Below are 72,089 nucleotides of genomic sequence, written 5' to 3' on the forward strand. Positions count from 1 at the left end.
GAAATCTAGCTGGAGCGTGGCAAAGGTCTTGTGAATCCCCAAGTGCAGAAGCCGCTCATGAACAGCCCATACCACCTTACCCCTTAATGCTGCAGGCACCACGAGCCGCTGGCGGCGGGTTTTCCCATCCCAGTGCATTAAAAGACCCTGGAACAACCCCCACGAGTCAACGTTCGCCACCCCCTGACCAGCCCCCCCGACGCGACGGCGCAGAGCGAGGAGGGAGGTGTCCTCCATTTGGAGGCGTCCCCATTCCGCGACCGACAACCCCAGCAACGAATCTCTCCCTTCTTGCTCGATAGGACCCGAAGCTGAAGGCGCATCGGTAGCGGCCACGAGGACCGAATCGGTGGTGACGTTCGGGGGCCTACAACGCCCCGAACCCAAGAGGCACGCGCACTCCGAAGTGGGTGGCAATCGTGACAGGGCGTCAGCGTTCGTGTGGCGGACACCCTTACGATATGTGGTGACAAAGTCATAGTCTTGGAGGATCTCCAACCATCGAGACAACTGGCCCAATGGTTGTTGAACCCGCAGGGCGTACTGTAGTGCCGCATGATCTGTACGGACGGTGAATCGCCGACCGTACAGATACGGGCGGTACTGCTGAATAAAATAAACAATCGCCAATAATTCCCGACGGGTAACGCAGTACCGCTGTTCGGCTGGAGACAGTACCCGACTACCGTAAGCCACCACATGCTCTACGCCCCCAATGAGCTGGGACAGCACGCCCCCGATGCCCGTGTTACTCGCATCAGTATCGAGCAAGAAGGGTTGTGAAAAATCGGGGTAATTCAACGGCGGAGCCCCCACCAAAGCATTCCGGAGGGCGCGAAAAGCAGCCTCCTCCTCTGGCCCCCAATGAAACCTGACTCCCTTGGACGTCAAGGCATGTAATGGTTTCGCAATCGTAGCGAAGTCAGCCACAAATCGTCGATAATACGATGCGAACCCAATGAAACTCCTGACCTCTCCCACCGAGGTGGGAGTCGGCCAGGAGCTGACGCATTCCGTTTTGGCGGGATCAGTGGATATCCCCGAGCGCCCAACAATGTGACCCAAATATCGCACCGATTCGCGGAGTAAATGGCACTTCTGCGGTTTAAATTTCAAATTGGCAGCCCGCATTTTGAGAAAAACAGCACGCAACCTCTGGAGGTGTTCCTCGAAGGATTTGCTAAAGACGATGACATCGTCTAAGTAAATCAAACACGAATCCCATTGCAAACCTGCCAAGACCAATTCCATTAACCGCTGAAAAGTTGCCGGCGCAGAATGTAAACCCATCGGCAAGCGGTTAAATTGGAAGAGACCTTGCGGCGTACGAAAAGCAGTCTTAGGCTTTGATTCGTCATCCAGAGGAAGCTGCCAGAATCCAGATAGCAAATCGAGGGTGGAAAAGAATCGCGCCCCCGCCAAGGCATCGAGCGACTCATCCATTCGAGGAAGCGGGTACGCATCTGCCACAGAGATTTTGTTCAGACGGCGAAAGTCGACACAAAACCGCAGTGAGCCGTCGTGTTTTTTCACCAAAACGATCGGTGCGCCCCACGGACTGTTGGAAGGGGAAATGATATCGGCGGCTAGCATGTCATCAACAGCCGATTTGACATGATCCTTTTCGGCGGGACTCAACCGAAAGGGATTTTGGCGGATTGGCGCGCTGTCACCTGTGTCAATATGGTGTCGCAGCAATTTGGTACAACCAATATCAAATTTGTGTTGACTAAAAACGTCAGCAAATTCGCTCAGGAGAACTCGCAGCTGCGCGCGCTGCGAGTCGGACAGGTCCACTGAACCCGCGCAAAGCGCATCCAGCCATCCGTCATCACAGTCCGAATGCGGTCGCGACGGAGGATCGGTGGATACCTGACCCACGAGTGGTTCCTCATAGGGTACCGGCGTTGCGTGTGCAAGCACGGTCCCTTGAGGAACCACGGCCGTTCGCGATCCCACATTAAGGACTGCAATGAAGGGGTCCCCATCCCCTCTCACCATGGTCTGAGCCGCGAGCAAATCGGGTCCATTGACCCCGGCCCGAGATGGTCCCAACAAGACCCCCCTATCCGCAACCCCTTCATTAAACGGCCGACGCAACCTAAGAGGGACGAGCATCTGAGCCCCCGGAGGTACGCGCACAGTTTTTGTCACGAGCGCCTGCACGGTGGCAAACGCCCGACGCTCCGTGGTGGGGGAAGACAAAAAAGTAACGCGTCGGCCCGATGGGAGCTCAATGCACCCCTGGTCAATCAGGATACGGATGGGCATTTTGGCCAAGAAATCCGTCCCCAACAGGCACGGAACCGCGAGTGAGGAGGAAACCAAAACAGGGCCGGATAACTTAATGTCTCCGATGCAGATAGTGGCGCGGATTTGCCCAATAATGCCCAGCGAGCCCCCGTTAGCAGCATAGCATGGCACGTCAACAGGGAGCAAGGGACGACTTTGAACGGGAAGGATGTTATAAATCAAATCAGATATAATGGTCGCCGATGCCCCTGTGTCAATTAAAATCCGCACCTCTACCCCATCAATGTGACCGACCACAACCGATGATCCCGCCGACGCAGCAACAACACGATGGGCGAGCTCCGACCACTGACCTGGTTGGAGCGCTCGCCGCATTACCGAACAATCGCGCGCGACGGACGGGGAATTTGGAGCCCTGTTTAGTTGAGCGCGTGAGTGTGTGTCGGATGTGTGTGTGGGCCAAACGTGTGAGGTGCCGCGACTCGCCGTATTTCTCTGCTGGAGCTTGGGAGGAGACGGCGTGGCGTCCTGGCGAGGTGTCGCCCCGCGCTGACGGGGAGCCCGGCATCCTGACGCAACGTGGCCTTGCAGGCCACAGTTGTAGCAGCGTGTGAGCGCCCCCGATGTCCTGGGCTGCTCCTGGCGACTCGGTCCATTCCGAGCCTGTGGCGCCGCCGATCTCCATTCCCCTCGCCGCTCCACCCCGCCGACCTCCTCCGACGGGAGGGCGGTGGCCGCCATGGCATGGCCGGCCGCTCCCTTTGCCGCCTTCCGACGTAGGGACCGCAAGCCCCCGTGTATGTGGCGCGCGATCAGCAGGGACGACATCTCCGCGTCGTCTTGAGCCAGGACGTTGACGTCCAGCTCATCAGCGAGTAGCAGCAGCTTCTCAGCTACCATGGCATCCACTCCTTCCTCGTCCATCCTTGGAAAAGCAGCCTTTGCCAGGGCTAGGAGAGCCGTCCGGAAGGCCAGGGGCGATTCGTTAGCGCCCCGATGCCGATCGTGGAACAGCTGCCTGCACTCCGAGGGCGGCCCATAGACGGCCGACAGCAGCTGCAACGCCAGGTGTAGAGTGGCGCGCTTTTCCCTAGGCGCCGAGGTGAGGGTAGCCAGAGCGTCGTTGTCCAGCATCGCCGGCAGCGCGCGTAGAGCCTCGGCGTCCGTCCAGTTCGCCATCTCCTGATGAGCGATGAACCGCCTCTTGAAGCCGCCCCAGTCTCCGTCTGCGCCTACGAATTATTTCAGAGGCGGCAGACGCTGCTGCAAGGCGACGTCCGTGGCTGTAGATCGCTCTCCGTCGCTCCCCGCCGATGATACAGTGTGGGCGGGCTGTGCACATGGCATCGCCGGTCGCTCCGATGTTGACTCGCCGGCCGGTGTTGATGATGTCACGGCTTGTGCTTGGCGCTCAGCAGTCACGTGACGCGGGCCGGCCCCGCCGTCCGCTCGCACTGTAGAGATGGCGGGAAATTTAACCGCCAGCCGCGTCGGGGTGGCGGGAAACGTCGCCGCGCGCCGGCTGCTGTCGTCGACCCGCGCTGCCCCTCCAGCCCCCAGCCGCGTGATCTCCTCCAACGCAGCGGCGGCGGCGTAGAGCAGTTCCGCCAGGCGGGAGTGGGCCAGCCGGAGTCCTTCAGCCGACGCATCCCCCCCCTCTTGTCGTAGCGGCACGGGCGTACTTGGCCCTGGCTGCTCCGATCCGACCCCGGCCATCTCTGGTGTTGAATCGGCCGCGGCGTCTTCCATCTCCGACTCCTTGGTACGTGTCGTCCCTCGTGTGTCCATCGTTTGGACTTTTTACTTCTGACACCAGATGTAGTAAGTATATGGAGGCTTGACGACAGGATCGGAGGCACACTTATTTATTACACCAACACAGTTATTACAGGTCACTGGGCTACAGGGATTTCTCGACAGCTAACCCCTCTAACCTATACCAATTCCTCCACTACGGAACTAGGGGAGGCTATCTGTCCCAGCTTGGTTAAGCTGGGATCCCGGCTCCCTGAGTCACCAGACCAGCTTCGTCTGGGCTCTCGGGGCCACGCCACCGGCTTGCCCTGGTCGGCCCTTATAAGGACAGCGAGCCAGGGGAGCTCTGGGGCCTACACTAGCAGGTCTTCCGTCTTCTCTGGTTAAAGCTGAGTCCCGACCTCGAGCCCTCGAGCTCATCACCTTTTATAGGACTCCCCCCGAGGAGGGGCCCGTGGGGGACGCACATTCGGACGTCGGTGCGAGCGCCACCCTTGTGTACGGCCGTAACCCCGCCCCTTGTGTTTGTTGGCCATCCGTGGCCATGCATAATCACACCTCAACATTCGTAGCCATGCGCAATTACACCTCTACAATGTTGTCACGTGACATGTCTCAAGAATAAACATGTATAGCTGCTAGTGGTCCAAGGAGACAAGAAGAGCGTTTTATGGGGTGAGGGTTAATTCTAGTAAACTGTGTTTGAAATGTCTTTGAATGTTGTGATGTGATTTTTTGTTTTGTTTACATTACAGTTACTGAGCATGATCGATTACACCACTGTTCAGGGGGAAATAAATCATAGTCAATTCGTTTCTTGAACTTAGCAAGGTAAATAACTTGAGTAAAGAGAAGATGGGAGGGAATTCCAAGTCAAGCTGTCCCAGGAAAGAAGCAGAATGAGAAGTGTTTTCACCTGCTGTGTGGTGAATGAGTGGATGGATGGGTGAATAGTTGAGTGAGTGCGTGAGTCTTGGTCTTCATATGGCAGATCTTGATATAGAGCAAGAACTATAATTTGCCATTGAGGTGATTTAGCCAAATATTTACGTCAGGAGTAGCGGAATATATCACTGTGTTGATGCTTCCTCCATATTTGTGATTAGAGCATTGAATTGTTATATGTGTAGGGGTTATTACGGGAGAAACGGCGGACAACAAACACAGGGCTGTCGGCACTCACATACACGGGGGGTCACACCGACGTCCGCATCAGTTATTGCCCACGCCCCCAGCCCTCGGAGGCGATCCCTATAAAAGGTGGAACCCAAAGAGCTCGAGGCAGTTCGACACGAAGCTGACCAGTGAAGATCCAAGACTCGGAGATTAGGCCCTGGGACTCCCCGGTCTCGCCGTCCTTATAAGGGCCGAGCCGGGTAAGCCAGTGGCGCGGCCCAAGAGCTTCCAGACCGCTGCCCTTATCAGGGCAAGGCTGGTTAGCTGGTGCCGAGATCTGTGCTTGCCAGGGCCAGATCAGTCAGCCTCCCGTAGCCCAGTAGAGGAGGACTGGGGGACAGGACAGAGGGCTTAGTACTAGGGTGGGTTTCCCATAGTACGGGTGAAGGGGCCGATACCCCTTCAACTATTGTATCTGTCCCGGAGTTAATAAACAGTGTGTCTCAACTTCCTCATCGTCTCCTCATCAACTTACTACATCTGGTGTTGGAAGTGGGCCAAGCATGGATACGAGACGGAAGACTCGTGCCCAAGACCCAGGAGAGGATGACGACGAGGGAGGGGCAGTGCAAGACATCGCCGCCGACGTACCTGCACAACTGCTGCCGGCTCCGACATCGGCGGGGCCGTCGGAGAGGGCCGGGACGTCGACTGACGAGTTGGCGTTGGCTCACTCGCGGCTGGCGGAGCTCTTGTATGCAGCGGCCGCTATGCTGGAACAAATAACTCGCCTGGGGCCGGGAGGAGCGACGCGGCGGGAAGATGGACAACGCCCGCCAGAAACTCCCGCCTTTACAACAGCGGGGCGACTCGAAAATCCCGCCACGAAGACAGTAGGGGCGGAGGGAGGAGTCCCAGCTCGTCACGCGGGAGACGGTGCCCAGCCAGCAGCCGCCACGTCATCGGCGGAGGCGGGTCGCGGTGGCAGCCTATCAGGGGTTGAAACGTCACCACCAGCTGACGCCAGCACCGACCATACAGTACGGGGACGCGCTACGGATGCTGCAAGAGACACTGCAAGAGGATCGGAGACGGAGCCGACATTCCAGCAACGCCTGCCGGCCCTGCAGGTATTTGTTGCAAGCGACGGCGATTGGGGGGGGTTCCAGCGCCGGTTCTTGGCCCACCAAGAGATGGCAGGCTGGTCGGACAACGAGGCGCTGTGTGCTCTCCCGGCGTTATTGGACGGCGACGCCCTGGGCACCCTCACTGCTGCACCCAAGTCGGCACGCTCCACCATTCAGTCGGCGCTGCAGCTGCTGGCCACCGTTTATGGGCCGCCCTCCGATTGTCGCCAGCTCTTCTATGAACGGCAGAAGGGTGATAAGGAATCGCCACTCGCTTATCGCACGGCCCTGCTGTCATTGGCGAAAGACGCTTTCCCGCGTATGGATGAAGAGGGGATCGATGCGATGGTGGCCGAGAAAATTTTGCTGCTGGCTGACGATCTGGACTTCACCATCTTAGCGCAGGACGATGCGGATATGTCATCACTGCGGGCTGCAAGGCACATTCACGCCAATCTCATCTCCCAGCGGAGGAAGGCGAACAAAGCTGCTGCACGACACACCGTGGCGGCAACCTCTTCTGGAATGGAGGGAGCCTTCGCTGCGGATCGTTCTGCAGGATGGCGATCTGCCGAGCGACCGGCTCGGGACGTTCCAAGCCATCGAGACCAGCCCAAGTCCTCTGGAACGCTCGTCGTCTGCTATAATTGTGGCCTCCGGGGCCACGTGGCGTCCGGATGCCGGGCTCCTCGACAGCGCGGTGCGAGACCTGGAGCTGCGGACGGCCCTCCTCACAAGCCTTCGCAACATCCTCAGGGCAAGTCATGGCACCCCACATGTTCGGCCTGCACACACACCCACTTTCCTATCACATGGTCCGATACACAATTCTCGGGGGTTGGGTGCTGGTGCGTCGGGTCGCGGCATGTCGGGGAGGGCGCTCCAACCGGGCCAATGGTCCGAGTTGGCTCACCGAGTTGTGGCTGCATCAGCGGGGTCGTCCGTTGTCGCGGGGCATATTGACGGGGTGGAGGTACGGCTATTGGTCGATACGGGAGCTTCGGCAACTATCATTTCAGATTTGATTTATAATATCCTGCCCGTTCAGAGTCGCCCGTTGCTCCCTGTCGATATACCGTTTTACGCTGCGAATGGGGGCTCGTTGGGTATTATCGGTCAAATTCGAGCGCAAATTTCGATAGGGGACATTAAACTATCTGGCCCGGTGTTCGTCTCCTCCTCGCTGGCTATTCCGTGCCTGTTGGGGACAGACTTTTTGGCCAAATTGCCCATCAAAATTCTGATTGACCAGCAATGCATCGAGCTTCCATCGGGCCGACGTATGACGTTCCTACCTGCCACCCCTGCCGTGCGTGTTGCCTGTGCTACGGTACAGGCGCTTGTTGCTCGGACGGTGCGTGTACCCCCGGGGGCACAGATGTTGGTACCCCTGCGCTTGCGTCGACCGTTCGATAAAGGAGTCTCTGACCGGGGCGTTATTTTGGGACCATCTAGAGCCGGGGTGAGTGGGCCAGATCTGGTGACGGCCCAGACTATTGTTAAAGGGGATGGGGACCCGTTTATCGCGGTCCTCAATGTCGGGACACGGACGGCAGTGGTTTCGCAAGGTACCGTGTTCGCACATGCGGTTCCGGTACCTGCGGAAACGCCGATCATTGGCCAGGTGGCCACCGATTCTCAAACGCGATTAGCCTCAGACGCTGACGAGGTTTGGCTGGATGCGTTGTGTGCTGAGTCACCTGACCTGTCTGACGCACAACGTGCTAGATTACGCGCCTTATTGCGAGAATTTTCCGACGTCTTCAGTAAACACAAATACGATCGGATGTACCAAATTGCTACGCCACCATATTGACACCGGTGACAACGCTCCTATCCGCCAAAATCCTTTTCGGTTAAGTCCCGCCGAAAAGGATCATGTCAAATCGGCTGTAGATGACATGTTGAAATCGGACATCATTTCTCCCTCGACCAGCCCTTGGGGTGCACCCATAGTGTTGGTCAAAAAGCACGACGGGTCCCTAAGGTTCTGCGTTGATTTCCGGCGATTAAATAAGATCTCGGTGGCCGATGCTTATCCGCTTCCTCGAATGGACGAATCGCTGGATGCCCTCGCGGGATCGCGATTCTTTTCCACTTTGGATTTGCTCTCAGGATTTTGGCAACTTCCCTTGGACGACGAATCCAGGCCCAAAACAGCTTTCCGAACGCCGCACGGCCTCTTCCAATTCAATCGCTTACCCATGGGCTTACACTCTGCTCTCGCGACGTTCCAGCGCCTGATGGAATTGGTCCTCGCTGGCTTGCAATGGGAGGTGTGTTTGATTTACCTGGATGACGTTATCGTATTCAGTAAGACGTTCGAGGAACACCTTGATAGGCTTCGGGCCGTCTTTCTCAAAATGCGCGCTGCTAATTTGAAATTCAAGCCACAAAAGTGCCATTTGCTGCGCGAATCTGTTAAATATTTGGGTCACATCGTCGGCCGGTCAGGTATCTCAACCGATCCCGCCAAAACGCGTTGTGTCAGCTCCTGGCCTATTCCCACCTCGGTGGGGGAGGTTAGAAGCTTCATCGGCTTTGCTTCATATTACCGCCGGTTTGTTGCGGACTTTGCTTCCATCGCTAAGCCACTACATGCCTTGACGTCAAAAGGGGTCAAATTTCATTGGGGGCCGGTGGAGAATGCCGCTTTTGTCTCTCTTCGGGATGCCCTGGTGGGGGCCCCGCCGTTAAGCTACCCCGATTTTTCCATCCTGTTCGTGCTCGACACGGACGCAAGCAATACCGGGATTGGAGGCGTGCTGTCACAAATTGTGGGTGGCGTGGAGCGCGTTGTGGCTTATGGTAGTAGAGTACTGTCCCCGGCCGAGCAGCGGTACTGCGTCACCCGCCGCGAACTGTTGGCTATCGTGTTCTTTATCCAACAGTACCGGCCATATCTGTACGGCCGGCATTTCACCGTCCGTACAGATCATGCAGCGTTGCAGTATGCCCTACGAATTAACCAGCCATCGGGGCAGTTGTCCCGATGGCTCGAGATCATGCAGGATTTCGATTTTGAGACAACTTACCGGAAGGGGATTCGCCACACCAACGCCGATGCCCTATCACGCCTGCCGATCGCCCCGGATTGCACTTGTTTCTTGGGTTCGGGCCGTTGCAAATCGGCAAGTGACGGCCGGGATCGGGTTCTTGCGGCCGCAGTTGATACTCCTTCGGACGCTGGTCCTATTTCGGAGGGTGGGAGTGATTCCCTACTTGGCTTGTCAAGTACTGAGTGGGGTCGCCTCCAAATGGAGGATGCGACCCTCCTGGCGCTACGACGTCGCGCGGAAGGATCAGGTCAAGGGAAGTCGGGCGTTGACTCATGGGGGTGGTGCCAGGGCTTACTCATGCATTGGGACGGGACGATCCGCCGTCACAGGCTGGTGGTGCCTTCCACGTTGAGGGGTAGGGCTGTATGGGCTGCTCATGAACGGCTCCTGCACCTGGGTACCCTCAAAACACTTGCCATGCTCCAGCTTAATTACTTTTGGCCGGGCATGGCAAGAGACGTGGACGATCTGCTGCGGTCCTGTACCCAGTGTGCACAACGGAAGCCGCCGGCGAAGGGAGCCAGTCCACCGCTCCAGTCCATTTCGGTCACCCGGGTTAACGAGCTGGTCGCCCTTGATATTTTGGGACCGTTTCCTTCCACGCCGAGGGGTAATAAGTACCTGCTGGTTGGCGTGGAATATTTCACGCGATGGCCTATGGCTTGGCCCCTCGCCAACCAGTCCGCAGCGGCCGTTGCGGAGGCTTTTGTTCAGGGCTACGTCCTCGACAAAGGCGCTCCGGAACGGTTGTTGACCGATCAGGGAAAGAATTTCACTAGTACCCTTTTACACGAGGTATGTGGCCTTCTGGGTACAAAGAAAGTTCGTACCTCGCCTTACCATCCACAAACGGATGGGATGGTGGAACGCTTGCATAGGACTCTTACGTCCATGCTATCCCACCAGGTATCTGAGTCCCAAAACGATTGGGATCTACGGATCGGGGGAGTCCTGGCGGCATACAGGATGGCTCCTCACGCGGCGACCGGGTTCTCGCCATTTTTTTTGATGTATGGTCGCGAGGTTGACCCGCCTGTCGCGACTCAGCTGACGATTGCCGCGCCTCATGCTAAGTCGAAAATCGCCGACCATGTTAAATTTAACATCCTTCGCTTGGCGGAGGCACGGCAGGCGGCCATGCAAAACTCTGACTCTCGCCAGAAACAAAACGAGAGATTGCGGTCGCGCCGGACTCACACGCACGAATGGCACCCGGGCGACCGAGCATGGTTGCACTGCCCTCAGGTGCCATTGGCCACCTCGGCTAAGTTGTTGCGACCATGGAGGGGCCCCGTTGAAATTGTGCAGGTTGTGCGGCCTCAATGTGTGCGCATTAAGTGGGGGAAGCGTCGGTGGTTTGTGCACCCTTCACGGTTAAAGCCATTTTTTGCTCCGCACGCTTCCTCCCACGTAAATGGCCGAACATGTGGGGAGTCCTCTGACTCCGGGGGGGCGGGATCGATGCCAGCCTCTGATCCACTAATGACTGTCCCGTCTTCAGGAGCCCCAGGACTGAAGCCCTCTGGGCTGCCAGCCTCCCCCGTGGGGGGCGGCGCTGGCACGTCCGGGAAACCGGACGACCAGGCACCTGCTGATGCGACACCTGCCACTGACTCTACCAAGCCGGCCCCTTGTGACGGGCCCGCTGCACGGACTCGCGCCAAAACGCGCCGGTTGTTATGATTAGCTTTCCGCGCGTGTTCCGTTGCTGCGGAACCCGCTCATTGTATATATGTTTTTTTTAATGGTTGTATGTGTGTGTAATAACGATGACCACGCTATCTGCTTGTTGCTTGCTGTCCATGTAAGTGTGTGCGTGTGTTGGGAATGGACGGAGAGTCTGCTGTGGTTGCTGAGTTTCAAAGGGAGTGTGTGCGCTGCTGCGTGGAGTTGTTATCTTGATGGTAAAGTTAATTATTAACGTGGGAGCGTCGGGTATCCTGTGCTGTACCATCTCGTGGGTCACCGTGCGCGATGGGCTTAATTGAAAAAAAAAAATGTTTTTTTTGGGCTGTATTATGCTGCGAGGTGCTGTGTGCGATGCGGTCGTTGCATGAGAGGGAATAACTGTGTTGTGGTTGAAAAGTTACGACGGGATTGATGGTGTGTTGGTCGCCTGCAGATTTGCTTGCTATTGTGCTTCAATGTACGCGTGTGATCGCGATATGCTGATTGCATGTGCTGTTATACCGTTCTGTATATGTGTTGCGGTTCCGGGTGGGGGGTTTTTTTTTTTTTTAGGGAACCATCGGTTGATGTTACGCTTGTTCTTGTTATTGTTACTGTTACGAGGCACACGTGTATTGACGGTGTTAATCTTTATTCTTGGGGGTTGAGGGATTGTTGCAGCCGGGACGGCTGCGAGCTGTACAGGGGGGGGTGATGTAGGGGTTATTACGGGAGAAACGGCGGACAACAAACACAGGGCTGTCGGCACTCACATACACGGGGGGTCACACCGACGTCCGCATCAGTTATTGCCCACGCCCCCAGCCCTCGGAGGCGATCCCTATAAAAGGTGGAACCCAAAGAGCTCGAGGCAGTTCGACACGAAGCTGACCAGTGAAGATCCAAGACTCGGAGATTAGGCCCTGGGACTCCCCGGTCTCGCCGTCCTTATAAGGGCCGAGCCGGGTAAGCCAGTGGCGCGGCCCAAGAGCTTCCAGACCGCTGCCCTTATCAGGGCAAGGCTGGTTAGCTGGTGCCGAGATCTGTGCTTGCCAGGGCCAGATCAGTCAGCCTCCCGTAGCCCAGTAGAGGAGGACTGGGGGACAGGACAGAGGGCTTAGTACTAGGGTGGGTTTCCCATAGTACGGGTGAAGGGGCCGATACCCCTTCAACTATTGTATCTGTCCCGGAGTTAATAAACAGTGTGTCTCAACTTCCTCATCGTCTCCTCATCAACTTACTACATATGTTTCATGGTCTGGGTTACCACAATCGCACACTGGAGAGTTTTAATTTTCCATTTGTGCATCAAGTACCTGCATCTGTCATCGTTTGTGTGGATGTTATTGAGGATTACCCATAAGCTGTGCAAAGGATCGAAGCCAGGGATGTTCTGCGCTGGGTTATTCACGACGTGTTTGTGGCTTCTTGTGAACGCCATTCGGGGTTTCAAGCATCATTTTTGAAGGTTAAGCGTGTGGGTCCAAAAGGACATAACTTCAAATAGTGATGAGGGACATTATTGAGATCCTGCAGTTCACTGGACTTCCTGAAGAGTTGCAACATCACAAAAAATGGATGGGTGATGTGTAACAATACGGGAAGCAAGGGAATCGGGGTCGAGTTGAGAGTTCCAGTGATGTACCACATTGCAGTTTTCAGTTTGACATCAACAAGTTGAGTGTGGCTACTGCTGTTCCATGCTGGTGATGCACAATACTTGGCTACGGAGTACACAAGGACCATCACTGATGTCTGTAGCACCAGTGCTAATGCTTCCCAGCTTGTGATTGCCAATTCATGGACTAGATTTACTCTTTTCTTCATCTTAGCGGCTACATTATGCAGGTGTTCGTGGAAGGTTAACATGCGGTCCAGCTTCACTCCGAGAGAGGTCGGAATTGGATCATGTTGCTGCGCAGTGTTGCTGCAAAAAACACTTTCAGGATATGCTTAGTGTTCCTGTTATTAATTGCAGTGTCTGTTGTTTTGTGGGGGTTTGGCCTGAGCCTCCATTTCTGAAAATATCTCTCCATGGTGTTTAGGTCGACGTTCAAGGTGGACACGATGTCATTTCAGGTGGTTGCTTAAGGTCCCAGGGCCAGGTCATCCAAATAGGAAAATTTGCGTGACTTCTTTGGCGGTATATCGCACATATCGACAGTACAGAGCATCAGTGCGAGTACTGAGCCCTGTGCAATGTGTCGTTGAGGCATCGTTGTCCATAGCAGGCGTAGTACTTTGATGCAGGGGATAATGCTTGTCAGCTTCATCATACATTTAATCCAGACGTGTCATAGGCTGGTGGCAGTTCTACAAAGGTTGTGCCAGTCTTGGATTTCTTCTTGAATCTGGCCTCAAAGTTGACGATGGTGTGTGAGTATATGAGTGTTTGTGTTATGGTGGTTGAAAACTATGGGGAGCAGTAGCGCACTGTGCTACGAACCTGGTGACCCAGGTTCGATTTCTGCCCACGGTCAAAAATAGTGACGATTATCTAAACTGGTCCTGGGCCTCCCATAGATCGACTCAGCCTCACATGAAAACCTGGTGCGGTGTGTAAACATCGCCACTTTGGAGACAACGGCGGTCGGGCGTGGTTCTGACCACCCACCCCCTCATGTGCCATGTTGGTCTTCAAAGGTGCTCACTTACAGCATTGTCCCTACAGTTTGTTAACGCCATACGGGAGGTCTTTGTCTTTGGAATGATTGAAGACAGAATGGATGAGACGAAACAGTCTGCTAGACCAAGCCTTCGGCATAAATGGAAGAATCAGTGAGCGATGTTCAGAGGAACAGGAACCATGGTGGTCACAATAGAAGAGTGGTAAGGAAGCAGTGCACAAATTATGCCATTCACATAGTCGAGTAATTATATACAAGCAGTCATGTCTTGGATTCAGCAGTTTTGTGTAATGGCTTCAACCTGTTGACTCTTTGAGCAAAGGGTGATGGTGCTGGAGTTTAAAATGGAACCTAAAGGGTGACGGTGCTGAAGTTTAAAATGGAATCTATATTTGCACTAAATTTCACAATTACTCAGAAAGAGATAAGTATACAACACTGACGTCTATTATTTAAATTTTTCATATTATTAATAATCATTAGAATTAATGCTTTGGTTTCCAAGTCCCCTTTATTACATTAATGAATCATTTTCTGTAGTTACTGTTTTTTGCTTCATATAAATACGTAATTAGCACATCTGAGGTGACTACATGAAGACAATCTATTTAAAGTGTATTCCTTTATGTCTCCCAATCCCAAAGTAAAAAAAAGCATATAGTTGCATCGCTGTGAATATAGTTGGCAAAAGTGCTGCCTACCTCGTCTGACTCTGGTTTTAACAATGCATCCAATTCACAAAATTTCCGTTTGTTATAAATTGTGTATACCATTATAATTATAACGTATTTTTGTGTGTATGTATGTTGAACTTCTTTCACACCGTACGTAGCCAACCATGCTAATCGGAGGTGCGGGGGAAGGACAACAAACTAAAAACTATGGACTTGATGAATAGAAGTGGGCTTTTTTCCAACTCACTCCTGGTAAAAAAAACAAGCGTAGGCCAATCTTACAGGTGAGTGCCATTCTCATTTCCAAGTACTAACCATGCTCAAGCATGCTTAAGAGTATAACTTCCGATGAGATCAGTCATATTCAGAGTACATTGGTTGCAGTCGTTTTCATTATTAAATAACGACAGGGTGCTCTTTTCCTTGTCCAGACAAAGACCTGTAAAGCTCTGTGCCACATTTTCACCGTGTTTGTCATAACGGAGAACACAGCAGCCATTTAGCATGACTTTTGATATTTATCCCTCCACTTTTGAGATCTAAGATCGAGGATGAGATTTCAAACGTGGTCTGGTGGGATTTAAGCAACTTGCAACGAGTCATCTGAGTTGCATTCTCAGTCAAGGCTAACAACATGGCCTTAATGCCCCACCCACAACCTACATCGACCCACGTGAAGTATGGGGTAGTGATCGGGTAGGCCTGGTCGTGGCTGGGAGGTCGGGGCAGGGAGTAGCAGTAGCATGATTGGCAAGGGAGAAGGGATGGGGGTTGTTTTAAGGGAGGAACAGAAGTAGGGTAGTGACGATGATTGTTTTATGTGCAGTGGGTATTTGTTCCAGTGAAGGAGTGCAAGAGGCGAAAATGAATGATAGCGTGACTGGGCGTAGGGCGAAGGAGGCATGGTGATTGACAGTCGAGACTGGGAGCGTAAAGGATGGGATGGAGCAGAGTCGTAAGATATGAGAGAAGCAAGATGAGGTGGGGCAAGACCATGGAGGGTTTTATAGACTAGCGTGAGACATTTAAACAACAATAGTTGCCAGGCAGCCAGTGTAGTTGGGAAAGCAGAACAGAAGTGTGGGAATTGTGGGGGAGGTAAAATATTGCCTGGGCTGAGGCATTTTGTATTTGTTGGGAGACGAGCGAAGGCGTAGGCAGGTAGACCGAGAGGAAGAGAGATGCAGTCGTCAAGGTGAATGAAAATGAGGGAATTAATCGGGAGTTTAGCAGCAGAGTGTGAGATGAGGGGGTGAATTTGCATGAGGAAATGCAAGTGCTCGTAAAAAAGAACTCACGCACCAGAGAAAATTCTAACCTCGTTGCCAATATATCTTGTCAGCAACTTACCTGCTGTACTGTCTTTTATTGCCCTGCCCACCTGCATCCATGTTACGTGCATGTTGGCGATATAATTGGGTGATTCTCAAAATTGCTGCTCGATTACAGTTTTACACCATGGCACATCTGGCACGTTGCAGAACGGGTTCTATTTGTGCAGTGTTGAAGTCCAATTTTAAACACAACGAACCGATCACTCGGATAAACTGCACTTCACACCAACCAGTAAACTCAAACAGTCCAGTGATGGGAGTGGTTGCGTGGGCGACATGAAACATAGCTACCAAAGAATGATTTCCTTGCACACACCTGACATCAGTGGTAGGCGATATCCCAATCAGTGGTGTCCTTTACACCGAGCTCAACCAGCCCGCACTAACCAGAGTGGTGAAGTATGGTCACAAAACCCCACAACAAACTTACATGGCCTGGGCAGACCTTTATCCAGCAGTGGATGGACACAGGTTTGTCAATTATTATTATGAGCCCATTGCCAAACATATTGTGCATTGGATGCAGCACACCATTTATTTATTTAATACAGTTGATCAAAGTACAGAGAGTGGCACAGTTTGTCGTGCACTATGCTATGAACTCGGCTATCATCAGTGGCTAGACACAGTAATGTATATCTACAACGTCCCTGCACCCCCTGCCCACCACTCAAGAAACTGTATTGACCAGCACGGTCCATTACAGTACTGTCAAATAACACCAATAGCCAATATGGCATGGAGAGGCCTTCATATAACTGTGCATTGACACAAGGCAGTGCGTAATATTAAAACAACAGCTTTTCTCCTAGGTCTTCCTTGCGAGGGATTAAACAAATCAACACATTCGTCAATAACACTGTGGCTTTAGGAAAAATATATAATAGGCTACGTGATGTTTCGGGCAATGGCACTTCTTCATAACAAGGGCCATTGTCTGAAGGGCGCCACGGTGGCGAGATGTTAACTACCTCGCCTGGTATACAGAAGGTTGTGGTGTTCGATCCCTACCCTGACTGATGCCTGTACATTTGGAGTGGATTTTTTACCAGGTCCCGGCTGATATACATTTCCACATAAGCCACTTCTTCAAGCTATCATTTGTGACCAGGTCACTTTGAAAAAGAGCTATATTGCTCAGTGGGCCTTACCTGGTGAAAAAAAGTTCTTTAGTTTAAATGTCATGTCGCCTATTTTTGTTCTTGAAAGGCCATAGGTGTTATTGACGAATGTGTTGAGTGTTTTTTGGTTTTTTAAATCCTGTTTCTGCACTACCACCACAGCAGCAACACCAACTAACGTGCAGGGGAGTTATCTCTTTCAAGGGACAATGAATATTGAACCCAGTGATTAACGTATGCCACGTACATACAGTATGTTAAACACTGGGCAGAACTGGTAATGCAGTAATTTGTTTTGTCCATGACCCACTGGGGGTCCTGGAAAGTCCCCGGCAGCGAGCCACGTGTCGTGCCTTGGCACGTAGCCAAGTAATAATGGCTGGCTTTAACCCTCACCTCTCGCCAAATCAGCATATCACAATAGTACTATACACATCAATTGGCGATGCTTGCAGCGTTGGCAAGTAGTGCACAAGCATAAATAACAAAAGCATAATTTTAATCAATGACACTAGTGGCCTTAAAAGGTACAAACATGTTTTAATAAATCTGTATTTGTATCACAATTGTAGTTGTATATGAGCAGCGAGCCTGCGAGCAAGTAACATGAACCTATGACTAAATTTAGCCGCAACGCGCTCAGTCTCGTCAGTTATCGGAAGCTAAGCAGTTAACAGCCTGGATAGCGCTCGGGGTTCTACGTTGTGGGAAGCAGAGGGCTGTGCAGCAACACACAATGTTGTACTGTACTTCTATGCAACCCCCCACCCCACCGTTACCAACCCGTACTGACAAGCGTGGTGAAGCATGTGCCAATGTATGAAGGCTTCCCATGCTATATTGGTCATTGATGTTGTTTTGACCATACTAAACTTTATCTTTTTTATTTTACCGGGTAAGGCCCACTGAGCTCTATAGTTATTTTTCAGAAGCGACCTGGTCACGAACGATAGCTCAACGTAGTGGCTTTTCACGTGGAAATGTATAGCAACCATAAACTCGAAACGCACGTTTATAATGGTGAAGGTTAAAAGCAGAGGATCCGGATAAAAATCCACGCGACCAAAGGGAGCACATGCAAACCCCAAAAACACAGGTGTCAGGATTGGGATCGAATCCGCGAGCCTGGGTTAAAGTGCTGTTTGTGAGCACTGCGTAGTGTAAACCAATTTCGTTATTTACCCACTCTGTTACCATCGACGCACTGTCAAGGGGTTTAAGTGTAGCCAGCATAACCCAGACAACATCATCGACTTTGACGTGCATATATAATAATATAACAACATATTCTGCATTCCAAGCGTTCTCAAGAACAAAAAATAGTACAAAGGACTATAGATACATCTAAAATTAGAAGGAAAAAAAATCCCCCTTTGTAAAATGTAGATTCGTTTTTTTTAAGGGCTTGAAATTACTGAGGGCAAACGCATGCAGTGCAGAGATTGGTTCGATGTCATTCCTCGCTTGGGGCACCTTTTGGCAGATGAGTAAATTACAATGTTATTTTAAATCAATAAACAATCATTACTAAACCACAGCACTACCATGATTGTTTTGTCGATGCATTGAAAATTATGTTTTCATCTTCATCAATAGAACTATCATGTGTATTATTCATAATACTGTTTTTTGGTTTCGATTGTGCAGGTGAAATGCTTTTTTTTTTAGCTATTACCCTCCACCATGAGACAAAACCAATCAAATCAAGTTGTCACGTGGGCAAATGTGTAAATTGATCTACACGATCTAACCCAAAATAAGCTAATTATGAATAATACAATTAGTCGTGAAAGCCTACATATAAAACTATTACTGTCAGGTATGTTTGTTTCTTCACAATCATCATACTAAGACTGCTACTGATGTCCTGGATGACGTTTGTCCATCACTCCACGTTTAACTTCAGAACCAGGAGCAGTACACGCACAAATCTCCTGTACAATCCAACAAAAAACCAACTTCACGCATTCGTCAATAACTGTGCCCTTAAAAGAAAACACTATTATACTATAATAGGCACATGAGGAAGAGCACAATACAGTACAATACCTTTGTATAGGGCTTGCCACCTCTGAGTTACACGAACCTGGGGCATATTATGGGGTAGAAGAATATCTTACAATACCGCAAGAGGGGAGAACTACATGGAAATGCATGGTCTTGAGCGGTGCACTATTATTACTATGCATATGACAATAACCAGACACGTTTAATGTCCAGAGAAGGCTAGGGAAGCTACATCAATAGAAGCCTAACGTTCCTGGGAAAACCAGGACAGGGGGGCTAACACAACTTAAAAGCCAACAACGAACAAATCCTAACTTTACATAGACACATGCCGTGTTGAAGCGCACACAATATAACTCTGTCACGTCCATACAGGGTATGCATGCGTCGGTGGTAACTGTGGGTAAATAGAGAAACTTGTACATAGTCACGCTCCTATCAAAACCGATTGGTTCTGTCTTTATCCCATGGGGGTGGTGAGGAAGATATACTGCTAGTATGCACGTGGACAGTTTCCACCATAGGCAGACAGCTTCGCAAACATATACAGCAGGTACGCTAAGCTTCCTGCCGAAGGCAGACGTCGTCATATTCTGTACCCATCTCATATGCATGTGATTTTTTTCCTACACAAGAAAAGCTGCCACAATGACCTTACTGTGAGACATATTCGTGACCTTGAGATAACATTCTCAAAATCACTATGAGCATTTGCCACCCTGAGGGTGACCGATAGCCACGTTTGGGATATTAGCTCAAGGAGCTATTTGTAATTACAGTACAGTACTGTACATACAATTTTTCTTGACCGTGACTATGCATACGAGCGAATCTTCTAATCTGTTAGGATCTTCCCAGGAAGTGATAAACAGCTAAGCGCTGACATTTACGATTCAAGACGTCATTATGGCTAAAGCCGCAGATGCCAACCGCCAGATACCGTAGCCAAAGTCCTAGCTAGCAAACCTGGACCATCTGCATGCTCCAAATCCCATTGTGTTCGTGAGTACACAGTCCAGCACGATAACATGTGCGAACAAACGTGGTTAAATATGGATACAAACAAAACAACTTTGCCTGGACTTCCACGAGATCAGCTCGGCCACCAAATGAGCACATGCTGTGGCGATAGGACTAGGTCAACATCAACACTGGGAGACAAAGGCGGCTAGACGTGCCTTTGGCCACACCACCACTTCGTATGCTCTACCAGCCTAAATAGGTGCTGGCTAACGGCACTCTGGCCTTAACAGCCTGAACGTCCACACGAGGGACGGTTGTGATCTATGTTCTGTTGGTAGTTATGCTTCATTAACATTACAGTATAATAGGCTACATTTTGCAATCTACGCATGCATGCAATGCCGCCCCTAGGGTACGGCGAATATGGACAACCGCCCCGGGCTCTGCACTTTGGGGGGGGGGGCACGCTTCGACGTCACGGTGTCAAGATATAATACTTCCAGCTTCGTTTGAAGGCATTAGGGGCCCACAGTGCGATTTTCCCTGGGCCCCGCACCGCCCCTATTGATAGCCATGCATACTTATGTGTCTGTCAACCCAGCCACGTGAGTTTGATTCCCCGGCACGGCTAACAGTGATTAAGTCCTACTCTCTTTCGCACCCTTCACCAATCTTGCACTGATACATTAATTAGTGGTGGTGAGGATTGGTGATACACATCACTCAGATCGATATGGCGGTGGGGATCAGGCGATTGACAATGTTATTATTCATTTGTTTCTTTAGTGTTACATCATCGTGTAGTCATGTTAACATTGAACTATAACCCTTCACCACCCAACAGAACCAATCAAACCAAGTTGCCATGGGCCCAAATAGTCCAATTGATTGTTTTTTTTCACCAAACCAGAATTTTGAAAGGCAAGCAAATTTTTCACAATTCATAAAATGTCAAGATGTCACTCGTCTTTCATTAGGTTTCCTCAAAAAACAAATACATTTGTATATTTGCCCACGTGGCAACTAGATTTGATTAACTCCGTCGGGTGGTGAAGTATCGTGGAAAACAATCACATTATACCTACACAGTGCTCTAACCCAAAATAAAATATGAATAAAATTATTGGTCAATGAAATACTGCATATGAAATTAACAAAGGAATGAATGATGTATTGCTATATGGGTTATGTAGCTGGATACCTATTAACTACGTATTATAGGACCTAGAACGTGTTATAGGACCTAACCCACATTCACTACGTATTCTCAGACCTTACCTAGGGTATATGTTTTCCTGTCCTGTTCATATTACCAACGTTTCGGCTCAGGTTACACATTGTTACCTGCCCATAGGGTTCAATGAAGTACACCTGGAAAGCCCCTTCTGACGGTTGCACTGTGTTTGTGTCTGTCATTACCGATGCGTGCGTACGTGTGCGTGCCTGTATGTGCGTTTATTATTGTGGGTGTTTGGCTGAGTATGCGCGTGACTGGCAAAAACCGATTACTTTTATCTGGACCAGTACTGGGCCTCCCCTAGGTCGACTCAGCCTCAAATTAATACCTGGTGCAGTGTGTAACACACTGCCACTAGGGAGACAAATGTGGTCGGGCATAGTGCTGTCCACCCACTTCCTCGTGTACCGTGCAGCCTTCACAAGTGCTCGCTAACAGCACTTGCCCCAACAGTCTGTTAAGGCTCTAGGGGGGATTATTGTTTTTGTTTGAAGACTTTGTATTTAAGGTGGGGAGCGGTAATGTTGCGGTGAGCGATGCACTACAAACCCGGCGACTCTCGACCCTAGTTCGATTCCCGCTTCCGACCAATACCAGTGACGATTATCTGAACTGATCCTGGGTCTCCCCAAGGTCAACTTAGCCTGAGTATATGGTGTGGTGTGTAAATATCGCCATTACAAAGGCGGCCGGGCATGTTGCTGGCCACCCACCCCCTCGCTGTTCCGGAGGATGTGAATGTGTATTTGTACATCTTGCTGCGTCTGTCAAGTCATCTAGGTCATTCAACTCATGGCACATAACTGGGTCTGTTCCGTCACCTGACAGCAATGTCTTCCACGCTTCACGTGGCCTCAAGGTGCACCGAGCCTGGCACAAGCGCCGTGGTGATGTCACCGGCACTTCGTGGAATACGGCGATTTTTGTGTGTATGCAATCTCAAATTATTACCTGGTGTGGTGTGGTGCTAGCCACCCTCCCCTTCGAGTGTCGTACTGGCCTTCATAGGGACTCACTAACAGCGCATACCCCAATAATAGGTTAAGGCTATATGGGGGATTTTTGGGTTTGCATGCACATGTGGCCAGCAGACTTACACATTGTTACAGTATTTAGCTCCTGAACATGTTGCCACAGGCAACAATAGAATAGCCTAAATAAGTAGCTGGTGCAGTGTGTAAACATTGGCGCAAGGGAGACAAATGCGGCCGTGCATGGTGCTGGCCACCCACCCCTTCGTGTGCTGTGCTGCCATTAATAGGTCCTCGCTAACTTGACCCACAACATGCCTTTTTGGAAATGTTGCCTCTGTATAAGGAAATAGTTCCGGGCTAATAGAAACAAACCTACTCCACGAACTAATGTAAGGCTGAGTCGATCTAGGGAAGGCCCATAACTGATTCTGACATTACTCGACGCCGGGAGTCGAACTCTGGTTACCCGTGGTTTTGTAACACAGTGTGCTAACCACTATGCCACCGTCCCCCACGCTGCAGACACACACACACGTGTGATCCCGTCTCTAGCCTTGTCCCAATTTTAGGGGAAAGTATCTGATGTATGCCGTTACCAGTAATGGTGAAGATCGCGTCGTGAATCCGACCATACTCGTTTGTCGCGCCCGTACCAAAAATTTACAATAAAAAGTCCCAGACTATTCGTATCACACTCGGCACGTACCCAGACTAGTTTGTGGGTGGATGTATTATATACACACAATATATAGAAAGGGGGTTTTGCAGTCCCTTTTTTCACAGAAGAATGTCACATTCTCTACGGAGGGTATATTAACATATTTAGTGTGTTTATAGCCCATTGAAAGTGAGAATTCAGAGAACTTACTCCACACGTCTAGATAAAAGGCACGAATTGGGGGATTTTTACAGGCGAAATGTATCAGATCATCGAGATAGGGTGACGCCTATCGCAATTTGTCTTGCTTTCCATTCAAGTTAAGTTTAAAACAACACAAAGACGTATAATTCCACGCCATGGATATTATGGTTTCATCAGCAGCAGTCATGGTCAATCCACTGCTGGATGAAGGCCTACTCAAGCCGCAGGCGAACATGGCGATCCTGCAATGCAATGATTAATTCACTTATTGGGGTAAATGTACTGTATAAAAACTGGTTACTTAGAGACGCTGTCATTTTTCGTTGGTCGCACATGTCTGTGATTGCGTGCTTTGGAGGCAAGGGTTGGTGGATCACGTGGATGGTGGTGCTGGTCCTAGCAAATCGGGGGTCCGAAACAGGAATTAATTGTGCAGACCCCTCGTTGAAATATATAATCTACTAGCGAGAAGACAGAAAATGTATAGTAGATATCGTTGATAAATAAGGTAACAGAAATGTAGACATATAAACGCGGTGAGATAAGTTAGATACAGACAAAAGCTAGAAATTAAAGAGAATAAATCGATTTGAATTTGAGCTCACATTTGCTGTCCCCTATTTTTTCTTTGAGTCCTCGGCCTCGTGAGCTGCTTGAGGCTCTTAGCGTTTGCCTGGGGTGCCGATGCGTATAGCTGTGCCACGTGCCTCCATCAGTCTCGAGACTGCTCTTCCAGTGAGTCAGGTATTGGGGAGTGTTTGGCCAAGACAATTTTCAAGCACATGAAGCCAAACTACCCGGGTATGAGAGGAGGGTGTTGGTCTTGAGGCAGGCTGGTCTTTGTCATAATAGACTCTCTCAATCTAAGCACCAGTGCTTAATTCCAGTCGGAATAGTCCGCACCTCTGTTCCGGGAATTATGTTTCTGACATGTCACAGCAATCTCGCCCTATTTTAATTCCCATGGTAGGTATTGTGGCGATGTGTGCAGTGGGGGTGCAAACGCGTGATTAGGGGCCGTCCATAAATGACGTCACGCGATTTTGGACGATTTTTGACCCCCCCCCCCACCTCGTCTTACGGCGTCACAAAAAGTCAGACCCCCCTCAAATATGACGTCACAAAGCTCTGCGCCCCCCCCTCCCAAAACCATATTTCCATTTTAAAAAGAAAACATGCTTCAAATCGCTTTAAACTATCGTCATTGTAGTGCGTATCTCTGTATCGTCATATCGTGGCGTCCCTAATTCTCATGAAGATTTAATGTGAATGTGTGGGGTGACTACGGTGCATTTGCGGTTGGAAGTGTTTCCTTATTTTCAACAGCGTTGCAAGGGGGCAACCCCCTGAGTAGGTTTACATATCACAGCCGTTGAAAACAGATCCCATGGAGAGGTCTGCATTGTCACAGCAGGTCAATTCAGATTCAATGAATGGACAGGTCTGCATGGTCACGGCAGACGAAGTCAAATCTAATGGGCATCTAATTCGTGGTCAAAGAAGATCAAATCAGATAGAATAGATCCAATCTGAGGGGTTTTTATTGCACATTTTGTTCCGGAATCTGCTAATTTGACCACAACCAGGGAGAAATTAGGCGTTAGATGTAATCAAATTAGGTTTTGAGAATAAAACAGGAAGACATCTACGAACAGCACATTGAACCAAATACCACATTTTACATGTAGACTTTAACGACCAATATCACGATTCATAATTAGTTTATTTTGGTTTAGTTCGTGTCGTTATGAAGTTACATTGTTTGACTTTAACCCTCCACCACTCTACAGATCAAATCTAATAAAGTTGTAACGTAGGCAAATACTGTATGCCATTGTTTGTCGGCAAAGCAGAATGTCAAAACCCACAATTGCGGGCACATTTTGACCACATGTGCTCTCAAGCATACTCTTTGGTTCTTTCGGTAAAGTCACGTAGGTGAAAAAATAAAAATAAATAAATTAAGTCACGACGTTTCGGGCGCAACACAAGCGCCCGTCATCAGGTGTGAACAACCACAGCAAGACACACTTGCTGAAGTAGGCAAAAAGCTGCTAGTAACAAAGGATTATATAGATGAGGGAGGGGGTGCCAGGGATAGAGAGAGTGGGGGTGGGGGGCATGGGTCAGAGGAGAGTGGGATGCTGAAGCACGGTAAATTTACAAGAGACTGGAATGAGCCGGGATGGGCATAAGAAACTGGAATTGTGGGTATGAAGGCCAACTATAGAGCAGCTAAGTTTTTACATGGTTAATAACTTCCTTCCAATGATTGCTCAATTTGTATCCATCTTCTCGATTGAAGTTATGTCTATGTTTATATATCTGGATGGCTTCATGAACAAACCTTTGATAGTAGCCAGACGGTTTCCAAAGCACTTTGGTCTCGGAAAAAACAATATCATGGGAGCCCACAGCGTTATAATAATGGTCAGCAACTGCGGAAGAATTAGTCCTGCCATGTTTCAAATCTGACTTGTGCTCGCGTACACGGTCGGAGACATGACGTTTCGTTTCCCCAATGTAACAATCACCACAGATGCAACTTAGTTCTCAAGCATCTCGGATAAAGTGTGAAAAACAAAAGTCAATGACGGAATCTTGCGGGTGAGTGATGTGTTAGTCCCATTTACGGGAAGCCGATGAGTAACGAAGCAGCGTAACTAGAGACATAACGTGGGCATTGAATTGGTGATGGTCTGTACTATCGTGCTGTGGTTCTCAACCGGGGGTACGCGGACTTGGGGGGGGGGGCAATGCCCCAGGGGGGACACGAGGGGATTATTAAATGTGTGAAATAATTTCATACATGCGAATCACTAGTGAATAATTATGTATGAATCTGGCAATATAGAATAACTACGATAACATTTTAACCCATATGGTAACCTACAGCGATACCAAAGACCTTTATAAAACTCGTTGATCGTAAACAATGTGGTTTCCAAGAGTAAGCAACGCAGCGCAAACAAATTACGTCACGCATGCTGAGCGTCCGTTGATTTTTTTTTGTATGCTCTTGCAGTTACTAGCTGGTTGGGATACGTCACAAAAATGACAATTGGTTAAAATATTGTTGTTCATTATTGTGTGTTTGCGATTTGACCCCCTCCCGCCCCATTGAGGAGGCACGCAGTATTGCATCGCTATAGGGCATCCACAACAGTCACTTCTCGAAGAGGAAATGATACCAATGTGAAAGCACTAAGAGTCACCACCCACTCGTTACCAAGTCAGTTGTCAGCTCGACTCCGTCTTATGCTAACGCTCAACTCACACCGACGGTGCAAGGTATGTGTTGCATCTTGTGCTGGATACAGTCACATTCGCAAAATGTGATTTGTAACTTTGATCCTTACCTGTGTATCGATAGTTCAATGTTAAATTGACATTTTATCTTGGTGTGGTCCTGGACTGTTTTTGTTGTTGCTTTGCTGCCTTGCCCAAGCGTGTTAAATCGGACCTATATAATGAAAGCAAGTATTATATATTTATATTTAGTGACTTGCTTACCATTTTCTCTATTTTACACTCCTATAGTTTTCCTATTGTTTGCTCTTGTAACTTGCTGACCCGCCCATACTAGACATCTGTGAAAAGGATATCCATAGCTCATCGGATTCCTCCAGTCCAAATAAAGATTCTGATTGCAACTGTCGCTCATTGTGCCCTTCCTGCTTAAATAAATACAATCTAAACTAATAACGTTTCACCACAACGTGTTCTGCGTACAATTCTACAGAAAGAGGGTTTTGTAATTGACGGGTGCAGTCATGGGCAAAGACAAAAAGGCTCCTAGTCTGTTCTTAAACGGGGGAAGAGATTTGAGCGGCAGGGTGGCGAAGTGGTAACACTTGTGCCTTTACAGCAAGACGTCTCTGGGTTCGATTACCGACTCTGCGTGCATTGTGTACGTTCTCCCCTTCTGCATGGGTTTCTTTCGGGTTCTCCGCTTTTCATCTAGAGGTAAGAAAGCACAGAATGTTACTGGTGTTAACCAAACATCTCAATGCGAAACTAAGTACTGTACATGGAAATTTTCTCAATTTGGATTATGCACAGCAGCATCACCCCTCACTTGAAAACTTGGCAGGACTCTTAAACAAGAGACGTGAGACTCAGTGAGGTTTTTTCTGGATAAACAAGATTTATAATATTTAAAAAAATTCAATATTATATCCAGCAGGGACTTCTGAGTACAGACTACAAGGAGGAAAAGCAGAATGGGCGACCTACCACTCTGCAATTCCTAAAGCTGCCCTTAGTGTGCCGCTACGAGCAAATGGGCATTCAAATTGAATCCTAATCGACATGAATGTGCTTTAGTCTGGCCCTATGACATCGAGCATGAGCACTGAACCTGACGAATGGTCAGAGCGCTGAGCTGACAAAAACCGATATCCTGGGTTAAAACTGAGTGTCGTGAGTTGATAGGGCACAAATGACCGCACAGAAAAATGTCATTAAATATTTAGTTCTGCACTTAATTTGGCAAAATTTATAGGTCTGAGAATGTTGACAAACATTTTCTCCAGGAGGGCGAGTGGGAAGTTCCCTCCGACCCCGAGTTAGTGTGTGGATCAGACCTAATTTGAAGGGATATCAGAGGTATCTCAGTGTTATCTGCTTCCGTGGATCATTCTCTAACAGGAAAGGTTGCATTGGGACAAAAATACCAATAGATACGTCATCTCATGACAACATAAAGCAAATAATGTATTGCTGTGTGTGCAGTGTTGATCGTGTACAGATCGTGGCCACGTCATCATGAAGGCCTATTTGCCGCTTCTGTTGGTGCTGTGCCAGCTGATCCTGCCGTGTTACTCAAAAGTGGAAAAGGAAAAGCGAAGTATGGATGATTTTGATTGCATTCCTGCACAAAGAAGGATTTCAGACACACATGTTTCCTTCCACATGCACTTTTATCATCTCAGTTACCTCGTTAATAGCTGGAAAACTTAACACATTCGCTAATGCTAACTCGTTTAAGACTTAGCTTTGACGGCACCTTTGGCGCCATCTCGCTGCCGCTGCTGTCCCCGGTTGCCTTCATTTCGCTGCTATGAATTGATGATGCCGTAGTATGCATTCTGACAAGTCACTGGCATCTTGTAGACTGGATGAGATGAAGGTTCTGTACCAGATGGGATATTAAGTTTGAGCTTGAATTGCAGAGATGATCCCGTTTTGCCAGTTTCCTGGCTATTTTACCATGGAGATCCATGGTGGGTGAGCACAGCAAAATCACAAACTATAGACAAAAAACATCAATATTGCAGAGAACGAGTACAGGGTCCTTAAGGAATATAGCACCACGAACAAACGAGGTATTTCACAATGCAGAATATATATCATCTATAAATGGCAACATAGAAATAATATGTTAATTATTATATAAATTATATATTGAATAAGACTGGTTCTCTATCCAACAATGCAAGTGTAACGGGTTCCGGAGACACTTGTAGATGTAACTTCTTTATTACAATACAACACTCCAACAGTCCTGATACTCTGTTACAGCCTAGGTACACAGCCTAGCTACACAGCCTAGATACTCTAGATACTCTACTCTGGCTACGCTCGCCCTCACAAGGTCGTAGAGTCGGGAGTTCCAGAGTCCCACCACTGGCTCTCACAGCATCCCAGGGTCTTCAGATGGCTGGTCGTGGGTCTTGGGTCTTGGGTCTTGAGTTACAACTGGGCCCCGATCGTCCAGGGAGCTCTCCTTTTATGCCTGGTCCAACGAGGGGTGGGGCCGTGTGCGCCACCAGACATCCCACAGAGCACACACAGCCCCCCCCCTGTTGGCGGCGCCCAGGGGATTAAGCGCCTGGGAACTCAACGCCTGGCGCCCAGAGGCTTAAGCGTCTGGACCCCCTGGGAACCCAGCGCCTGGCGCCCAGAGGCTTAAGCGTCTGGACTCGCCTGGGATCCCAGAGCCCCCAGCAGCCCCTCCCTTCTTATGTCACTACACAAGTATAGAGTTCTAGATGACACATTACTATATTGGATAGGGCAATAGTTTTTTTTTATCAGATCAACGAGGATTCAGTCCCAGATGAGACATTACTTCTATATTTTATAAGACTACTAGCTGTACTACCCGGCTTCGCCCGGGACTTGTATCCACCACGGCCGGCCGCCTTTGTCTCCCCAGTGGCGATGTTAATACGCCACACCAGTTACTCGTTTTGCGGCTGAGTCCCTCCCTCACCACTCTCCCTCCCTCAACACTGTCCCTCCCTCACCACTCTCCCTCCCTCACCACTCTCCCTCCCTCACCACTCTCCCTCCCTCACCACTGACGCACGGCCGCCTTTGTCTCCCCAGTGGCGATGTTAATACGCCACACCAGTTACTCGTTTGAGGCTGAGTCGACCTAGGGGAGGTTCAAATAATCGTCACCGGTGGTGGCCGTGAGCGGGAATGGAACTCGGTTCGCCGGGTTTGTAGCGCAGCGTAGCGTTAACCACTACACCCACCGCTCCTCACACACCACACACGCACAGACACACACACAGACACACGCAGACACACACAGACAGACACACACACACAGACACACAGACAGCACTCTAACCACTACACTACCGCTCCCCACACACCACACACGCACACACACAGACACACACACAGACACACACACACAGACACACACACACAGACACACACACACAGACACAGACAGCACGCTAAGCACTACACTACCGTTCCCCCTACACAACACACGCGCGCGCGTCCATAGGTACACATACACGCGCTTGCTGCAGACACACACGACTGTCAGGGTGCGTACGACAGTAAACGACTGAAAAAAGAAAGCGGCAATGCTGCGCGAGGAACGCCTTAGACCTGCAACACATTTGTGTAATGCGAGCGTAAACACACAAACACATACAAACACATACACACACATACATACACACACATACACACAAACACATACACACACATACACACACATACATACACACAGACATACACATACACACAAACACACACATACATACACACAAAAACATAGACAATACACACACACATACATGCAGACACACAGACAGACACATAACACACATACATACACACACATACATACACATAAACACATCCACAGACGTACATACACACATACATACAGACACGCAGACATACACATAAACACATACAAAAAAACCCACATACATACACACACACATACACACAAACACATACACACACATACATACACACATGCATACAGACACACAGACATACACAAACATATACACACATACACATGACCCGGCTTCGCCCGGGACTTGGATCCACCACGCCCGGCCGCCTTTGTCTCCCCAGTGCCGATGTTAATACGCCACACCAGTTACTCGTTTGAGGCTGAGTCGACCTAGGGGAGGTTCAAATAATCGTCACCGGTGGTGGCCGTGAGCGGGAATGGAACTCGGTTCGCCGGGTTTGTAGCGCAGCGTAGCGTTAACCACTACACCCACCGCTCCTCACACACCACACACGCACAGACACACACACAGACACACACACAGACACACGCAGACACACACAGACAGACACAGACAGACACACACACACACACAGACACACAGACAGCACGCTAAGCACTACACTACCGCTCCCCACACACCACACACAGACACACACACAGACACACACACACAGACACACACACACAGACACAGACAGCACGCTAAGCACTACACTACCGTTCCCCCTACACAACACACGCGCGCGCGTCCATAGGTACACATACACGCGCTTGCTGCAGACACACACGACTGTCAGGGTGCGTACGACAGTAAACGACTGAAAAAAGAAAGCGGCAATGCTGCGCGAGGAACGCCTTAGACCTGCAACACATTTGTGTAATGCGAGCGTAAACACACAAACACATACAAACACATACACACACATACATACACACACATACACACAAACACATACACACACATACACACACATACACACAGACATACACATACACACAAACACACACATACATACACACAAAAACATAGACAATACACACACACATACATGCAGACACACAGACAGACACATAACACACATACATACACACACATACATACACATAAACACATCCACAGACGTACATACACACATACATACAGACACGCAGACATACACATAAACACATACAAAAAAACCCACATACATACACACACACATACACACAAACACATACACACACATACATACACACATGCATACAGACACACAGACATACACAAACATATACACACATACACATGACCCGGCTTCGCCCGGGACTTGGATCCACCACGCCCGGCCGCCTTTGTCTCCCCAGTGCCGATGTTAATACGCCACACCAGTTACTCGTTTGAGGCTGAGTCGACCTAGGGGAGGTTCAAATAATCGTCACCGGTGGTGGCCGTGAGCGGGAATCGAACTCGGTTCGCCGGGTTGGTAGCGCAGCGTAGCGTTAAGCACTACACCCACCGCTCCTCACACACCACACACGCACAGACACACACACAGACACACACACAGACACACGCAGACACACACAGACAGACACAGACAGACACACACACACACAGACACACAGACAGCACGCTAAGCACTACACTACCGCTCCCCACACACCACACACAGACACACACACAGACACACACACACAGACACACACACACAGACACAGACAGCACGCTAAGCACTACACTACCGTTCCCCCTACACAACACACGCGCGCGCGTCCATAGGTACACATACACGCGCTTGCTGCAGACACACACGACTTTCAGGGTGCGCACGGCAGTAAACGACTGCAATAATAAAGCGGCAATGCTGTGCGAGGAACGCCTTAGACCTGCAAGACATTTGTGTAATGCGAGCGTAAACACACAAACACATACAAACACATACACACACATACATACACACACATACACACACATACACACACATACATACACACAGACATACACATACACACAAACACACACATACATACACACAAACACATACACAATACACACAGACATACATGCAGACACACAGAGACACACATAACACACATACATACACACACATACATACACAGAAACACATACACACACACATACATACACACATACATACACACAAACACATACACACACGTACATACACACATACATACAGATACACAGGCATAGACATAAACACATAAAAAACCCACATACATACACACACAGACATACACACAAACACATACACACACATACATACACACATACATACACAGAGACAAACACATACACACAAACACACACATACATACACACAAACACATACACAATACACACACACATACATGCAGACACACAGACACACACATAACACACATACGTACACACGCATACATACACAGAAACACATACACACACATACATACACACACACATACACACAAACACATACACACACATACATACACACATACATAGAGACACACAGACATACACATAAACACATACACACATACACATGACCCGGCTTCGCCCAGGACTTGGATCCACGATGGCCGGCCGCCTTTGTCTCCCCAGTGACGATGTTCACACACGACAGCAGTTACGCGTTTGAGGCTGAGTCGACCTAGGGGAGGCCCAGGTCCGTTTCAAATAATCGTCAGCGGTGGTGGGCGTGAGTTGGAATGGAACTGGGGTCGCTCAACCAGCTTAATGACTATTTGTACAAAGAACATATAAAGAATCGATTATAATAACCAGGCTACAGTCCACATTATAGACTGGCAGTACACGCACTCAGCTTCATAAGCAGGCTAGAGTGTACATGATAGAGTGGCAGTACGCTCACCGAGTTTAATAAGCAGGCTACAGTCTACATGATAGACTGGCAGTACGCTGACCCAGCTTAATGACTATTTGTACAGTGAACATTTAAGTAATCGATTGTTGGCGCGTTGGGTTTAAAAGTAATATAAATTGCACACATTGTGGTGGGGGTGGAGTGAATAGTAGGAAAAACTTTGATGAATTTACCTCAGAGTGGCGTGGTGGGTGTCGAGGCCTAGTAGCGTGCAGAGCCTGCGGCCTCGCCAAAATTGTCCAGTCGGCAAAGGCAGGGTACGGGTGGCGTGCCTTCCCCCCCCCCTCAGCGCTCCAACAATACTGTGTAATGGCTATTATTTAATTATTTACGGAGCCTATGAAAGTGGCGAAGGCGTGGCTAGCCGTTGGCAGGGGCAACTGCCGTCCAATGAAACTGCAGCCCTTGGCGAAGGCGTCGCTAGCCGTTGCCAGGTCCAATGAAAGCGGCGAAGGCGTCGCTAGCCGTTGCCAGGGGCAACCGCCGTCCAATGAAAGTGCGTATGGTCCGAAATCCACACAGACAGACAGACATACACGATTTTATATATATAGATGGTTCTCTACCGATTGAGACAGTTATGTATCGGGTAAGACCAGATGAGACATTGCGCATCAGATAAGACAAGGGGTCTCGAAGACTATTGACTGCGTCAGTGGTAAAGCTAAAATTATCTTGCAATGGGAATCTTTCAGCTTTAACCCCGTGCCATATCCATTGTAGTCTACAACTTCACTTCCCCACTACGAATAACAAACACATCGACATATTGTGGCAGTCTCTATGTGGATACACATGTGTACATAATTTGCATGCAAGGGTGTATGCATAGTGAAAATATGGTTTTGGGTGCGAGCCACCATGATACAATATAGTCGCGCTCACTTCATCTCCCTGTATGTATATATGTTGAACTTATTTCGCACCGTATGTAGCCTACCGTGCTAATCGGAGGTGTAGGGGAAGGAAAATAAACTATACACGAAAAGCAGTTGTATATGAATTAGTTTTCAAACAGAAATGACATTTTCAAATATCCTCATGCTGGTATCTCAGCATTGCTAATTAAGAAAACTATGGATACATTTATGTCTGGTTTAAACAAACATGCATGCCTTGAAGTTCAATAGGTCAAACAAACTGCATTATATTCAGTGTTGGTTTCACAAAGGGATGCAAATTAGCGCAGTATAACATTTTTGCACTATTTCTATTCGGAGTCCGTGAAGGTATAATTCTTTTTTGTTGCATTACAATTGGGAATAATTTTGAGCTGTGTGCTTCAAAGGTTGGTGATGTATTACATGCTTAAGATTTTAAACCATATATATCAGGTGATCATCAGTAGCACATAGCAGAAGCATTCAAAGAAATTGTGCTTGAGATGCTGACCAATACCTCGATGCAATGTTCGTTTCCATCTTCATGGCAAACATTTCCCATGGTAAACATTTAACATGAAGATGGATAATAATATCCCGTGAGTCAAAATTACATATAGATGCCAACTGTATGTTTCACCCAACCGCCTCACCATGTCATTTCCTTGTGTGTCCGTGTGTTTCGTGTGTTTGTTTGCATGTGTGTTTAGAGTTCACAGATAAACAGGTGCAGGACAAATGCAAGTTTTCCCTGGAGGAAATCCACGGTATAAGCTCAAGTTACACAATAGGCACCAGGTTCTGACGCATCAATCCATTCTGCATATCATTGCATTTGCTTTTCTTTATAGCCCCGCTCTATCTCCCAGCTCTCTCATGCTACCCTTCTCTTTTGTCTTGGGACCGACAGACGTGCTAACCCAAAAGGATTGTTCGAAGTATTACAGAACAATCCGAAAATCCACAATTCGGTAATCCCTGAAGCCCTGAAATTCGTGGATTACTGCACCCGTAATCCGCGGGACACCGTGGCGGGTAAAAAAAAAGCTTTTCGGAGTTACAAACTGCGATGCTTAGAAGTGAGCAGGGCTAACACAGAGCTACGGCATTTGAGCTGCAGGGAAATACTAAGGGAAATACCGAAAGAACCAAGAATAGGAAATACAAAGGTTTTTATTATATTTGGCAATCTACATTATTTTGGTTTGCATCTGCACAGGCTAGCTGTGTTGACCTGAATTGTTTCGTAGATAAGATTTTGTTTGCATTTTTTTTATTTAGACACCAAGGCAAAACAATGCATAGCATTCTTTAACGTTCACCCATATGACAAATTTGCCCAATTTGGGTCTAAGTAAAATCTATGTCTTAATCTGCAAATTTATCGCAAAATACATTAGCCGGTAGTCACATGCCTGCAATTCCTTTATAGTCCACACAAACTTTGTGGTATGGCACCGCTTGGCTCTTTATTACCATTCTTACCATTTTGGCATGACATTTTTTTTGTGGATGATGTCTTGCTCAAATGAGCAGTGGCAGTAATAACCTTTTTACAGCCCTGAACCAGTAGTGATAATTCCACATTATTATGGTGGGGCAAGTGTCTCCATAGGACAACCACTATTACTTCCCCACAATGCGGGACCCAATTTATCGACTCCAGAGGTATACTAATAATAATTACAACTTGTAACGCGCTGCAAAATATTCACTTTTGAAGAGACAGATCAACTCGGAGGCACGTAGAGGATCCACAGACGACCAATGAAAGGCAGCCAGATGGTGGGCCAGAGCAAAAATCCCCCCCACCCCAAGTTCTGCGGTCCTCTATATATTAAGGTGCTATCAGCTCATTAATAATGGAATAGATGGAGTCCTGTCCACAGTTTCTCTACCGCGTTATCCAGGCAAACCACAGAATGACAACCTCGACGCCCATAGGAAAGGCATTTTCTGACATGTGTGATCCACTAATCATCACCGCCTCCACACATTGCTGAAGTACAGGCGTGCGCCACCACCACATGCCATGAAGGTATGCGACAGCGAATGACCTTGTTATTCTTTGCTCGAAAAGAGATTTTGATCATAAAGCCACACCACCCCTTACTGTCCCCGCCAACCGCTACTGCTGCTGCCTACGCACGCTAGCACCCTTGCACAACCCCCACCACTACCCGCTCACTAATACCACCATTACCCACTCACTATCCACTCACTATTGCTACCACTACCTGTTCACTACTGTTAACACTACCCGCTCACTACTACCACTACGTCCCACTCACGCTGTCTCTCACTAAAATGTACTCTCCCATGCACAAACCCCCACTGATATGTACCCAGCTTTAGCTTAGAGTTGCCAAGTTTCATGGATAAAAAAGACACGGTACTGCCTTTAAACACACAAACCCAAACCCGCGTCCAGTAAAAAAAAGAGCCTAAAGATGAAGAGGGGGTGCCGACAGAGGAGGGAGGGGCCTAAAAGGAATCTGTGGGGAGGGCCTCAAGTTAGAGGGGGCGGGGTCTAAATGGAAAGGGGTGGGGGATGAATAATAAGGAGTCTTAAGAAGGGTGTGGGGCAGAGGAGCGACGCTCACCAATGTGCGGAGCGCCTGGCGGATAAAATACAACAGGTTAGAACACTGGAAGGTACAGTTGGTGCATCTGCCAGTCATCTCAGCCAATCCATAGCACCTGGGTTTGTCTCGTGACCTGTCAGCGAGCCTTCAACACTTCACGTGGACTCAAGTGCACCTGGACTGGCACAGGCGCTGTGGTCACTTCACCATCACTTCGTGGCGAATGGCAGGGTATTGGGGCCTAAAACTAAATTGGTAGTGGCCTAAATAGGATGAAGTGGGGCTTAAAGAGAAGTCGGGGCAGGAGGGAACACCCAATTCCACATGCCGAGGGTTAATTGAAGCCAATAATCATGTAAGTGCATCAGGCAGCAAAAATGTCTTGAGGCAGATTCAGTTACAGGTTAACTATTATTAACAATAATAATCATCTTAGCAAATTGTTAATTTCTACTATATACATTGGATGGGCTAGTAGACAAGGAGGGTTTAGAATCCGAGTTAGGGCTCGAATGGGTAACCACCAGTGCATACCAGGTATTGTAGGCTTGGGCTATAACGACAGGTAGATGTCAGAAAAATGGATTCCATCCCTTTACTGGATTGAGTATATTCAATAAATCCTTCTCATGCGGATCTTTAAGGGTAACCCTCCTCATAAGTGTGGGTTTTCTCTGGGCACACCAGTTTTCTCCCATAGGCTAAACTCATTTTGGAAGCCACCTGACAATGGAGTCTTGAAACTAAGTGAGGCATTTTTGGATAAATATTAATAACAATTGCCATTCGACAATTAAAATATAAAACAGTTAAAAAGACATTTGAATTTGTAATGCACAGTTTTCACTCGAGCCTCAGAGAGAGAGAATCAATTAATCGGTGTCGAAAGCCACAGATAAACAAGAAAGCAGCCAAAACCGTTTTCAACAATTGCCAAAACTCTGTGGCCCTATACACTATTGGGATGTGAGAAGACACCACAGTATCCGCAGAAAACCCACGTGTGCGAGGGAAGGGTAACACTCAATCCCCATACAGGTTGAACAAATGGGAGATTAATCCACTTGCTTTACTGCCATACCCTGGGAAGCCAGGAGATGGTCAACTCAATACCCACTAATAGGGACTTTTCACGAATTGTGTGTGATCCACTAAACCTTAAAAGTGTTGGGTGTACAGTATTGTGCCACTGTAGTCTTGTGAAAATATCGTAATCAAGTGAAGCCACATGGATTCTAACCGCTAGACAGTACTCTGCAACCAATAGAAGTAAAAAAAAACATGATTCATAATTCCCGTGTGGATTTTTTTTACAGCGGCTCACTGCATTCATTCATATATCTATAATTTTCATATGAAACTATTGTAATTTCAAAATCTTTCAATTTTAGTTTTTATTTGTAATGAATTACAGCTACCTTATAATGTAATTATTTAATCACTTCACATGCAAAAAACGGTTGCAAAGTTGGGCTCAAGATAAAATATGTGCAGAGCAAAAGTGATACACAACAAGTTTGAAAATTTGTTGGAGGTAAAAGGAAGGTCCGAAAGAAATTCTACGTTCATGCCTAAGGCAATTACTGGAGGTGGATCAGAATTGAAATTATTCAACAAAGAGGTTAACAAGAGCAGAGGATTGCCACTGTGGAGATGAGGTGATGGGATCAGGTCGTGTGCTGGAGAAAGCGGATTCTGGCATCGGAGGGCCGTGGTGTAGAAAGGCCTTCATCCAGCAGTGTATTGACAATATCTGATACACAACTGTTGTATTATTTTCTTTGCTACACAATGACCTATGCGTCCTCAAATGGTATTTGAACAAATAAATATATCTGTTAGTGGCTATTTCTTAAGTTTGTTAAAAGTTTTATTTTAGGAATTATAACGATTTGCCTTTTGTGGTATGTCTGGGTTATTGATGTTTATTTACTAAATCATTAAATACGACTAATGTTGATAATGACAAAATGGCAATCCAATCCTGTTCAACACACATTTTCTTGCAGATTTGCTTCTGCTGCTGGAATGTGTTTCTTACTGATATATATACGACGCTGCCATGGCTTAATAGTTTAGTACGCTGAACTTCCAATCCAGAGCTTGGGAGCTCGTGTTGGTTCGATAATCTGGCATGGCAGTTGAATGAAATGCGAGTTTCTTCAATCCCTCCTCCTCTGTCGATCAACATGGTTGGTCGGCAGATTGTCAATATGCAGATTTCGTGTTGGGGGTTAAGTGTGGGTGCTCCCACCCATTCCAACACGTCTGTCTAGCATGGAAGAGTAAGCATGATATCCTATAGTCCGTGGACCTTTTGCCAAAAGTGAAATAAGCAAGGCATTTCAGATCTGCATATTTAACCCTTGACCTTTACTGGTATTTTATGTTTTATTTACCAGTCTTACAGTCACCTTGAGGGTGCGATTGTGAATTTCTCACCAGATTGCAAGTACACTGGCTGCCTCGAGGTGACAACGCAATGTGGCGACAAAGAAAATGCCACTGGTAACTTTTAATCGTACACATGCACATCCGCATGCACACATACAGATTGAGACTATACACACGTGCATGCATTCACACATTTTAAACAAAGGCATTCCTTTCAACTCTCTGATGCGTTTTCGGGTTGTACCAGGTGTTAAGCATAATCACCGCTTGTTGCGGATGGTTTGCAGATCGAGTCGCACGGCTGCCCTGGTGAATACTGCCGCTAATATTAAACATGCATATTATCGGCTTCACAGTGGATGTTAAATATCCCATGACGCCATTCCAAACAGGGTAGTGGCTGGGCCATATGTGCTGCCATTACAAGCCAAATTTGACAAGATTAAACAATTCCAGCCTGTTCTCCTATAACGTGGTAGTTGCGTTCCTGAAGAACACCACGTTCTGAAAAAAATCGCGTTATAATAAATAATATATTATAATAGAATGAAAGCACAGTCTGCGATAACACGTGAGTTGCATATGCAGGCTAAACAAATACTGAGGCGAGTGGGTAGCATTTAGAAGCATCCCGGCTTGTGTGATGCTCCACCGAGTCAGCCGTACAACCGCTTATTCCTACTAGCGACATAGTTGTGTAAGTTCTGTTGATTCAATTGCGTTCTATCCAATTCGCATCCGCGTTATAAAAATGTTCCCTGATACATTAATCGCATTATATCCAATTCCCGTTATGAAAACACGTTAAAGGAGAACAGGCTATACAGTCGACCCTTCTGCATCATGACTTTCCCCATCGCGATTTCGATATATCGCGGGGTCGGCACAAGAAATACAATTGGATGTTTTTTGGGAGTTTTACGAAAGCCGCAGATGACACACGAAGGCTAGCAGACTACACACAAAATGTGAAGTAACTCATAAATACGTAAAATATATGTACAGTACTGTATGATATTAATGTATTTTATCTTTTAATACCATAAATATACACCTTTTTTTAAAAGTAACATTTGGTAAAAAGTTAAAGTTTGAAAAAAGAATGCTCGCTTCGCTCACCAAGGGGACCAAAAAAAATTACGCGTTTTTCTAGATCGCAGGGGGCCTTCGTCTCCTAACCCCCACGATGTGGAAGGGTCGACTGTACTTGCAAATTGCAAAAATCTGTGAAATGTAGCAACATCGTCCCCTACTGAGAAACCACTGCAGGCTTTGTGAAGCATCACACCTTTTGTGATAGCCTTGAGCTATAAGCACGGTGTGAATTGCAAACGTACATTACTGGCGAGATCATGTGTTGTCTAAACTTTCACTCCACGTGCTGGGGATCTTCTTTAGGCACCCAATGCAGTTTTTTTAACAACACCATACCGTGCGCCACCACACAATGTTCCGCCACACCAGGCACTAACCACATCCTGCACCTCCACTCCCTGTAGCACCACACTCTCCTCCCACAACCTGTGCCACCACACCATGTGCTAATTGCACCATGCATCACCATACCCTGCACCACCACACCCTGTGGCACCAAGCCCTACACCACCACCCCCTGTGCAAACCACAGTTTAAATGTCCTCATCGTTGTCAAAAGCTTGACACAGAGCCGATGAGTTTACGATGCTTGCGTTTACGCCGGACCTTCTGATGTGTTTGTGCGTGGGGGTTTACGTTGTCGTTATGATGGTGTGTTTCTGCCCTCTCCGTGTGACCAGTCTGCCAGTTCAAAGAGTGCATCAGCGTGAAGACAAAATGCGAGGAACCGCTCAACCAGTACCTGACGCCGGAGGAAAGTAAGCGCGAGCCGCATGCCCCGGCACCGCAAGCCCCGGCACTGCATGCATCTCATATTTGAGTGGGAATGAAGGAAACTTAAAGGAAGAGGACAACTTCAAAACAAATCAGTGCTCTTTACTTGCATTTGTTTGCATTTTGACCGCAAGTATTATGGTTAATGCAGACATGATTCCTCGTAAAAGGGTTTCAGTTTTGTTGCCAGACAAAAGGGGAAAAACCCATTCTTACATTTTCGTACTGGCAAAGGAGGCCTCATGATGCTCTTTTACTGTTTGGCCTACCCTTAATAATGATAATTATGCAATTTGTAACACGCACAATATTTTACGGGCCTGAATGACTGTGCCACCAAGATCAGGATCACTCAAAAGCCAGGCTTTTGAAGTGTCCATTTAAAGTAGATAACACTGATGCACACCAGCAGAGGAATTTAAATGTATTTTCAAATGTGACATTTTCAGTGTCTTTTCAAATCCCATCTCATCATCTTATCGTATAGAAAACAGTGAATTATGCTGTAAAATTCCCCGGCGCAGGGATAGGGTCAACTTCCATTCAATTCCACACTGCACTGTGTCACGACGTTCTAGCAGCACAGCCTCCTGCAAATTGCAAACACAAGTTGTAACGTAGGTGTTTTAAAGGTAGGGGTATGATGCATCACTTCATCAATTAATATCGATGTTTTAAGCAAGTGATACACATGGAATCGCGTTTGCAAGATATTATTTTTTATTAATGTACGTTAAATTTAATTGGTTAACGTGACCCCTCCAGCCACTAGAGGTCGCTACTTCCACCATCATTTTAATGATATTCGATTTTCCAATCAAACTGTCGAATTGAATTGTAAAGATTAATTAAATTGCGGTGGAAAGGTGGGGGGGAAGAGGCATTCTACTGCTTGATGAGGGCCTCGACACGCAATGTGGGTCTTCGGGTTATATCACAAAATTAAGGCGATTTCAGAGGTGGCTCTATGATATTCACTTCCATGGGCCGTTCTCTACGATGAAAGGCCACGATAGGTTTGAATGGAATTCTTCCTCTCGTGACACGCTACGCCAATAGCACAATCGGCATTAAGATTGGCTAAAAATATAAATAAATAACATTGTAAACAAAAAAGCCTGAATGGCAGGTGTAGACCAAGTGAACCACTTGATGTGTCATCCTTATGTTATCCTGTGATTGCTAACCACTTTGCACTGCCTCACAACTGGGCCATCATCCATTTGGAATTCCTGTATGCACTTCAAATCCGGTAAATGTTTAGTTGTTTATGTACTGACGATAACTGTGTTCCTTCACACTTCTGCGTGGCAATGGCAGTCTGCGAGGGGGACGCGTTTGATCAAGTGGACTTGCAATGCCTAATTAACTCACGCCAAGGCTATGACGAGCTCACAGGTAACAACTCGCTGCGATCCCTCCTCTGTTGCCATCAATACCTTCACTTGTCGCCGCCACTAACGCCGGTCATCATCACCGGGCATACTTGCGGGCAAGCTATCATTGACACGATCATAAAGGTGGCCCCACAATTGCTCGCTCGTGCCGCTGCTGGTGGAAGGATCTCCGCTAGAGGGAGCTCCAGGGAGCTCCTCTACTGCAGTGCAATTTGACCTCCTCGTCGACACTGGCCAGACGTATTGGACGTGTACGTGAGAGGCAGGAGTGCCCAATCTTCACCCCACCACACTAGACCTGCCGATTTACTCTGCTGTGCCCATTTATATTGTTGGGTGGACAGAGGTGGCGGTGAGGGGAGATTTTATGAACTTGCCCATGGTTTTAACTTTCATACCCACCGTGTTCATCATTGTCATCAATGGAGGCCTACAACCATCACAACAACCATCACTTGCGTTGGCAATCTGACGGTCATCATTACTCTGAGGAACATGTATCCTGATCCAGCAGTCTACTGCTGGATGAGGGTATTGCCACGGCCGTACGGGTCATGAGGGTTAATTTACCATACTTCACCACACTGGTCAGTGCGTGGTAGCACGGGAGAGCAACGTGTGTGAGCGCATAAACATACAATTCAACAGTTAATTTTGTTGCAGTCTTCCGCTGCCCAGCACATGGACCCACAATGGTCTATAACATCTGTTGTATACGTCTTGCTCTCCCATCCAAGCAACCACCCAGGTTCAACTCTGCTTACCTTCCGAGTTCTCATGGGATTGGTTATTACTCACATAGTCATATTACGATGTCCCTTGAATGTGCAGTATTAGCTTAGTCAATCGTAATGATTTCACAATATAGGTAAAGACTAGAAACTTTTTTTTTACCTGTGCCACACCACTGAAAGTGGAGTAGAGTCACGGATATAATGTCTGGAAAAAATAAACTGGATCAGGAAAGGGGGGAGAGCAGAGAACGATTTGTAAATAAGAGGAAAATAATGAAAAATGGGACCATATGTCAGAAAAGATGAGGACAGGGAGGAAGTGGCTACATAAGGGCCTCGTTGTTGCATGGGGCAGCGTCAGATTTACGGGAGGCTTGAGCCGATTTAGTTATACAAGGACTTCTCTACTTACGAACATTCGACTTACAAACTTTCAGAGATACGAACAAACCTACCCATATGTCCAGTTGCCTGTTCGGACCGAGAGTCGTAGGTTCAACCGCAGCGCAATAGATGGCGGTGGTGGCATCTACATCTGCAGAACATAAAAAACCAGTGGCATCTACATCTACAGGAGATTATACAACTTTTAAAGCCATTCCCCGTGTTCAGTGTACATGCCGTACAACATGTTTGGAATCGTCAGGAGTAAATTTGGACTTAGAAATAAATCGATTTCACGAACAGACCTCTGGAACCTAACTCGTTCGTAAGTAGAGGAGTCCCTGTACATTTTTGTGTTTATGTGTAAATGAGAGTTGATGCAATTGGGATCTGCATGTCTGGTAGGTGCGGGAGGTTGTTCTGAGTCAATCCATCACTGTCCCCACAGCATGCAAGGGCAAGGGCTATGCGCGCGCCAGGAAGCAATGCTTTCAGAGAATCTACAAGAAGAAGATCGAGGCCATTGGTGAGAGCTGTGCTCATAAATGCGTGGCTTCGAAAGATTGAGCCGGGTCCCCTGCAGATGTCCTGGAACTCGTTGATGCTGCGCTGGCTACCCTGTCTATCCCTGCGGCTCGTCATTGATGTTGTTGATGTTGTTGATGTTGTTGATGTTGGTGCTGGGCCCTGATTGCCTCATACCATGCTCTGCTCTCTCTCCTCTCTCTCTCTCTCTCATGTTATCCCTGCCTAATGCCCTGACTGCCTCCCCTCCGCCACTTCCCACTTTTTCTCCAATTTAGTGATTTTCTTATGTAAAGGATTTTTAGCTGCAATTGCATTTATTACAAGAGTAATCATGTTGTACTACAGTTGTAATAGATACATGTATTAACTAGTTTCGATTAGAACTGTGATAAAAAAAAATACCTCACAATTGTCAATGACACTGTGGCTTTAAAAGAAATATATATATATAAAATGGCCAACGTGTTAGAAAGACCACAGGGATAGAGTTACTAAGGGTTAGAGACTGCACTTAACACCATGGGGCCTGAGATTATATTTTGACCAGTTTCTAAATTGGCATATGAATGGTTACGACGGAGTAACAGAAAGACCCTTCAATAATCGTAGGTATTACTCTGCTAATTTATATTGAAAAGTAAATGTATTGAATGTTTCTGGGACATTGCATTGTGGATAGATGTGTCCTTGTAAAAACAAGTCACATTTCACTTAGCAATACATCCCTGGGCCCAATTACCATCACACTACTATTCAAAATAATCTATGCCTCGAGTTTCCTGGCTGGCTGCTGGCTGAGTTCCTGTCTACCCCAACAATAACTCTGTTGTTAGTGGCTGCTTTGAGCCGTTGCCAACAAAACTAGCTGGGTACTTGACGAAATAGGATTTTCCGTGGAACAAATAATCATTGATATGAATTGAAACTGCAGAAAAAAATTCAGAAAACTAAATAACAATAATTGATACCGAAGAATTGGGAGTAACTAATACAGTATATTGACACAGTTGTTAAATAATGTTCTCGAAGGTTTCATTTGTGCTTTCATGTAATTATTTTGCAAGAATATTCTTTAAATTTTAGGGAATTGAAAAAAATCTCAAAACATTATCTTGGCATTTTATCTATTTGTCTAAAAGGGAAATCTGTGAATACGTGTGTCTGTTCGAAATGTTTAGCATACTTCCCAACATGCATCAAATTTGAAATTTGGCATGTCAGTAGCTTCTAGACTGTACACAATGCAAAAAGTCTAAAAATATACTTTTGTATTTTGGGGGGGTGGGGGGGTGCAATAATGCATGCAATACTGTATATTGCACGGCAAGTGAGCGATTACGTCACATCTGTGATGTCACCCGCATGCGGAAGCGTTACGCAGTGTGCCTTCTGACGTCACGCACCCCCCCCCCAACCCTCCGCGTAGACTGTGTATCCCGCACAAATGCGCGGCACAGCTGTCTCGATTTTCTAAGTCAACGCGACACTTTTCAGCTCGCTCTTAAATATAAAGCAGAAAATAAATCTGTTTATGTGAAGCAGCAAAAACTCTCGATCGCTGACCTCTGATGGCATGAAATTTGCACAGCTTATGCTGTCTGGAATTTCTAAGGAACGCGACTATTTTCAGATTGCCACGTCATTCCTTTCCCGAGTTGCATAAATCGACCTTACGTATAAGTGGGTTAAGGTTGATTTTTCCTTCAGTGAAAAACGTCTGAATTAGTTCAATTGATTTGTTTCGGCTTTTTCCTTTTTTGCAAGCATCAATTTTTTCAGGGTTTTTCAGTGAAATATAAGGGAATATGAAATTAGTCCAAGACAAGAATCCAAGTCCCTGGCGAAGCCGGGTAGTAAAGCTAGTTATTAGATAAAAAGCAGCTTATTTTAAGTGTTCCGAGTAGCGGATTGTGTGAGGAATATGAAAATGACAGCTGTTTATTATTTTCTATTGCAGAGAAATGAGGCCTCTTCTAGTTTCAATGTTAAAAAATGTAAGTGCCCTACATTACAGAGACAGAGAAGTTTGAGAAATAAAATGTGAGGCACACCCAAAACGCTGACTGCTCAGCAATTTGGGCCTTTGGTGGACCTGTGCTTCCTGACTTTGGTCAAATAAAAAAAATCTATACTTGATGGCCCAAAAGTCAGGACACATAGGGTTATATTTATTTTAACAAATCAGAAAGGGTTATTTCATGTATATTAATAAATGTTCAAACGGCATGAATTATTCTTTGAAATAATTTTTTTAATAATAACAGCTGCCTTCTTTAGCATATATGTAACAATAAAAACGAATCGAACTCCTTTGTCTTTAGTGCATTTTCCATATTTAAAAGTAATCTGAAAAAGGGAGATGAAACGTAAATATTCATAATCAATAGATACAATATTAACTTAAAGAATAAACATAAAAAAATAATAATGGCAGTTAAAATAAATTAAATAGCCCTATGTGTCTTAAATTTTCGACCACCCTGTATGATGAAAAAAAATGGCGGTGCTCATAATTACCATGATGATGCAATGGAAGGTAATTGCTGGATCTCTCTGGCGTGTTCCGCTATGCTTCCGATTCTCACCTGCACCACTGTCCCACCTCTTTTCTCGTTCCAGCCAAGAGACAGCTGAACCTCCGCAGCATTCCTGACCGAGTGCTCGGTGAGCAACATGCCAGCGAAACGCACTCAAACGCATTCTCCGCGCACGTCGCGATATCATGTCGATCTCGTCCGCCCACTCGTAACACGTTCCGTCGTTTTGTCGTCCAAAGAGTGCGCGCTGGACAACTGTTACGAGAAGACAGAGGAGTGCCTTGAACCGTACCACCTGCAGTATGCTAAAAACCCAGGTGAACATTCTACACTGTCGCAAATATTGGGGACCAATCCATGAATGGTAGGAAAGGAGTTGTCACTAACAGTTGATGAGCAACAAATACAAATTGCATATAGTTGTCTCTTTCTGACAATGTGGCCATTTTCTTTGAATTGAAAATTTGCGGAACACATTTTTATCATAATTTTTTTATTTTTTTATTTTACCTGTGTAAGGCCCACTTAGCTATATAGTTGTTTTTCAGAAGTTACCTGGCCACAAATGATGACTCAGCGAACTATCTTATCATGTAGAAATGTATAACAGCCAAATACTCAAAACGTATGTTTCTAAATGGTGAGGGAAAACCGGAGGACCTGGAGAAAATCAACACATCGACAGGGAGAACATGCAAACTCCAAATATATAGGCGTCATGATCGAACCCACGATCTCCTCCATACCAGGCGAAAAAGTTAACATCTCGCCACTGTGGCACCCCATGACAGCGAAGGAGTTTTCACCAATAGTTGGTGAAAAAATATGCATATAGTTTTTGTCTCTTTCTGTCAATGTGGCATGTAGATGTCTGCTTTGGTATTGAGAATATTGTTCAATCGAGAACCTGGTGACCCTGAGTTTGAGTCCCAATCACGGCTAACTTCATTGGCCAGCGATATCTGTTTAACCTGTCCTGGGTCTCCCCACACCCACCTTCACCAACCGACACTGGCCGGTTGGTGAAGGTGGGTGTGGTGAAGCCTCCATCCAGCAGTGGATGGACAAAGGGCTGTGATAACACGGTATATATTGCAAGGTGGCCCAAACGTCAGGACATTTAGGGTTATATTTATTTTTGAAAATCACATTAGGTTATTTAATTGATTTTAAAAAATGTTCAAACTGACTTCCATTAACGTTAATGCATGCATTCATTCTTTTTAAATGGATTTGGGACATTTTTAAAAGAGATTACAGCTTCCTTATTTAACTTATATAAAAACGAATTGAACTCGTTCGTCCAAAGTCAATCTTCTTACCATTTTTAAATACCATCTGAAAAGTAAGATGAAAAATAGATATTCATAATGATGACAGACAAAATATTAACCTAAGGAATAAATAATTAAAATGTTTATTACCAATATTAAAATAAATGTTTCCTGACTTTTGGGCCACCCTGTATATATGCATGCCTACTATAATGCCCCAATGTTCAATAGAATGAGCATTATCCATTTCATTGGAATGCGATCTTTACTTGGCCTTGCCCATTACTTTGTTGTTGGACTCCAGGCGCTCTGTCATTGACTTCCGCCCTCTTTTTTTTTCTGCAGCCTCCTTGCGGGAGTTTCAGCTGGAACATTGTGCCTACGTCGCCAAGGACTTCCCCCATTGTGAGAACAGGGAGGAGCTCCCCTTCACTTATCTTCCTCTTCCTGCTGTGCTCCCATGGCCACGGGGCACCCTCCAGTCTTGTCTCCTCATCCCCTGACTCCATGAGAACAGCTTCTTCTAGCATTAGCACAAGTGTGGTTGGCAATGGCCCTGGTGCAGGCAATTAAATGAGGCCCATGTTGAACTTACATCCTCTTCAATTTAACACGTAGGTTTTCGCGTCCAATATTATTGATAAAGTAAAGGTTTTTGGGTTAGGTCGCGTAAGTATAAATGTGTCATTAATACGTTCTGCATATTTAAAGATAAAAATCAACCGTTATAATTGATATGACTACAATAAACCCCCCTCTGATTTTCACACCTGCTAAGCTCACAGTGATGAATTGCGATTAACCCATCTTGAAATATGTGCAGCATAATTTCAGATAAACATAATCCATGATCACTTTTATCATTACAATTAACCACCCTCTGATCTTTGCACCTGATTGGCTCACAGTGTTGACGTCATCTTGCTCTATTTAAGACCGGAAGCAGGAAGACTTCTTCACAAATCGCCTGATGAAGCTGGTTGTAATCATAAGTGAAACATCGCACTCAGTTGTAAATGTCATGAGTTTACTCGCCATCACACCTATGTGCCGAAGTAGTGACTAATTTTCACGTTTTGTTTACGTGACAAACCTTACTAATTGGTTCTATCAGGTGGTGAACGGTTAACGATATATTTATATTCCCTCCTCTTCATAGCCCGGCGCCTGCGTCCCTTTGTCCCGTGGGACCCAGTGCAGCTGCACCACCTGCATACTCCATAGCAAAGCCACTTTCTTCCAGTCTCCATTATAAATGTCACATTTATAGCTGTGAATCAGGAAACCAGGACACTACCTTTCAGGAAGTGAAATTGTTAGCAATGAATTATTGATATTAAGACCTTTGTAGATGAGACACATTCAAGGGGAAATGGCATTCCAAACTGTCCTTCGCTTGAAATGTTTATTTTTTGTAAGCCGTTGCAGCTGCAGGAGAGCTCCTTTAGTCTACAGTATCGTAGTCAGTTGCTACCCTTGCATTTAAATTCCCCATGAAAAGTGGGCATTCAAGCCGATGTTGTTTTAGGCTTGTCTAGGAAATCGCTTGTGTCCGAGTCTTCAGCCCTTTTCGTTCAACCTAAGTCGCAATGATTGTCATGTATCTCTGAATCTCAGACATTTATGGTTCTGTGCTTGGCATTTATGTGTCGTGTGTATTTCTTATCCAACACTGTTACACTGTCGTCTTTGGTTCATCTTGAACTGTACCGGTTACTCTACCATTGCTTCATCATGAAAACGTCATCTGCGGCAGTAGCCCCCCCCCCCCCCCCCGAGTCCACTTCTCCCCAATGCTGGGTGCCTCAACACCTAACATGGATCTCGTTTGACCCAGTGTCATCCAAGTCGGTTTCACGATCAATAATCATTGTCTCATTATCCACTGGGCTGCAACCATTCATCCTTCTCTTGGGTAACCACTTGTGAGGTACCTTATCTCTGTTGCTTACAAACAAGACAACCTGGGTTTGCAATCGGAGTTTTCCCTTTTCTAGAGAGATTTGACTCAATAGGCTAAGCCCCGGTGTTCATTCAGAATTCCTTTTTCATAGAGCCCGTGCAGGTTTAGCCTTGGTGCGCGAGTGCCTGGTTACTCTCAGTCTGTGGGTAGGCCACGTATCCACCAATGGGATTATGCACTCTGCCTCTGTTTGCAGCTCACAGAGGCTACAGCTGGGGGCCTACGAGGTAGCACTCACAGAAACTCGACGCAGACCTGTGCATATTAATCCTCACGACCCAGTTGAGAATATTTTATGAACCAAAAAATGAGAACGCTTTTTTAAGAAAACTAGCAGTCCACACGTTCTTTGCATATGTCCTTCCCTCCACAGACAGCCAGCCAGTCTTTTGTCTAATGTAGTATGATAGTACGATAGAGTATCCCGTGCATTTGCGAGGCAACCAGAGCCGGCCGGGTGGAGGGTTGGGTGGGTGTTGGAGGGATGATGTCAGTGCGACGCACAAACTCAGCTCAATGCTGTGGGATACAGTGACGTTCGCACGTGGACTTAGCCGTGCGCCAGCCAGACAGGAATCCAGGCAAATATGGTATGACGCCAGTCATTTAAATAAAAACCCACAGTTAAATAAAAACCCACATTGTTTGAGAGACCTTGATATTTGAAAAGTTTGGCACAATTGTGGCAGCATATACATTTAAAAATATTATCTGCAATCATCCAGGAAAGCCTTATTGAGTCTCAAGACTCTCTTTAACAAGGGTCCTGCATTGGGATGTTTCACCAATCTATTAAGGGTTGTCTGTCTTTATGTGGGAGGACACGGGAGAAACCCCACGCAGATGAGGTGATAAGACTCAACGCTTCGCAATGTGAGCTTAATCTATTTCTGTACTGCCATCTCCTAGTTACCTCGCTACCCCCATGCCTATAACACCCATTAAAATCCTAACTAGGCTCAAATCTGCTCAGCTTCAAAGTTCCGAAGAGATCGGGCACATTTAAGGGGTTTTGTTTGCTTGTACGTTTTGTGTGTGACCTCAGACTGTGAGACCATGGAATGCACCAAGGAAGTGGATGCTTGCGGAATGCAGAATCGGAATGTGATAGACGAGGAGAACGGGCCTGACGGTGAGTTACACACCATATTGCATGGAATTGTTTGCCAGCTTAAAGTAAAGAATACATGCAGCCATGGTGTAACGGTTAGTGTACTGGACTTGCAGTTCAAAGGTCGTTGGTTCAATTCGATATCTCGGCAATGCTGGAGTTGAAACAATGGGAACGTTTCTTAAACCTCATCGCCTCTATCCACCAGAGGTTGTCGATCGGCAGGTCGCGAGTCGGTGGGTTAAAGTTCAAATACACCAGCCTCTTCCAAGATGCCTGGCCAGTATGGAAGGGTAGGCCACACATAACTTCCAGAGGCGATCTATAGAGCGTCTTCTGGTGGAGGCCCTTCCGCCAGCAGCGACAGTAACTATGGCAAGTCCTCTATTTACATTGGGGATACGTCCATGGAAAACGCGACGTTGGGCAAAAGGCGTAAACTGAAAACCTACTTCACCATTGACTTAATCATATACGTTTAACCCGTAGGCTTTCGCAACAAATATTATCCATAAGTTAGTTTTGGGTTTTTTTCGTTGCATATAATGTGTTCATATCGCCTTGCGGCCACTAGACGTACTAACATTCACCGCAATGTAAAGCAAAAAAACTAAAATTTATTACTAAAATCGAATCGTGCCTCCTTGAATTATGACAACTGGGTGGGATTATTCTACCCCTATAATTACATAGTTGATGGTCGAATTTACATCATTGTCAACTTGTGCCATCTGCCCTATTATCAATGTGACAGACCGTTTGACATTGTTATCAAGAGATGACTACTTTGAGCCAGTGCCATGGATCAGAAACCCAAAAATGTGATATAATTAATGCCCACAGCACATTTTTATCAAGCCAACAATACCTTGTATTTTAGCGACTTGAGTTGGCCACATTTATCCCAAAATTCGAGTTGAGAGAGAACTCAAGTTTGATCTTTAACAAAGTTGTGTTTTCCATGATTTACCGAGTTATGACAAGAGTTGGGCAGGTCAGCCAGTTCAGTAAAACAAATTCGGGTAAGGGCCATTGAGCTTAAGAAGCTCGTTTTCAATGGCAACCTGGCCAATGGTCGATAGTGCCAATCACGTTACGTATAAATGGAGAATTTGCAAAAGCAGGGACATTTTATAAACATGGCTAATAAACAACCTGAACTATGGACAATGGGAGTCAAGCTATCCATCCAAAATAACAGTCAGCATGACACTCGCGAGTGACAAATGTTATCCATGAATACTTCTGAGCAAAGACTTTCCCACACATAGCTTAGTGTAAAAGGGCAAAATAAATTTGCTGACGATAGGTTAATTGTAAAGGTTAAATGTTAAATAAAATGTAAAGTAAAATATTCCCGCCAGCTACAATATTTTTTTATCATAACATTTGGTGCTGTATTTCCACTTGGGCCGATTTTTGACGTGGGGAATCTCAGCAATCGCACGTAGCAAAATTACATGCAGTTGAGAAAAAAATATGGATACGCGATTGCCAGGATGGCAACTTCACAGTCTACCAGTCTACCAGCTCTACAGTGCACTGTGTGTGTTGTGTCTCACCGGGTGCAGTGGGTCTCATTGCTGGTGTTGTGGGTGGACTGCTGGTGGCCATCATCGCGGTGGCCTGCATTGTGCTGTTCATCAAGAAACGTAGCCAGAGCCGTAAGTGCACGCTCATTTGCACCAGACTCTTTGCTCCATCTTATGTTTATAATAGCGTCATTTCAGTGAGACCTGTCTATTAGCCATTCTTTCCTATTGTCTGTGCCCTAGAATCAATAAAAAAATGCTTTATCTATTTTTTTCATTGATAAGAGAAGTGATGCAGAAAATTCATCATATACATCCTCTTTTTACCTAAGTTTTTTTACAAATCACCAAAAGAACCCCAGTAAATCTCCCCAGGTAATACCTCACCGCCGGCCAGTTTGTTGTCACTCCCCCGCACCTCCAATTAAAATGGTTGGCTACGTACGGTGTGAAAGAAGTTCAACATACATACTAATCGTGTGCCTCTGTCAATCGCACCAAAGGTGGGAGCAGCCCCAATGGACGAGGCTCTCCCGTGCAGTTCAGCCAAGTTTCAACCATCGCCAATGCGTGAGGAAGCAAGAGAGAGAGAGCAAGCATGCGAGCACATGCGTACGTGCTGTGTGGTACGAAAATCTCTGTGTCACAGCAATGGGCAACTCAAAAAAACCACACGTGCCACTTAAACCCATGTTTCTTGCGCATATCTTGTTAATTGGACCGTCTAAGTTTCTCGATTTGCATGCAAAGGGCGGACCGTGTACGTCCCGTGCGGTCTTTTGAATTGCCTATGCATGGTTTTCTTGCTCAATGATAATTGCGTTGCTTTGGCTCTGCGTTTTACTGAATAATTCCACTTAACACATTCTATTGCAAGATTGTAACGAATGACATCAAAGACAGCAATAACAATGTAATGATCTGACTAAACAAAATTAAAGCATTGAATCGAATTTCCCCAATATAAATGCAACTAAATCCTAACGTTTGGCCATAAAACGTTAGGCGCATAAAAATATTGCGCTTGTGAGACTGGAGATCCATTGTGTCAAATCCCTTTCTCTTCAATTGCAGTCCCAAGTGGTTCATAATCTATGGATATGTGAGACGGTGCAGCGGATAGCTTGGTTGGTATAAGCATTTTCCTCTTGGTCCTCCCCCCATGATATTGGCACTCATGAATCTGGCCCTGAACGGCATTATCAGCCACTTTTGTAAGTATTATGAAGTTGATCTCTGCTGACATCAAATTGTGATTTAATAAATTGACCCAAAGCGACAAAAGGGTCTCTGTTGAAATGTTGCACTGACGGGATGGATGTTTTTTGTGTTTTTAAGACAACCGAGAATACTAGAGGACCATTGTATAATTAGAGTCCGCATAGATGACCGTTATGCTTTTCGTTGCTTATTATCATTCAGGTGAATTTTCGTGCATTTTGGTGATCTGGATGTCTGCAGGGCGAGGTTCTCAAACTCCAGTCCTCGCGATCCACCACACTCTGTCTTTCTGCATTTACGTTTTGATGCGCCCCTAATACATTCTCACCTACCCCGACTGGACATCTGTGGATAAAAAAAAGTGCTTTATAGCTCACCGGATTCCTCCAGTATAATACAAATGAAATTGTTCGATGCTGCACGGGCCAAATTATTGTTAAACACGTCCAATGTGATGCGATAATCAATCAACGCTGTCTGTGTAAATATAGCACAATCAAATTAATATTGAGATCTCAGTGCGTGTGCACTGTGCTTAGCTCTTGTCACGTGAGACGCGTTTAACAATCATGGGGCTCGTGTGGCGTGGAACGAGTTCATTTTATTTGAATGGGGAGTACATTTGTAAACGCCGAGAGACGTAGTCACGCGGACTGGAGTTTGGAAAACCGTGCTCTATGCGTTTTTATTAAAACTGTGGTTCGCTGGTTCGAGCTGAGACTCCAGACCCCCTCTCACAAAGCAGATGAAACCCTCAAAAATACTACAACACTTACTCTATAGACACATTAATATGCATACGAATGCGCTTATTTTAGGGTCCTGCTTTGGGATGTTTAGCCAATTCCATGAATGAGTGGTTAGTTTAACTCGAGAAATCAGCCCTGAATTTCTCTACACTGTTCCAGTGTCCGGTCCTGGAAGACATGTACAGGGTTGTCCAGATGTCGTGTGACCGCCATTTAATTATCTTAAACTTAAAGGTTTATTTAAAATATAAATGAATATACAATGAAAATACAAAGGAAAACACGTTATGGATCAATTAATTGGGGGGTTACATGACATCTGCACAACTCTTTAAAGTGCAAGCAATAATATGTAATTTCATATATAGGCTTTCACAACCAATATTATTACGATTCTATTTGGGCTAGATCGTGTCGGTATACAGTCACGTAAACAAAATGTTACTCTAACCCTCCACCACCTAGTAGAAACAATCAACTTAATTTGTTTGGATTTGTAAGGTGGTAAAGGTTTACAAACGAAATCAATTATGAATAAGCAATACAATCTCATTTTCTTGGTTCTTTCGGTAAAGTCACGTAGAAGGGAAATAATAAAATAATATTAATATAAAACAATAAAAACAATAACAATAACATTTATATTATTATTTACCGAAAGAACCAAGAATATTAATCCCTGCAGTCACGAAAGCTTTAAAACAATCTCATTTGCTCACTCAAAATATTAATTAGTTATCCCTCTATGTAATAAGATGTTAAATGTGTTGTATAACATCATGCAATAGCGGGTAAAGTATCTACAGAGGGCATTGTTCCACCTGGACCCAGGGCTGCATCTATGATTAAAGCTGTTGTTAAAAGTGTAGTGACAGCGCTCTACGGTGCCATCACATCGATTAGCACAGTTGGCTACGTAAGGCGCGAAATAAGTTCCACATACATTGTGTACCATTTTTTTCACTCCTCATTAACGAAGCTCTGTGTCTATGAAGGAGGCGGAGTGTTTTTGTGGATTGTGTGTTCCTTTAAGATAAAGCTTTGCGCAATAATTCTGTTAGATTTTGGCCTGCCGCTATCATGAATATAGGTATCAACGTTCCCACAATATAGCCTGACAGCCTGTTAGGGCAAGTGCTGTTGGAGAGCACCACTGTTAAGGAGCACTGATGGGGTGGGTGGCCATCACCACGCCTGGCCGCCTTTGTTACTCATGTGCTAATTTGCGTTTGCGTTGACGAAATGCAGATATTCGCCACTGATGGACGTGGGCGACAATCGATATCACGCCACCGAGCCCGTAGTGAACAACGCCAATTACTGCACCACCGCCCCCAATACAGACACACACACACACAGTCACAATAATCATTAGTATATTTGTGGGGAATACAAACAACGGGATAAATGGACAATATTTCAATAAACATGGATCGTTGTTGAAAATTTCAAACAACACGCCAAATTTGGATCTTAACCGAGATGTCTCCAATACATAATTAAAATCTGAAATCAATAGTAATTGTATGCAAAGACACTAGTAGTGCTGCTTGGTGCACATTATTGCAATGGTGTGCTATCTCTCTTTAATAATCGCTGGTGTTAATTTTGATCATATGAGTTTTTACTCTTGGAGTTTATCTTAAATATAATTGTTCATTCATAGGTTTAAGGAGCCGTCGGCAAAGTTGCACAGGATAACGGAAGCTAGCTGTTCACCATTGAACAAAAAACTCAACACATTCGTCAGTAATATTGTCACCTTAAAAAGAAAAAAGGTTATAGTAGGTAACGTTTCGGGTAATGCCCCTTTTTCACAGTACATATGAAAGAAGAGCCATTGCGCGAGACATCGCTGATTGTATCTTACGATTCTTCAACCAAATCGTGACGCTGGTTCCATGTCAGTCTGCGATTCACATTCACTCCAGCGGAAGGCGTGACTGTGCCTGTGGATAGCCTCCTAATGCCGAGGTGGGGCCCGGCTGATATAAATTACTTCTGAGCTGGGTTTTTTTTAAATAGCAGCTCAATAAACGTGCAACGTTGAGCCAACGTTGGCACGTTATTAAAACCTTTGGACCAACGTTGGCTCAACGTTACATGTTTACTGGGGGGTCGGGTGAAGACAACATTCCAGAATAACAGTGGACGTCAACATAATAGGTGCGCAAGCTTTCAGCCGGAACATTCAAGGAACGTTACCATCGGGGATTATGTTGGCTCGTGACATCCACCCCAGTAAAACATGGAACGTTTGACAAACGTTAGGCTAACGGTTCCAACTATGTACCAACGTTGAAACAACGTTGGCACGTTTACTGGGATCTTGCCTAAATGTGTCCTCAGAATTTGAATAAAACGGCTGATAGGTTTATCGGAATATAGGGAACAATAATGGAGGATTATCACGTGGTCTGTTCTCTAGTGGTAGTGCTTTTCAACAATACTCGCTACTCCATGCCAGCCTAGCAATGTTCCGGACAATGTCGAGTGATGAATTAAACTCTGCTTCTAACAAGGTGAGTGGTGTTTCTTCGTTGTATTCTTCTGAAATGGCTACATTCAGCAGCCTCATAATGTGTCTCCGTTTCGTAAAAAATCTAGTGCACAAAAGAGGACCTTGCTGTTGTCAACAAAATTGGGGTTTTGGAATTGTCACTCACTCGACTGATGTGATTTGATTTAAATATAGTGGTTTGTTTTCAACACCAGTTTGGTTTTCTGCCTATTTGATTATAAACACGTGCGGTGGTGTAAACATCTCTATATACCAAGTGTGGAAAATATTTGGTGTTTAAATTTCTCTGAAGTGAAAAATAAAGGCTTAAGATTGCTGAATAATTAAGTGTTGTATTTCAAAGCGCGTGCAAAAAGTATCTAAAGTGTGTGTGTGTGGTGGCACAGCAGTAAGTACACTGCGCTACGACCCCGGCCACCCGAGTTCCAGTCCCGCTTACGGCAAACACCAGTGGTGAATACAGTATATAACCTGGTTGTAGGCCTCCCCTAGGTTTACTCGGCTTCAAATGAGTACCAGGTGTGCTGTGTAAACATCGCCACTTGGGAGACAAAGGTGGCCGGGAGTGGTGCTGGCCACCCATCTTGTGTGTGTTGCTGGCCTTCATCGGTTCTTGCCAACAGTATTTGTCCCTACAGTATGTTGAGGCTATACGGCGGATCTTTGTTAACTCAAATGAGATTTCGTTAAACTCATAACATTTTGGCAGTTTTCGCCTGGCTGGTTGACACAGACTTCACGCAACAATTTGGGGGAAAAATGTGTGCCTTTATCGGTCAAGAGGCGCTCGGGAGCACCCTTGTCCAGAACATAACCATTCAGGAACGCCTCGGTAACGGCAACAGTTGACTGATTTGAGAGCGGCCAGGCCATAGGCCAGCATGAAAAATACTTGACGCCCACCTGTTCCCCCGAGCAGAAGTGGGAAACAGGCCGGGAATATCCAAAGCAACCAGCTCGTTTATGCGCGACACCTGATGGATTGCAGCGGAGGGCAGCAAGGTTTCGCTGGCGGCTTCCGTCGCGCACACTGCACACAACCTTTTAGCAGATTCTCGACATCCATTGCCATGGCCGGCCAATGAAAATTATATGTCAGCGTGGCAATTGTCTTTTGCATGCCCAGGTGCAACAGGCGTCTATGCACAGCCTGCACAACCTCGCCACGCAGGGCGGTGGGAAAGACAATGGCATAACGACGTAATCCCCCGTCCCAATGCATAAGCAGCCTGTCCCGTAGGACAACCGAGGAAACGCCATGCCGATCCGTATCCCCAGCATCCTCCCTGACTCGCCGCCGCAGCCTAAATAGGGACGCATCTTGTGTGTCCAATCAAATGACCATATCACGGGCGGCCAAAACGTCGGCTGACCCACTCATCGCAGTTCCGGCAGATGCAACGAGAAGGGGGGGGGGGAGGTCAACTCGGCTGGTTTACAGCGTCCGGAGCCCTAAAAACATGCACCTTCCACCCCCCCCAAAGAGTCAGCTGCGACAAGGCATCGGCGTACGTATGGCGAGAGCCTTTACGATACCTTACACAGAATGAAAAATCCTGCAAGATCTCAAGTCAGCATGAGAATTGACCAGAAGGCTGGTCCACACGTAGCACATTTTGGAGCGCTGCATGATTGGACCGCACCTCGAAGTGCCTCCCATACAAATAGGGGCGATAATGCTGCACAAAACCACAATGGCCAGCAACTCACGGCGCGTAACGTAGTACCTCTGCTCGGTCAGAGACAGTACCTTACTGCCATACACGACCACGTGCTATACACCGTTAACAACTTGCGACAACACGGCTCCAATGCTGGTATTACTAGCATCCGTATCAAAGACAAATGGTAATGAAAAATCGGGATAACGCAGGGGAGGAGCATTCACCAGCCCTTCACGAATGGCCCGAAACGCGGCCTCCTCCTTCTCTCCCCAATGAAAGTTTTTGCCCCTTAGCCGCCAAAGCATCGTCGTCGAATGCGGCGGGAAGCGCTCTCAGCACCTCCGTCCACCCCCCTAATTCGGTGTTGGTAAGAAAACGTCTCTTGAACGCCATCCATCATCCAGATGAAGCAGATCATCTGGATGTTGATTTGCTTGTCAGTTTTTACGTAGTCTCTCTGTTCACCAAGGTTCCTGTACCTGACACCATAGCAATCATTGAGACCTGGTCCAACAGGGACAGAATCCTGATGTACCAAGTTTAGTGAGGCCCTGCCTTACCAACACTAACTTCACCTGGAATGGTACATTCTGCAAACAAAATGAAGGTATTCCCATGGGTCCCCCCCTATCACCAGTGGTAGTTAATGTGTTCATGGAGAAATTTGAAACAGATGCCATCCTGACATCCACCCTACGTCCTTCCTTGTGGAAGACATGCGTAGATGACACTTTCGTCATTTGGCCACATGGCCAACCAGCACTGAACCAATTTCTCAACCACAGTGGAGAAGGATGGTAAGCTACCATTTCTGGATGTTTTGATTGAGAAGAGGCCTGTCTACAGGAAAGCTACCCACACTGATTCCTATCTGAAGCCTGATTCCCACCACCACCCGGCCCAGAAGAATTCCCTCAAAAAAAACACTACAGTAACTACACCATAGGGCCTGCTGCATCTCCGACCAGCTCCACCTAGCCAATGAACTGGAGCACGTACACCGAGCCCTCAAGATGAATGGATACTCGGACCGCACAATTCGAAAAGCTGTATCCCCAACCATGAAGAGAAAACCTTCTGAGGATCCAATCAAAACCATCACCTTACCGTACATAGCAGGTGTCACCAAAAATATTGCCAAAATCATAAACAAACACAAGATCCAGGTCTGATTCAATACAGTACACAAAATCCATGATCTGATCCCATCTGTGAAGGATGTCATTCCTGGGGTCTACAAACTGAGTTGTACCTGAGGTAGCAGTTACATTGGGGAAACTAAACGACATGTCTCAGACCGGGTTCGCGACCACAAGGCAGATCTGAAACACGGCAGAACCAATACCTCTGCCGTAGCTGACCATTGTTATAATGCTGTGGGCTCGCACTATATTGTTTTTTACGAGACCAAGGTACTCTGCAAACCTTCGGGTTACCTTCAAAGATTTGTACATGAAGCTATCCAGATATACAAACATTGGAAGGACGTGATTAACCAGCGCAGCGACCAGCTCTGCAACCTGGTCTGATTAGTCTTCCTCTCGCAGTGCAGCAGCCAGCTCCGCAGCAGCCAGCATCGCTGCAGTGAGCTCCGCAGCAGCAAGCTCCGCAACAGCGAAACTCCGCAGCAGCAAGCTCCGTAGCATCGAGCTCGGCAACAGCGAACTCCGCAGCAGGAGCATGCTCTACAGCCTGACGCATTAGCACGGCCATCTTTCGGATCGCGAACACGGCTGCTTTTGTCACACATGGACAAGCAACCACCAGCATGACTGCATCGACTGGCTCATCTCTCATTGACTTTAACATGATATTCTCATTAACTTCGCTCATTGACTTTGACATGCTTGTCTCATTAACTTTAACATGCTATTCTTTGTTACACATAGATTGACATTAACTTGCAAAAATTTTCATTAACTGTTACATGCTTCTCTCATTAAAATACATATTCTCTTTCTCTCTCCACCGAGCCTTTCTTATGCTAAGTCCATTTCCTTTAACATACCACGCTATTTATTACCTTTATACTATAATACCCCATTAACACTACTTTGGCTACCTTTGTTCTCAAAACTTATATAAACTTTTGATGGTAACAGCTTCTCTTCACAAAGGAGCAGACATCGTGCTACTCGCAGCAGACATGGCAGCTATCGCGATTTTCACCTTCAAGACGAACGCTTGTGTTGCGTTCGAAACATCATGATATATTTTATTTTATTTCTACCGACGTGACTTTACCGAAAGAACCAAAGAGTATGGATTCCTGCAGTCACGAAAGCTTCAAATGAAGATTGTAAAGTCGTAGTTTTATAAAAATAATTATGCAAATTTCTCACTTTAACATCACTAGCCCCGCCCACTTTATTTATGACTCTTGGGCTACACCCATTTCAAACCTTTAAAACAGCCTGCCTCAGCAGCTTTCCCCCTCTTTTTTCTCCTGATACGATTGCTTGTGTTGTGATCGAAACGTCGTAGTTTTTTGTAAAAAGAAATTTGTTCTACTTAACTTTACCGAAAGACCCAAAGAATATGAATTCCTGCAGTCACGAAAGCTTTTAAGTCAAGATTTAACTGCCTCTACGAGGAGGGTTTCCACACAACTATTATATCTTTCAACAAACTTCGAGACAAGAAGGCCCATCTGATCGAGTCGCTCAAATTTCTGAAGAGATGTCGCGACACTAAGGTAATACCGATCGCCTTTACACTGCCATCTGTTGCTGTCACCTCTCCTAATGCTAAACGGATATTGTTCAGGACCGGCCTAGCCCTGGTCTAAATGTCTCACACTAATACAGCCACCACAGCACATGTCCTCGAGGTGGCGGTGGCTCTGCAATCTTACATGCTAATCTCTCACAATACAATGACCACCTCCGCGCCCTCGTCGTGGAGGTAGCTCTCCGATCTTACATTTACATGCAAATTTCTCACTTTAAAATCACTAGCCCCGCCCACTTCATTTAAGACCCTTGGCTACACCAATTTCAAACCTTTAAAACAGCCTGCCTCAGCAGCTTTCCCTCTCTTTGTCTTCTGATGATGATTGCTTGTATTGTGATCGAAACGTCGTAGTTTTTTTGTGAAAAATGTTCTACTTAATATTTACTGAAAGACCCAAAGAATATGAATTCCTGCAATCACGAAAGCTTAAAGTCAAGATTTAACTGCCTCTACGGGGAGCGTTTTTACACAACTATTAGATCTTTTAACAAACTTCGAGACAAGAAGGCTCATCTGATTGAGTCACTCAAATTTCTGAAGAGATGCCGCGACACTAAGGTAATACCGATCGCCTTTACACTGCCATCTGTTGCTGTCACCTCTCCTAATGCTAAACGGATATTGTTCAGGACCGGCCTAGCCCTGGTCTAAATGTCTCACACTAACACAGCCACCACCGCTCATGTCCTCGAGGTGGCGGTGGCTCTGCAATCTTACATTGACATGCTAATCTCTCACAATACAATGGCCACCTCCGCGCCCTCGTCGTGGAGGTAGCTCTCCGATCTTACATTTACATGCAAATTTCTCTCTTTAAAATCACTAGCCCCGCCCACTTCATTCATGACCCTTGGCTACACCAATTTCAAACCTTTAAAACAGCCTGCCTCAGCAGATTTCCCCCTCTTTTGTCTTCTGATGATGATTGCTTGTGTTGCGATCGAAACGTCGTCGGTTTTTTGTAAAAATGTGTGGTTCTACGTGTCGTTACCAAAAGACCCAAAGAACACCACCGTTACTGTTTGCTCTTCATATACTCATTATTTGGCTATCACTCATTCCCCATTTATTCAATCCATCATCATTTACTGTCATCAGTTTCGCTTTCACAGAATTCATGCATCTCAGATTTGCCCGTCGCTTCCTCCCATGTATTTTATTCACCTCATGTCCACCGTGACATGCATTAGTACCATTCTTAATTGTCTGTAAAGTGCCTTAGTTAAGGCGCTATATACATTACGTTACGATAAGAGGTGGGAGGGCAGAAAGGTAGGAAACGGAGGCAGAATGGAGAGGTAATAATCCGACAGGTGAGGTGAAACGGAAGGTCGTAACCGTTGGTCATTGTGGTTGTATGGCAATACTTCACCACGCTGCACGGTGTGATCTGTGAATGCAAGTGCCCAGGTTCGTTTCACACATCACCTGCTGCTGTTGTTAACCATGGCGGGGAATCAAACCCCACTGGGCGGATTCATAGCAGAATTCACTAACCACTATGCTACCACTACACCCCTTTGATTCAAATAAGGTCAGTGATTTCTACTACTTTTAATTGGAAAGCCACTAACAGTGGTTTTATCGTTACATTGCTACACTTAACTACTGTAGGTTCAAAGTCTCAAAGCAATTACGTGTTTGTGTGATGCCACACACTACAGTCTCAAGTTTTAATATCTGCACAGAGGCAGCAAAGCGTGAGAAAAAATTAAGTGGCCTATTTTTAGCGATCATACACATGACAATCAGAAGTAGGCATCGCTTTCATTTTTTAATGCTCATCATATAATGTTGGAAGTCATGATGGAAGTCAAAGTGCTCATCTTTTCATAATCAACGTTTTTGGGTTTAGATCGCGTTATTTATAAATGTGTCGTAACCCTCCACCACCCGACACGGCCAATCAGTAAAAAAGTGTCACGTTGACAAAAGACAAATAGTTCACTGCTTTAACCCACCGGTGTGTTGAAGCGTGAAACCACAACAATTTACAATTTGAGTACGACGTTTCGCTGGTAATTGCATCCAGCATCATCGGGCAATTCGCCAGAATGGTGAGGCTCTGCCGTGTCTCCCGTTCTTATATAGAGCAGCCTACGTGTTAAAGTGCTCATCTTTGTTGGTGGTCGTGAGCCATTTGTGGAAATTCCAAATTGTTTGGACGGGATCAGTCTCGCTTGACCCAATATTTGACTTGTCCCAAAGTTGTAGGCCCTGACTCATTATAAGCGATCCTGGAGAGACGATGTATGGGTTGAGTTTATCATTAACTTCGCACAAACCTCCTTTCAAGTGTGAACTCGAAATTGGGATGTCACCTTGGCCAAAGCCGTTAACGCCACCACACCTCGCCAACGCCTTCTACCCTCTGCCAGAATATACAGCTGCTGCACAGTAGATACGTGACTTCCAATATCCACCCTCATGGTCTCCCACCGTCCGCTCTTAGGTCTTCCCCTTGGTTGTCAGACTCGTGGAGACCACTCCAATGCCTGTCGCAGTAATTGGCCCTCCTCCGTCCTGCACACGTCCCACCCAACACGAAACACTTTCCTCCAATGTTCATTGATTCTGCATTGCTGATCCCATCCTGCCATGCAATTCCCAGCATCTGTCTCACACAGCTGGGCTCAACAACAAAACATTTCAAGCTGCTTAGTTAGAGTCCAGATCTCCAAGCCATAAAGTAACACAGGGAGCACTCCTGTCTCAAATACCCTGTTCTTTTTACTCAGCCCTATATCTCTTTGCTTCCACAAATGTTTCTGTAGCCCATCACAACCCTGCCCTGCTCTAGCAATACCCTTCTTTACTTGCTTCTCACAGACCCCTGCATTTTGGACGTCACTGCCCGAGGACGCAAAGTCCTCAACTACATCAACATTCTCTCCTAATGGGACTCTTGATCATACTACAAGAATATGAACTGAGCACTCGAATAATTCATCTATTAATTTCCAGTATTTTTCAACCAGCTGAGATCCCAGGGAGACTACAAGTATTTTTTCAATGGAGCCAACATCGCCATCACAATCATCATCGTCATTGTCTTGGCTCTATAACATGTTGACACCCAAACACTTAATGCGAAAACAGAAGTATTTGGGTTATGCGGAAAGACTGGTTAGAAAAATAGGAATGTTTAATTTCCCCTCGTGGATCATCGTTGATCAAGAAAACATAGATAACTGTTTCCAGCAAGCTTTTGAAAAACGAGGGACCTTTGACAAATACGTTGCCCAGTAAAAAACTTTAAATGGCTCTGCAATATCTGTTGATTGGTCTTTCTGAATGCGTGCATGACACCTCAACTGTAAAAGATTTATGCACTGAAACGTGCATTCGTTATCAGATGTTTCTCCTTTTCTTGACTGTCCCTCCAGGTTGCCACTTCTTTGAATGTGCTCGGTCTTCAGGTCGGGATGGTGGTGTTGTAATCATTGCAAAATCGAACTTTAAATTCGTGAAGATAAAATGTTCCAGCTACTCCACTATTGAACACCTTCCTCTTCAATCACCATCCTTTTCTAAACTGAAGCTGCCCATTGTTTACCGCCCACCCGAGACTAACTTTTACAGTAAGAGCATCGATTATATCTGGTGGTTTCGGGATAGGGGAAGGGGGTGCCGGATTTTCACAAACTAGATAATCACTATTTTGCACATTCTTGTATAACATGGTTTAGGTGGTGTGTATATATTTTGTTAGTGTTTTAAATGTTTACTAGCATAAGTACCCGGCATTGCCCAGGTGAAAGATATATTTCTTAATAACCTTACATATATACACAGATGGGCTGCTACCCCTGCCCCCCCCCCCAGCCACGATCTCCTCGGCCGCTGTGCAGTAATATGTACGACCTATAGTGTAGTGGGGTGTCGAGGCCTAGTCCCGTGCAGAGCCTCCGGCCTCGCCTAAATTGCCCACCCGGCTGAGGCTGGGTACCGGGGCCGTTACCCCCCCCCCCGCGCTACAATAATACTGTCTAATCGCTATAATTTAATTATCTACCGACCCTATAATAGTAATTGCACACATTGGGGTGGCGGGGGAGTGAAGAGGAGGTGAAACTTTGATGAATTTACCTCAGAGTCGCGTGGTGGGTGTCGAGGCCTAGTACCGTGCAGAGCCTCCGGCCTCGCCTAAATTGCCCACCCGGCTGAGGCTGGGTACGGGTGCCGTTCCCCCCCCCCCCCCCCCCGCGCTACAATAATACTGTCTAATCGCTATAATTTTATAACAGGACCCTGCGGGGTGGGCTGGTAGGAATAATACTTAGTACCGGTACAGAGATATCGACCGGGTATAGAGGAGTTAAAGAAAAAATTACTGTATTTTAGTGTAACGTTAATTAAAAGTGTTTGTTTTGACAAGAAACGCTGTGAGATTTAAAGACTCGTAGTCTTTCATTTCCAACACCACCCTCAACACCACCCCTCCCACGGACGGACGGACGGACGGACGGACGGACACATTAATCTATTGGTGGTCTGGTCCACTTCGTTCCTACCAGTATAACCCCCCCATCACTCGCTCGTGATCAATAACCCCCCCAATCACTCGCTCGTGATCAATAACCCCCCCAATCACTCTCTCGTGATCAATAACCCCCCCAATCACTCGCTCGTGATCAATAACCCCCCCAATCACTCGCTCGTGATCAATAACCCCCCCAATCACTCGCTCGTGATCAATAACCCCCCCAATCACTCTCTCGTGATCAATAACCCCCCCAATCACTCGCTCGTGATCAATAACCCCCCCAATCACTCGCTCGTGATCAATAACCCCCCAATCACTCGCTCGTGATCAATAACCCCCCCAATCACTCGCTCGTGATCAATAACCCCCCAATCACTCGCTCGTAATCAATAACCCCCCAATCACTCGTGATCAATAACCCCCCAATCACTCGTGATCGATAACCCCCCAATCACTCGTGATCTATAACCCCCCAATCACTCGTGATCGATAACCCCCCAATCACTCGTGATCAATAACCCCCCCAATCACTCGTGATCAATAACCCCCCAATCACTCGTGATCAATAACCCCCCAATCACTCGTGATCAATAACCCCCCCAAGCACTCGCTCGTGATCAATAACCCCCCCAATCACTCCCTCGTGATCAATAACCCCCCAATCACTCGCTCGTGATCAATAACCCCCCAATCACTCCCTCGTGATCAATAACCCCCCCAATCACTCGCTCGTGATCAATAACCCCCCCAATCACTCGCTCGTGATCAATAACCCCCCCAATCACTCGCTCGTGATCAATAACCCCCCCAATCACTCGCTCGTGATCAATAACCCCCCCAATCACTCGCTCGTGATCAATATACCCCCCAATCACTCGCTCGTGATCAATAACCCCCCCAATCACTCCCTCGTGATCAATAACCCCCCAATCACTCGCTCGTGATCAATAACCCCCCAATCACTCCCTCGTGATCAATAACCCCCCCAATCACTCGCTCGTGATCAATAACCCCCCCAATCACTCGCTCGTGATCAATAACCCCCCCAATCACTCGCTCGTGATCAATAACCCCCCCCAATCACTCGCTCGTGATCAATATACCCCCCAATCACTCGCTCGTGATCAATAACCGCCCAATCACTCGCTCGTGATCAATATACCCCCCAATCACTCGCTCGTGATCAATAACCCCCCAATCACTCGCTCGTGATCAATAACCCCCCAATCACTCGCTCGTGATCAATAACCCCCCCAATCACTCGTGATCGATAACCCCCCAATCACTCGTGATCAATAACCTCCCCAATCACTCGCTCGTGATCAATAACCCCCCCAAGCACTCGCTCGTGATCAATAACCCCCCCAATCACTCCCTCGTGATCAATAACCCCCCAATCACTCGCTCGTGATCAATAACCCCCCAATCACTCCCTCGTGATCAATAACCCCCCCAATCACTCGCTCGTGATCAATAACCCCCCCAATCACTCGCTCGTGATCAATAACCCCCCCAATCACTCGCTCGTGATCAATAACCCCCCCAATCACTCGCTCGTGATCAATAACCCCCCCCAATCACTCGCTCGTGATCAATATACCCCCCAATCACTCGCTCGTGATCAATAACCCCCCAATCACTCGCTCGTGATCAATAACCCCCCCAATCACTCGCTCGTAATCAATAACCCCCCCAATCACTCGCTCGTGATCAATAACCCCCCAATCACTCGCTCGTAATCAATAACCCCCCCAATCACTCGCTCGTGATCAATAACCTCCCCCAATCACTCGCTCATGATCAATAACCCCCCAATCACTCGCTCGTAATCAATAACCCCCCCAATCACTCGCTCGTGATCAATAACCTCCCCCAATCACTCACTCGTGATCAATAACCCCCCCAATCACTCGTGATCGATAACCCCCCAATCACTCGTGATCAATAACCCCCCAATCACTCGTGATCAATAACCCCCCCAATCACTCACTCGTGATCAATAACCCCCCCAATCACTCGTGATCAATAACCCCCCAATCACTCGTGATCAATAACCCCCCAATCACTCGCTCGTGATCAATAACCCCCCCAATCACTCGCTCGTGATCAATAACCCCCCCCAATCACTCGCTCGTGATCAATAACCCCCCCAATCACTCGCTCGTGATCAATAACCCCCCCAATCACTCGCTCGTGATCAATAACCCCCCCAATCACTCCCTCGTGATCAATAACCCCCCCAATCACTCGCTCGTGATCAATAACCCCCCCAATCACTCGCTCGTGATCAATATACCCCCCAATCACTCGCTCGTGATCAATAACCCCCCAATCACTCGCTCGTGATCAATAACCCCCCCAATCACTCGCTCGTGATCAATAACCCCCCCAATCATCACTCGCTCGTGATCAATAACCCCCCCAATCACTCCCTCGTGATCAATAACCCCCCCAATCACTCGCTCGTGATCAATAACCCCCCCAATCACTCGCTCGTGATCAATATACCCCCCAATCACTCGCTAGTGATCAATAACCCCCCAATCACTCGCTCGTGATCAATAACCCCCCCAATCACTCGCTCGTGATCAATAACCCCCCCAATCACTCCCTCGTGATCAATAACCCCCCCCAATCACTCACTCGTGATCAATAACCCCCCCCAATCACTCGCTCGTGATCAATAACCCCCCCAATCACAGAAATGCCAAACCCTCCCACGGACGGACGGACGGACGGACGGACGGACGGACGGACAGTCGGACGGACGGACGGACGGACGGACACATTAATCTATTGGTGGTCTGGTCCACTTCGTTCCTACCAGTAATATACCGACCCTATAATAGTAATTGCACACATTGTGGTGGGGGGGGGAGTGAAGAGGACGTGAAACTTTGATGAATTTACCTCAGAGTCGCGTGTTAATGCGTGCGCCTATTTTTAACGGGAATTAAAAATGGCGTCCACCCCGCGGCGAATGCGTCGCTACCCGTTGCCAGGGGCAACCGCCGAAACAATCGTGTCTCGCAAATCCCTGACATTTCGTTCAATGAAACTGCGTATGGTCCGATACACAGACACACACACAGACAGACAGATAGACAGACAGATTTGCAATTTTATATATATAGATACTATAGTAAATTAGCATAAAAAACATACAAATATACAAAAATAAATATCCTACTGTTAAAAGTTACTGTATTTACTGTTCTGTACTTACCACTCCAATCTCAAAGACTCTGCATGGGGCGATGTACGTACCATGCTCTTGTGTCAACAACTCGATGTGTCTGACGATGGCCGGACTGATGATGCAACCTTTAGACCCGTTCTCGTGCGAACGCCGAATTGCACAACGCACTTTTCGTCGGATCGTCCTGTATATTTTATGTTTTTATTCCTGTAGTTATTAGTCATGAAAACGTATATACGTGTAGTATTTTTTTTATTGCTTAAGTGACTGGGAACGTCACTGTATGGTGCCGGACCTGCAAGAGCACGGCATGCGATGCATCGTCATTGCGTACACCCCAGATGGGGGGTGTAGTACCAGCCCTAGTGGAGGCTTGGTGGAGCGCTGTTAGCGTAAGGGCACCACGCGCAGCGTGCGGTGTAGGCTCCCACTACAGCAGGGGTGTCCAAACCTTTTGTAAAGAGGGCCACATTTGATAAAGTGAAGATACCCGGGGGCCAATAGTTCCTTTTGACATTTTTTTTACCACAAAAGTTACGTGAAAATACACACTGTTATAAAACAGTTTTCATTGTCACAATTACCTTTATTTTTCAAATGACAATGTAACCAAATATAAGCTACTCAGGCAGACGTGAACAACTCTAAAAACACAATTCTGCCTTGCATTCAGTCAGATAACATTGAACAAATTGTATAGAATACCTTGAATTTCCATGAGTTAAATATCTTTGCCTCATGAACATTTTAAACAGGAGTTATAAGTAATGCAAAGTGGTCTGTTATCATTAAACTTTAAAACAAGTGAATTTTGCCCTTGCCTTTTACAAGATCTTTCAGAAAGCAATAGTTTGTGTCACATCTACAGGTACATAACATCAACAGTTATAACCAAATCATATTCAAGAGTTGAATAAAACAAGTGCCATAAGTCCAAGTGCATTAGTGTGCTTTAGGCTTTTCACTGTTAATAGCGACAGATGTTACCGTTCAAAACACTCAATTTCAGATTGATCAAGGAACAGATAACTTGCTGACACTAATGAGAAGGGTGATACTGAGATCTAGATTTCAGTAAAGAGACCAGGTCTAGCTTGAGGGCAGTGGTTGAGATGCGTAAAATGCCACACAAGTGGGAGTCACTCATCCTAGACCTCAATCGGTTCTTGTTTAAGTTCATGACTGAGAATGTTTGCTCACACAAATATGTGGAGCCGAATAAGTTCAACGTTTTCTTAGCGAATGACCGCATTTCTTTTTTTGCAGTCGCCATGGCAGAAATGACTCGAGAAGGGTTTGCGGCACGGATGCAGAGCCAGATAGAATTAGAATGGTGCTGCCACCGTGTGGGCAAAGGAGGAATTACATCTGTAAAGTTTTAAGATGTATAAGACCGAAGCTGCGGGCCGTATGAAATCTGACTGCGGGCCGTGATTGGCCCGCGGGCCGGACTTTGGACATGCCTGCACTACAGGGAGTGAGAGGGTGTCAGCTAGCCAATGTTACTTTGGGTGATGGCCCTTGGGCTGACACCGTGGACACGTGACCGGAGGTTACAGGAGGGGGCCCCCAGGTGGAGGGAGCTAAAGGGTGGTCACAGGGTGTAAGAGAGGTCTCGAAGGTGGGTGGGGCCAGAGGCAGAGCCGGTCCCAGCCCAGGAAGATATAAGGCGGGTCCCTGGAGGGGATCGGGGTTCTTCGTGCTGCAGTACTGGAAGATCCACGTCAAGTCCTGAAGAGTCTCCAACACGTGGTCCGGGACCCAGCTCGTGGTCCGGACCGAGATAGCGTAGCACTTAAGTGTTAATGTGTTTGCGGAGTTATTTGGGTGGTCACCACCCTGGAAGTATGTTGTGTTGGTATTAATAAACGTGTTGCTCCTAAAGAGAACGCCTGCGACTCAGTTGGATTCACTACACAGTGTATAATGTGCTGTATATCATATTTGACATTGAAATCAAGCATAGCTACTGTTTTGTCACGCACGTGATGCCAATCGCCGGACTTAGTAGTAGCAGTTTTGCCGGATCAGTCCAGAAATTAAGGATAATGTTGGAAGCCAGATACTCACATGCTGGATAATCTATGATCAACTGTAATAAGAATTGATCAGATTATGCTTCAGGGCTCAGCATGTGATATAATTGTCCATGTTGACAACCCTCTAGATCCTCATGTATCCACATTTTTGTCCGTTTTGGATACCCTTGATCTGACTAAATTAATTACGTCTATTACAAGTTACAACAGCAACATATTCGTGCTGGTTATTTCAAAGAACTTTGAAATTACGTTCCGCTCAATCTTCCTTGTTATTTAAAGTTTCCACGACCGTATTGACTGTGCCCTTTATCTTCCAAGTATTCCTCCTAATTTAACCAACTTTTCTTATTGATTTTATCAAAATCTGTCCCCTTCTCTCCACTCTTCACTTATTTTTGATAAAGATACCTGTTTTCTTATTCCTGATGCACCATCTGTTGATCGTTATAATAAAATAATTACAGAGGTAGGTAACGAACTTTCTCATATGAAGCTGCTCGGTACTCAACTCACTTACATGGTGACAACACAGCTGGACGTTGCTTATAGAGAAAATGGAGAAAAACGGGTTTTGAAGTTCATTTGCAGATTGGAACAATCACCTTCAATCATATCACCACTTGCTTATCAAAACTGATCAATGAAAACAAAAAATATATACAAAATCATTTGTTCACTTCATCATTGGAAAACAGTACTTTACTCCAACTCTATTTGTGGCTCAATGTGAGAAATGCGTTTCTTTCATCAACATGTGGAAGACATTAGATAATCACAGTCCCATTTTTGTAGTATTCTATCCCACCGTCATATAGCCCTCCCTGCTTGGATCTACCCCCGTTAGTTTCCGAAAATGACATCGTTAATATTTTTTGTTTATTTCTAACTACGTGACTTTACCGAAAGGACCAAAGAGTATCGTTAACATTATATATAAAAAAAAACGTTAGTCTTGACCCTTTGCCTTCTTCATTAATTGTTCCATGTTCAGATGTTTTCATTTCATTTATAACGAAAATTATCAAATAATCTCTCTGCCCCCTGGTATTTCCATCTGCACTCAAGGTAGTTTCTATCACTGCAGTTCTCCAACTTCATCACTTAATCCTGATATGGCTGCAAACTACCACCCTATTTAAAATATTCCATTCTTATTGAATGGTATCGAACGTGTCATATACGATCACCTAATTAACCGTTTTTTTTCAACATAACCTCTTCGACCAAGTTCAATCTGGTTTTTGGAAGAAACACATCACTCAACCAAAACTGCTCTCAAATTATATTTTCTTTTCTCCTGATTCTGGATCTCTTTCTTCCTTGGTTCTCCTGGATTTATCCTCTGCATTTGAGACTATTGATCATTCTATTCTCTTTGAGTGCCTTCACATTCATGCCGGCTGGTTAGAAAGGCATCGAACCAGCCGACATGAATGTGAAGGCACTCTCATCGTGTGTATTATATTTCTATACATGTCATATCCTCTCACAAGCTTCTGCTTTGTGGTGTTCTCCAAGGGTTTATTCTGGGTCCTCTTCAAATTCACCTGAAATAGTCTTCCACATTGGCAAATTCATTTAACTTTCAAGCTTTGGTATAAAACACCATTTCTATGCGGGTGATACACAGATTTATATTAGTTT

At 46.4% G+C, this 72,089-nt stretch overlaps 1 protein-coding gene across 1 annotated transcript; it reads left to right on the forward strand.

Annotated features, from left to right (window-relative positions):
- Nucleotides 1-25,919: 25,919 nt before the first annotated feature.
- Nucleotides 25,920-56,636, forward strand: LOC133358971 (uncharacterized). Its single transcript, XM_061577353.1, has 13 exons — nucleotides 25,920-26,068; nucleotides 27,512-27,626; nucleotides 34,233-34,289; nucleotides 38,553-38,615; nucleotides 40,277-40,354; nucleotides 41,691-41,768; nucleotides 43,334-43,411; nucleotides 46,033-46,077; nucleotides 46,190-46,267; nucleotides 47,570-47,629; nucleotides 50,233-50,319; nucleotides 51,870-51,962; nucleotides 52,334-56,636. Exons 2-13 carry the CDS (start codon nucleotides 27,545-27,547, stop codon nucleotides 52,402-52,404), a joined length of 870 nt encoding a protein of 289 aa, XP_061433337.1. The 5' UTR covers nucleotides 25,920-26,068; nucleotides 27,512-27,544; the 3' UTR covers nucleotides 52,405-56,636.
- Nucleotides 56,637-72,089: the final 15,453 nt, after the last annotated feature.

Source organism: Lethenteron reissneri, chromosome 64 (genome assembly GCF_015708825.2).
Source record: "Lethenteron reissneri isolate LAM-NWPU_2019-01 chromosome 64, ASM1570882v1, whole genome shotgun sequence".
NCBI classification, from domain to species: Eukaryota; Metazoa; Chordata; class Hyperoartia; order Petromyzontiformes; family Petromyzontidae; genus Lethenteron; species Lethenteron reissneri.

Excerpts from the sequence above, each read along its gene's own strand:
- LOC133358971 (XM_061577353.1), top strand. The coding sequence starts at position 27,545 with ATGAAGGCCTATTTGCCGCTTCTGTTGGTGCTGTGCCAGCTGATCCTG. Across the intron at positions 47,630-50,232 it reads CGCCAAGGACTTCCCCCATT|ACTGTGAGACCATGGAATGC; the intron begins GTGAGAACAGGG and ends GTGTGACCTCAG. Across the intron at positions 51,963-52,333 it reads CAAGAAACGTAGCCAGAGCC|GTGGGAGCAGCCCCAATGGA; the intron begins GTAAGTGCACGC and ends ATCGCACCAAAG.